This window comes from Ranitomeya variabilis, chromosome 3 (assembly GCF_051348905.1).
Source record: "Ranitomeya variabilis isolate aRanVar5 chromosome 3, aRanVar5.hap1, whole genome shotgun sequence".
Classification (NCBI taxonomy): Eukaryota; Metazoa; Chordata; class Amphibia; order Anura; family Dendrobatidae; genus Ranitomeya; species Ranitomeya variabilis.
In genome coordinates, this window is record NC_135234.1 from 7,714,701 (window position 1) to 7,786,789 (window position 72,089).

Sequence of the window (72,089 nt, forward strand, 5' to 3'; positions counted from 1 at the left end):
CACACCATACCACCAGTGACCACAAGAGGGAGCCTGAACACAGAGTTCACAACAGTACTCCCCCCTTGAGGAGGGGTCACCGAACCCTCATGAAAACCACCAGGGCGATCAGGATGAGCCACATGGAATGCACGAACCAAATCGGCTGCATGAACATCAGAGGCGACAACCCAAGAATTATCCTCCTGACCATAGCCCTTCCATTTAACCAAATACTGGAGCCTCCGTCTAGAAATACGAGAATCCAAGATCTTCTCCACCACGTATTCCAATTCTCCCTCAACCAGCACCGGGGCAGGAGGCTCAACCGGAGGAACCACAGGCACCACATACCTCCGCAACAACGAGCGATGGAACACATTATGAATAGCAAATGATGCTGGGAGGTCCAGACGAAATGACACAGGGCCAAGGACTTCCAGAATCTTATAAGGACCGATAAACCGAGGCTTGAACTTAGGAGAGGAGACCTTCATAGGAACGAAGCGAGAAGACAACCACACCAAGTCCCCAACGCGAAGTCGGGGACCCACACAGCGACGGCGGTTGGCAAAGAGCTGAGCCTTCTCTTGAGACAGCTTCAAATTGTCCACCACATGATTCCAAATCTGATACAACCTATCAACCACAACATCCACTCCAGGACAGTCAGAAGGCTCCACCTGACCCGAGGAAAAACGAGGATGAAACCCCGAATTACAAAAGAAAGGAGAAACCAAAGTAGCAGAACTAGCCCGATTATTAAGGGCAAACTCGGCCAACGGCAAAAAAGTAACCCAGTCGTCCTGATCAGCAGAAACAAAACATCTTAAATAAGTCTCCAAGGTCTGATTAGTTCGCTCGGTTTGGCCATTCGTCTGAGGATGGATGGCCGACGAAAAAGACAAATCAATGCCCAACTTAGCACAAAAGGTCCGCCAAAATCTAGACACAAACTGGGATCCTCTGTCAGAAACAACGTTCTCAGGAATCCCGTGCAAACGAACCACATTTTGAAAAAACAGTGGAACCAACTCGGAGGAGGAAGGCAACTTAGGCAAGGGCACCAAATGGACCATCTTAGAAAAACGATCACACACCACCCAGATGACAGACATTCTCTGAGAGACAGGGAGATCTGAAATAAAATCCATGGAAATGTGCGTCCAAGGCCTCTTCGGGACAGGCAAAGGTAACAGCAAACCACTGGCTCGAGAACAGCAAGGCTTAGCCCGAGCACAAATTCCACAAGACTGCACAAAGGAACGCACATCCCGCGACAAGGAAGGCCACCAAAAAAGACCTGGCCACCAAGTCTCTGGTACCAAATATTCCAGGATGGCCCGCCAACACCGAAGAATGAACCTCGGAGATGTGTTGTGAAATTGGATTCTGGGCTCCCCCGGTGGCCACTTGTGGAATTGAACTTGTGTGCATCATCCCCTCTGTTCACCTGCTCCTATCAGGATGTGGGAGTCGCTATATAACCTTGCTCCTCTGTCAGTTTCTTGCCGGTCAACAATGTAATCAGAAGCCTTCTGTGCTTGTTCCTGCTACTAGACAACTCCCAGCTAAGTTGGACTTTTGTCCTTGTGTGTTTTTGCATTTGGTTCCTGTTCACAGCTGCTGTTTCGTTACTGTGTCTGGAAAGCTCTTGTGATCGGAAATTGCCACTCTGGTGTTATGAGTTAATGCTAGAGTCTTAAAGGAATTTCTGGATGGTGTTTTGATAGGGTTTTCTGCTGGCCATGAAAGTGTCCTTTCTGTCTTCCTGCTATCTAGAAAGCGGACCTCGATTTTGCTAAACCTATTTTCATACTACGTTTGTCATTTCATCTAAAATCACCGCCAATATATGTGGGGGCCTCTGTCTGCCTTTTGGGAAAATTTCTCTAGAGGTGAGCCAGGACTGTCTTTTCCTCTGCTAGGATAAGGTAGTTCTCCGGCTGGCGCTGGGCATCTAGGGTTAAAAAACGTAGGCATGCTACCCGGCCACTTCTAGTTGTGCGGCAGGTTTAGTTCATGGTCAGTATAGTTTCCATCTTCCAAGAGCTAGTTCTCATATATGCTGGGCTATGTTCTCTCGCCATTGAGAATCATGACAGTTTGACCGGCCCAAAAAAGGGTTAAATTACTGGCTGAGAAAGGAGAGAAAAAAGAAGTCTGCTACAATTTTTTTTTTTTTTTTCCTCTAGTTCTGAGTGTGCTCTTAATTGAATCACTTGCTAGTCTGCCTATACTGCAGCCTTCATCTCTTTCTCTCCTTCTAATCCTTGAATGGCTCTGTGTTCACCTGTTTCAAATGGATCTTCAGAGTGTAGCTACAGGTTTGAATAATCTCGCCACAAAGGTACAAAATTTGCAAGATTTTGTTGTTCATGCACCTATGTCTGAGCCTAGAATTCCTTTGCCTGAATTCTTCTCGGGGAATAGATCTCACTTTCAAAATTTTAAAAATAATTGCAAATTGTTTTTGTCCCTGAAGTCTCGCTCTGCCGGAGACCCTGCACAGCAGGTCAGGATTGTAATTTCCTTGCTCCGGGGCGACCCTCAAGACTGGGCTTTTGCATTGGCACCAGGGGATCCTGCGTTGCTCAATGTGGATGCGTTTTTTCTGGCCTTGGGGTTGCTTTATGAGGAACCTCATTTGGAGCTTCAGGCGGAAAAGGCCTTGATGTCCTTGTCTCAGGGGCAAGATGAAGCTGAAATATACTGCCAAAAATTCCGCAAATGGTCTGTGCTTACTCAGTGGAATGAGTGCGCCCTGGCGGCGATTTTCAGAGAAGGTCTCTCTGATGCCATTAAGGATGTTATGGTGGGGTTCCCTGTGCCTGCGAGTCTGAATGAGTCCATGACGATGGCTATTCAGATCGATAGGCGTCTGCGGGAGCGCAAACCTGTGCACCATTTGGCGGTGTCTACTGAGAAAACGCCAGAAAATATGCAATGTGATAGAATTCTGTCCAGAAGCGAGCGGCAGAATTTTAGACGAAAAAATGGGTTGTGCTTCTATTGTGGTGATTCAACTCATGTTATATCAGCATGCTTTAAGCGTACTAAGAAGCCTGACAAGTCTGTTTCAATTAGCACTTTACAGTCTAAGTTTATTCTATCTGTGACCCTGATTTGTTCTTTGTCATCTATTACCGCGGACGCCTATGTCGACTCTGGCGCTGCTTTGAGTCTTATGGATTGGTCCTTTGCCAAACGCTGTGGGTATGATTTGGAGCCACTGGAGGCTCCGATACCTCTGAAAGGGATTGACTCCACCCCATTGGCTAGTAATAAACCACAATACTGGACACAAGTGACTATGCGTGTTAATCCGGATCACCAGGAGGTTATTCGCTTTCTGGTGCTGTATAATCTACATGATGTTTTGGTGCTGGGATTGCCATGGCTGCAATCTCATAACCCAGTCCTCGACTGGAGAGCTATGTCTGTGTTAAGCTGGGGATGTAAAGGAACTCATGGGGACGTACCTTTGGTTTCCATTTCATCATCTATTCCCTCTGAGATTCCTGAATTCTTGTCTGACTTTCGTGACGTTTTTGAAGAACCCAAGGTTGGTTCACTACCTCCGCACCGGGAGTGCGATTGTGCCATAGACTTGATTCCGGGTAGTAAATACCACAAGGGTCGTTTATTTAATCTGTCTGTGCCTGAACACGCTGCTATGCGAGAATATATAAAGGAGTCCTTGGAAAAGGGACATATTCGTCCTTCGTCATCTCCCTTAGGAGCCGGTTTTTTCTTTGTGTCTAAGAAAGACGGCTCTTTGAGGCCGTGTATTGATTATCGACTTTTGAATAAAATCACGGTTAAATATCAATATCCGTTACCACTGCTTACTGATTTGTTTGCTCGTATAAAGGGGGCCAAGTGGTTCTCTAAGATTGATCTCCGTGGGGCGTATAATTTGGTGCGAATCAAGCAGGGGGATGAGTGGAAAACCGCATTTAATACGCCCGAGGGCCATTTTGAGTATTTGGTGATGCCTTTTGGTCTTTCAAATGCCCCTTCAGTCTTCCAGTCCTTTATGCATGACATTTTCCGCGATTATTTGGATAAATTTATGATTGTGTATCTGGATGATATTCTGATTTTTTCGGATGACTGGGACTCTCATGTCCAGCAGGTCAGGAGGGTTTTTCAGGTTTTGCGGTCTAATTCCTTGTGTGTGAAGGGTTCTAAGTGTGTTTTTGGGGTTCAAAAGATTTCTTTCTTGGGATACATTTTTTCCCCCTCTTCCATCGAGATGGATCCTGTCAAGGTTCAGGCTATTGGTGATTGGACGCAACCCTCTTCTCTTAAGAGTCTTCAGAAATTTTTGGGCTTTGCTAACTTTTATCGTCGATTTTATTGCTGGTTTTTCTGATGTTGTAAAACCATTGACTGATTTGACTAAGAAGGGTGCTGATGTTGCTGATTGGTCCCCTGATGCTGTGGAGGCCTTTCGGGAGCTCAAGCGCCGCTTTTCTTCCGCCCCAGTGTTGCGTCAGCCTGATGTTGCTCTTCCTTTTCAGGTTGAGGTCGACGCTTCTGAAATCGGAGCTGGGGCGGTGTTGTCGCAGAGAAGTTCCGACTGCTCCGTGATGAGACCTTGTGCTTTTTTTTCCCGTAAATTTTCGCCCGCCGAGCGGAATTATGATATTGGGAATCGGGAGCTTTTGGCCATGAAGTGGGCTTTTGAGGAGTGGCGTCACTGGCTTGAGGGGGCCAGACATCAGGTGGTGGTATTGACTGACCACAAAAATTTAATTTACCTTGAGTCTGCCAGGCGCCTGAATCCTAGACAGGCGCGCTGGTCGTTGTTTTTCTCTCGGTTTAATTTTGTGGTGTCGTACCTACCGGGTTCTAAGAATGTTAAGGCGGATGCCCTTTCTAGGAGTTTTGAGCCTGACTCCCCTGGTAATTCTGAGCCCACAGGTATCCTTAAAGATGGAGTGATATTGTCTGCCGTTTCTCCAGACCTGCGGCGGGCCTTGCAGGAGTTTCAGGCGGATAGACCTGATCGTTGCCCACCTGGTAGACTGTTTGTTCCGGATGATTGGACCAGTAGAGTCATCTCTGAGGTTCATTCTTCTGCGTTGGCAGGTCATCCTGGAATCTTTGGTACCAGGGATTTGGTGGCAAGGTCCTTCTGGTGGCCTTCCCTGTCACGAGATGTGCGAGGCTTTGTGCAGTCTTGTGACGTTTGTGCTCGGGCCAAGCCTTGTTGTTCTCGGGCTAGTGGATTGTTGTTGCCCTTGCCTATCCCGAAGAGGCCTTGGACGCACATCTCGATGGATTTTATTTCGGATCCGCCTGTTTCTCAGAAGATGTCTGTCATCTGGGTGGTGTGTGACCGTTTCTCTAGGATGGTCCATCTGGTTCCCTTGCCTAAGTTGCCTTCTTCTTCCGAGTTGGTTCCTCTGTTTTTTCAAAATGTTGTTCGTTTGCATGGTATTCCTGAGAATATCGTTTCTGACAGAGGGACCCAATTCGTGTCTAGATTTTGGCGGGCATTCTGTGCTAGGATGGGCATAGATTTGTCTTTTTCGTCTGCTTTCCATCCTCAGACTAATGGCCAGACCGAGCGGACTAATCAGACCTTGGAGACATATTTGAGGTGTTTTGTGTCTGCGGATCAGGATGATTGGGTTGCTTTTTTGCCTTTGGCGGAGTTCGCCCTCAATAATCGGGCCAGCTCTGCCACCTTGGTGTCCCCGTTTTTCTGTAATTTGGGGTTTCATCCTCGATTTTCCTCCGGTCAAGTGGAATCTTCGGATTGTCCTGGAGTGGATGCTGTGGTGGAGAGGTTGCATCAGATTTGGGGGCAGGTGGTGGACAATTTGAAGTTGTCCCAGGAGAAGACTCAGCTTTTTGCCAACCGCCGTCGTCGTGTTGGTCCTCGGCTTTGTGTTGGGGACTTGGTGTGGTTGTCTTCTCGTTTTGTCCCTATGAGGGTTTCTTCTCCTAAGTTTAAGCCTCGGTTCATCGGCCCGTACAAGATATTGGAGATTCTTAACCCTGTGTCCTTCCGTTTGGACCTCCCTGCATCCTTTTCGATTCATAATGTTTTTCATCGGTCATTGTTGCGCAGGTATGAGGTACCGGTTGTGCCTTCCGTTGAGCCTCCTGCTCCGGTGTTGGTTGAGGGTGAGTTGGAGTACGTTGTGGAAAAGATCTTAGACTCTCGTGTTTCCAGACGGAGACTCCAGTATCTGGTCAAATGGAAGGGATACGGTCAGGAGGATAATTCTTGGGTCACTGCCTCTGATGTTCATGCCTCCGATCTTGTCCGTGCCTTTCATAGGGCTCATCCTGATCGCCCTGGTGGTTCTGGTGAGGGTTCGGTGCCCCCTCCTTGAGGGGGGGGTACTGTTGTGAAATTGGATTCTGGGCTCCCCCGGTGGCCACTTGTGGAATTGAACTTGTGTGCATCATCCCCTCTGTTCACCTGCTCCTATCAGGATGTGGGAGTCGCTATATAACCTTGCTCCTCTGTCAGTTTCTTGCCGGTCAACAATGTAATCAGAAGCCTTCTGTGCTTGTTCCTGCTACTAGACAACTCCCAGCTAAGTTGGACTTTTGTCCTTGTGTGTTTTTGCATTTGGTTCCTGTTCACAGCTGCTGTTTCGTTACTGTGTCTGGAAAGCTCTTGTGATCGGAAATTGCCACTCTGGTGTTATGAGTTAATGCTAGAGTCTTAAAGGAATTTCTGGATGGTGTTTTGATAGGGTTTTCTGCTGACCATGAAAGTGTCCTTTCTGTCTTCCTGCTATCTAGAAAGCGGACCTCGATTTTGCTAAACCTATTTTCATACTACGTTTGTCATTTCATCTAAAATCACCGCCAATATATGTGGGGGCCTCTGTCTGCCTTTTGGGAAAATTTCTCTAGAGGTGAGCCAGGACTGTCTTTTCCTCTGCTAGGATTAGGTAGTTCTCCGGCTGGCGCTGGGCATCTAGGGTTAAAAAACGTAGGCATGCTACCCGGCCACTTCTAGTTGTGCGGCAGGTTTAGTTCATGGTCAGTATAGTTTCCATCTTCCAAGAGCTAGTTCTCATATATGCTGGGCTATGTTCTCTCGCCATTGAGAATCATGACAGAGATGACTCTGTTGGTCCATCTATCCGGGACAAACAGTCTCTCCAGTGGACAGCGATCAGGTCTATCCGCCTGAAACTCTTGCAGCACACGTCGCAAATCTGGGGAGATGGCAGACAAAATCACCCCTTCTCTAAGAATACCAGCCGGCTCTGAATCTCCAGGAGAGTCAGGCACAAAACTCCTAGAAAGAGCATCAGCCTTCACATTCTTTGAACCAGGCAGGTACGAAACCACGAAATCAAAACGAGAGAAAAACAACGACCAACGAGCCTGTCTGGGATTCAGCCGCTTGGCCGACTCGAGATAGATCAAATTCTTGTGATCAGTCAAGACCACCACACGATGCTTAGCTCCCTCGAGCCAATGTCGCCACTCCTCAAATGCCCACTTCATAGCCAACAACTCCCGATTACCGACATCATAATTCCGCTCGGCAGGCGAAAACTTTCTTGAAAAGAAAGCACATGGCTTCATCACAGAGTCATCGGAGCTTCTCTGCGACAAAACAGCCCCCGCTCCAATCTCGGAAGCATCAACCTCCACCTGGAAGGGAAGTGAGACATCTGGCTGACATAAGACCGGAGCCGAAGAAAACCGGCGCTTCAGCTCCCGAAAGGCCTCCACAGCCGCAGAGGACCAATTAGTCACATCAGAACCTTTCTTGGTCAAATCCGTCAAAGGCTTAACAACACCAGAAAAATTAGCTATGAAGCGACGGTAAAAATTAGCAAAACCCAAGAACTTCTGAAGACTCTTAACCGATGTAGGCTGCGTCCAGTCATGAATAGCCTGAACCTTGACTGGGTCCATCTCAATAGTAGAAGGAGAAAAAATGAAACCCAAAAAAGAAATCTTCTGGACTCCAAAAAGACATTTTGAGCCCTTCACAAATAAAGCATTGTCACGCAGGACCTGAAAGACCATCCTGACCTGCTTAACATGAGACTCCCAATCATCCGAAAAAAACAGAATATCATCCAGATACACAATCATAAACGTATCCAGATATTCACGGAAGATGTCGTGCATAAAGGACTGAAAGACTGAAGGAGCATTAGAAAGTCCAAAAGGCATCACCAGGTACTCAAAATGGCCTTCAGGCGTATTAAATGCAGTTTTCCATTCATCACCCTGTTTTATACGCACAAGGTTATACGCACCACGAAGATCTATCTTGGTGAACCAACTAGACCCCCTAATGCGACCAAACAAATCAGTTAACAATGGCAAAGGATACTGAAATTTGACCGTGATTTTATTCAAAAGGCGATAATCAATACAAGATCTCAGGGAACCATCCTTCTTAGCCACAAAAAAGAATCCCGCACCAAGAGGGGAAGAGGACGGGCGAATATGTCCCTTCTCCAAAGACTCCTTTATATAACTCCGCATGGCAGCATGCTCCGGCACAGATAAATTGAAAAGTCGTCCCTTAGGAAACTTACTACCAGGAATCAAATTTATAGCACAATCACAGTCCCTATGAGGAGGTAGAGAATTGAGTTTGGGCTCCTCAAATACATCCTGGTAGTCTGACAAAAACGTAGGGACTTCAGAAGGAGTGGACGAAGCAATTGACACCACAGGAGCGTCACCATGAATTCCCTGACAACCCCAACTTGACACAGACATAGCTTTCCAATCCAGGACTGGATTATGAGTCTGCAACCATGGTAGACCCAACACGACAACATCATGCAAATTATGCAATACAAGAAAGCGAATCACCTCCTGATGAACAGGAGTCATGCACATGGTCACTTGTGTCCAGTACTGAGGTCTATTCGTGGCCAATGGCGTAGAGTCAATTCCCCTTAGTGGAATAGGGAATTTTAAAGGCTCCAAATCAAAACCACAGCGCCTGGCAAATGACCAATCCATCAGACTCAGGGCAGCACCTGAATCTACAAAGGCATTAACCGGGTAAGATGACAGGGAACAAATCAGGGTAACAGACAAAATGAACTTAGGCTGTAAAGCACCAATGGTGACAGATTTATCAACCTTTTTTTGCGCTTAGAGCATGCTGAGATAACATGAGCTGAGTCACCACAGTAAAAGCACAACCCATTTTGCCGTCTATAATTTTGCCGTTCACTTCTGGTCAGAATTCTGTCACATTGCATAGATTCAGGTGTCTGTTCAGAAGACACCGCCAAATGGTGCACAGGTTTGCGCTCCCGCAACCGCCGATCAATCTGAATGGCCAGAGTCATTGACTCATTCAGACCTGCAGGCGTAGGGAACCCCACCATGACATTCTTAATGGCTTCAGAAAGACCTTCTCTGAAATTTGCAGCCAGGGCACACTCATTCCACTGAGTAAGCACCGACCATTTCCGAAATTTCTGGCAGTACACCTCTGCTTCATCTTGCCCCTGCGAGAGGGCCAATAACGCTTTTTCAGCCTGGTTCTCAAGATTAGGTTCCTCATAGAGCAATCCAAGGGCCAGAAAAAACGCATCCACACTGAGCAATGCAGGATCCCCTGGCGCCAATGCGAAGGCCCAATCTTGAGGGTCACCACGCAAAAAGGAAATAATAATCCTAACTTGCTGAACGGCATCACACAGAGGAACGAGGTTTCAAAGAAAGAAACAACTTACAATTGTTTTTAAAATTCAGGAACCTAGATCTATCTCCAGAAAACAACTCCGGAATAGGTATCCTAGGCTCAGACATAGGACTGTGAACAACAAAATCCTGAATACTTTGAACTCTAGCAGCAAGATGATCCAGACTGGAAGCCAAGCTCTGGACATCCATGTCAGCAGCTGAACTCAGAGCCACACCAAGATTAAGAGGAGGAGAGAAGCTAGCCACAGCAGCTAGACACACGGCAACAACAAGAAAAAAAAAAAAAAATTCTCAAGGCTTCTTTTCTCCTGCTTCTGCCATGCAATTAACACTTTGCGGGCCGGCTGTACTGTTATGATCCCTAGTGGCTGAGGATCACAAATAGATAAGCAAGTGATTAAACTAAGGACGAGCTCTAGGGAGATGGTAACTGGACTGATCGCAAATCTGAACCTATCCAAAACAACTAGAGGTAGCCGGTGAACGTGCCTAAAAAATTCCTAGACGTCTCGAGCCAGCCTGAGGAACTAGCTACCCCTAAAGAGAAAGAAAGACCTCGCTTGCCTCCAGAGAAATAATCCCCAAAGATATAGAAGCCCCCAACAAATATTAACGGTGAAGTAAGAAGAAGGCACATACATAGGGATGAAATCAGATTCAGCAAAAGAGGCCCACTAGTACTAGAAAGCAGAAAATAGAGCAGGGGTCTATGCGATCAATAAAAAACCCTTACAAAATATCCATCCTGAGATTTCAAGAACCCACACACCAACTAACGGTGTGTGGGGAGAAACTCAGCCCACTAGAGCAACCAGCAAGCGAGGGAATTACATTTTAGCAAGCTGGAACAGAAAACATGATAAACACTGCTGATCAAAAAATGAGCAAACAAAACTTAGCTTATCCTGGATGGACTGGGAGCAAGGTAGTCAGAAGGAATCTGAGTAGCACTGATTACATTGACAGCCGGCAACAAGTGAAAGAAAAACAGAGCTATATAGGAACCTCCCAGAGGATAACGAACCAGCTGATAGCCAGAGACCAGCAGGATAACAAACAAAGCCACCAGGGGGAGCCCAAAGCAAAAGTCACACAATACCACCAGTGACCACAAGAGGGAGCCTGAACACAGAGTTCACAACACATGCCCAGGCCTTGTAGGGCGATCATACAGGTACGTGGATGCCACACACACTACTGAGCATCATGTCCTTGTCTTGAGACATTTCCACTGAAGTTGGATCAGCCTGTAACTTCATTTTCCACATCATTCCAACTCCAGACCTCCGTGGGATATTAGTTGTGGTTTACATTGATAATTTTTAGGTTTTATTGTTCTCAACACATTCCACTATGTAATGAATAAAGATTTACAACTGGAATATTTCATTCAGTGATATCTAGGATGTGGGATTTTAGTGTTCCCTTTGTTTTTTTGAGCAATATATATATATATATATATATATATATATATATATATATATATATATATATATATATATATATATATATGTCAGTGACACACATATTATTATTGTTATTCATTTATATAGCACCATTAATTCCATGGTGCTGTACATGAGAAAGGGGTTACATACAGAGTTATAGATATCGTTTACAGTAAACAAGTTTACAGTGACAGACTGGTACAGAGGGGAGAGGACCCTGTCCTTGCAGACTTACATTCTATGGGATAGTGGGGAAGAGGCAGAAGGTAAGGGGCGAGGCGGCGGCTCTGGCAATGGCGAGGCGGCGGCTCTGGCGAGGCGGCGGCTCTGGCGATGGCAAGGCGGCAGAATGGTTATTGCAGGCTGTAGGCTTTCTTGAAGAGATGGGTTTTCAGGTTCCGTCTGAAGGATCCGAGGGTGGTGGATAATCGGACGTGTTGAGGCATGGATATCCAGAGGATGGGGGATATTCAGGAGAAATCTTGGAGGCGGTTGGGTGAGGTACGAATAAGTGTGGTGGAGAGTAGGAGGTCTGGGGAGGATCGGAGATTACGTGAGGGAAGGTATTGGGAGATTAGTTCAGAGATATAGGGAGGGGACAGGTTGTGGATGGCTTTGTAGATCAGTGTTAGTATTTTGAACTGGATTCGTTGGGGGATTGGGAGCCAGTGGAGGGATTTGCAGAGGGGAGAAGCAGGGGAGTAGCGAGGAGAGAGATGGATTAGCCGGGCAGTAGAGTTGAGGACAGACTGGAGTGGTGCAAGAGAGTTAGCGGGGAGGCCGCAAAGGAGGGTATTGCAGTAATCAAGGTGGGAGATGATGAAGGCATGCACAAGAGTTTTGGTAGATTGTGGGCTGAAGAAGGAACGGATTCTGGCAATACATTTGAGTTGGAGGCGACAGAAGGTGGCAAGAGTTTGGACGTGCGGTTTGAAGGACAGGGCAGAGTCGAGAGTTACCCCGAGGCAGCGGATTTCAGGTGCGGGAGAGAACGTGATGCCGTTTACCATAATAGACAGATCAGGTAGGGGGGATACGCGAGCTGATGGAAAGATGATGAGTTCGGTTTTGTCTACATTGAATTTTAGGAAGCGAGAGATGAAGAAGGAGGATATGGCTGACAGACACTCCGGGATTTTGGACAGAAGAGAGGTGACATCTGGGTCAGAGAGGTAGATCTGAGTGTCGTCCGCATACAGGTGGTACTGGAAGATATGGGACTTTGAGTTGTCCTAGGCCAAGGGTATATATGGAAAAAAGTAGGGGCCCCAGGACAGAGCCTTGAGGGACTCCAACAGAGAGAGGGCTGGATGAGGAGGTAGTGTGGGAGTGGGAGACGCTAAATGTGCGGTCGGAAAGGTATGAGGAGATCCAGGACAGGGCAAGGCCTTTGATGCCAATTGAAGAAAGAATCTGTAGCAGTAGGCAGTGATCGACTGTGTCGAAAGCAGAGGACAGGTCAAGAAGGAGGAGGAAGGAGAACTGTCTGTTAGCTTTGGCTGTGAGTCATTAGTAATTTTTGTCAGGGCAGTTTCGGTGGAGTGGTGGGGGTGGAAGCCAGCCATATATATATCTTTATATTTCATAGAGAGTTAGATAGCAGAATAGCCGATAATTAATTTGTCGGCTTCTGTAAAATCATTGCAGAAGCCGGCAGGAGACATGGATTACATACAGTAATCCATTGCAGTTAGATTTATAGTTGTCAGTGTCTAATACTGTTAGTAGTTTGTGTGTGTCAAATTTGGGACCTGTATGTATTTAATAAAATAATTTTTTCACTAAAAAAAATGGAATTGGCTCTCGCGCAATTGTCTGCACCAGAGAGGGAAAGCCAGTGACTGAGGGCAGATATTAATAGCCTAGAGAGGGACCATGTTTATTACCCCCCTGGCTAAAAACATCTGCCCCGAGCCACCCCAGAAAAGGCACATCTGTAAAGGTACCGTCACACTCAGCAACTTTGCAAAGAGAACGACAACGATCCGTGACGTTGCAGCGTCCTGGATAGCGATCTCGTTGTGTTTGACACGCAGCAGCGATCTGGATCCCGCTGTGCCATCGCTGGTCGGAGCTAGAAGTCCAGAACTTTATTTCGTCGCCAGGTCGGCGTGTATCGTCATGTTTGACATCAAAAGCAACGACGCCAGCAACGAGCATCAACCAGCGAGAACGAGAAGTGAGTCGCCGTTATGTCACTGGATCGCTCCTGCATCGTTCTGGAGTTGCTGTGTTTGACATCTCTACAGCGACCTAAACAGCGACGCTCCAGTGATCTAGTTTAGGTCGGCTCGTTGTCTATATCGCCACAGCGTCGCTGAGTGTGACGGTACCTTAAGATACGCCTATTCTGGCACTTAGCAACTCTCTTCCCACTGCCCTGTAGCGGTGGCATGTGGGGTAATAAGGGGTTAATATCACCTTGCTATTGTAAGGTGACATTAAGCCGCCTTAGTAATGAAAAGGTGTCAATAACAAATATCCATTACTAATCCTAAAGTTTGTAAAGGGTTAAATAAACACACACACAGGCAGAATAAAGTGTTTTAATGAAATAAAACACTAAACACCGTTTAACCATTTTATTCTTACTGGTAATCCATGAAAAAATGATTTTATTAAATACATACAGATCCCAAATTTTACACACACACTACTAACAGTATTAGTCACTGACATCTATAATTCTAACGGTTCTGCAATGGTTTACTGTATGTAGTTCATGTCTCCTATCCTGTTGGCTTCTGCAACAATTTTGCAGAAGTCGACAAATGAATTATCGGCTATTCTGCTATCTATCTGTCTATGAAATATAAAGATATATATATATGTGTGTTTTACGGACATATATATATGCCGTATATATATATATATATATATATATATATATATATATATATATATATATACACCTATACTATGTGTATATATCTATTCTATCCTAACCTATTCTATACTGTACGCGGCATCTGCCGGCTTGTAACCAATCTATCATCTATCTAATATCTATCTATCATCTATTATCTATCTATCTATACATATATCTATCTATTATCTATCATCTATCTAATATCTATCATCTATTATCTATCTATTATGTATCATCTATCATCTATCTGTCTATTATCGATCTATCATCTATCTATCTATTATCTATCATCTATCTATCATCTATCTAATATCTATCATCTATCTATTATCTATCTATTATCTATCATCTATCTATCATCTATCTATTATCTATCATCTATCTATCATCTATCTAATATCTATCATCTATCTATCATCTATCTATTATCTATCATCTATCTATCATTTATCTATTATCTATCATCTATCTATTATCTATCATCTATCATCTGTCTATTACCTATCTATCATCTATCTATTTATCTATCTATCATCTATCTATTATCTATCATCTATCTAATATCTATCTATTATCTATCTATACATATATCTATCTATTATCGATCATCTATCTAATATCTATCTATTATCTATCATCTATCTATCATCTATTATCTATCTATTATTTATCATCTATTATCTATCTGTCTATTATCGATCTATCATCTATCTATCTATTATCTATCTATTATCTATCATCTATCTATCATCTATCTAATATCTATCTATCATCTATCTATCTATCTATCTATCTATCTATCTATCTATCTATCTATCTATCTATCATGTATTATCTATCTATCATCTATCTATCTATCTATCTATCTATCATGTATTATCTATCTATCATCTATCTATTATCTATCTATCTATCTATCTATCTATCTATCTATCTATCTATCTATCATCTATCTAATATCTATCTATCATCTATCTATCTATCATGTATTATCTATCTATCATCTATCTATCTATCTATCTATCTATCTATCATGTATTATCTATATTTCATCTATCTATACATCTATCTATTATCTATCTATTATCTATCTTCTATCTATCTTCTATCTATCATCTATCTATTATCTATCTATTTATCTATCTATCTATCTATCTATCTATCTATCTATCTATCTATCTATCTATCTATCTATCTATCTATCATACATACATATATGTTTTGAAGATTATTTGGTTTTTAAATGATGTGTACAGTTGTATTTTACAAAGCGATTTTAACATGAGCTTTTTCATAGAGAGAACTGCTGGATGTAAAACCTCATGTTAAAATCGCTTTGCATACTAATTGCATACACATCTCATACGAATGTTCCATGGAAAAATCACACGGAAATCGCATGACACTTGCATAGCACTCATCCGTTTTTTCAGTCTGGATATCAGGCCGGTTTTTTTCTCGCAAATGGGTATGAGCCCTTAGGCTGGGGTGCAATGCGAGAACCTCGCACAAGTCTCGCATCAATACCCGGCACTATAGAAATACATGTATCTGCACACTCCGGTCCTGAGTGCCGGCGGCAGTGCCAGGTATTGATGTGAGACTCGTGCGAGTTTCTCACGTTGCACTCGCAAGTGTGACCCCGGCATTATACTAATTGTGAGGCGGTGATCACAATAATATCAGTGTGGAGATCAATCAGTGCTTCCATCATTCTGTGAAGAGACAGGTGTGAATCCGGTGGCCCTTACCTAAGGGTGATGCCAGGACATGTCGTACATGCATTTCTCCTGGAAAGCCTGAGGAATATGGGGCGCCCAAGACATTGCTCAGAAGAACAGCAGTCTGTGATTAAAGAGTTGAATTGAGAGGTTAAAACGTATACAGAAGTGCAGACAATGATCGGCGGTTCAGTTACAATGATCACCAATGCTTTATAATGGAAACCAAACCAGAGAGACGAGGAAGAAAGCGGAAGAATACTATTCTAATGGATGAAAGAATGACCAGAATGGGAAAGGCTCTGCCAGTGATCGGCTCCAGGATGATCACAGTCTCACGTTACCAATGATCGGCTCCAGGATGATCACAGTCTCATGTTACCAATGATCTGCTCCAGGATGATCACAGTCTCATGTTACCAATGATCGGCTCCAGGATGATCACAGTCTCACGTTACCAATGATCGGCTCCAGGATGATCACACACAGTCTCACGTTACCAATGATCGGCTCCAGGATGATCACAGTCTCATGTTACCAATGATCGGCTCCAGGATGATCACAGTCTCACGTTACCAATGATCGGCTCCAGGATGATCACACACAGTCTCACGTTACCAATGATCGGCTCCAGGATGATCACAGTCACACGTCACCAATGATCGGCTCCAGGATGATCACACACAGTCTCACGTTACCAATGATCGGCTCCAGGATGATCACAGTCTCACGTTACCAATGATCGGCTCCAGGATGATCACAGTCTCACGTTACCAATGATCGGCTCCAGGATGATCACAGACAGTCTCACATTACCAATGATCGGCTCCAGGATGATCACACACAGTCTCATGTTACCAATCATCAGCTCCAGGATGATCACACACAGTCTCATGTTACCAATCATCGGCTCCAGGATGATCACACACAGTCTCACGTTACCAATGATCGGCTCCAGGATGATCACAGTCTCATGTTGCCAATGATCGTCTCCAGGATGATCACAGAGTCTCACGTTACCAATGATCGGCTCCAGGATGATCACAGACAATCTCACGTTACCAATGATCGGCTCCAGGATGATCACAGACAGTCTCACATTACCAATGATCGGCTCCAGGATGATCACAGTCTCACGTTACCAATGATCGGCTCCAGGATGATCACAGACAGTCTCACGTTACCAATGATCGGCTCCAGGATGATCACAGTCTCACGTTACCAATGATCGGCTCCAGGATGATCACAGACAGTCTCACGTTACCAATGATCGGCTCCAGGATGATCACAGTCTCACGTTACCAATGATCGGCTCCAGGATGATCACAGACAGTCTCACATTACCAATGATCGGCTCCAGGATGATCACACACAGTCTCATGTTACCAATCATCAGCTCCAGGATGATCACACACAGTCTCATGTTACCAATCATCGGCTCCAGGATGATCACACACAGTCTCACGTTACCAATGATCGGCTCCAGGATGATCACAGTCTCATGTTGCCAATGATCGTCTCCAGGATGATCACAGAGTCTCACGTTACCAATGATCGGCTCCAGGATGATCACAGACAATCTCACGTTACCAATGATCGGCTCCAGGATGATCACAGACAGTCTCACATTACCAATGATCGGCTCCAGGATGATCACAGTCTCATGTTGCCAATGATCGTCTCCAGGATGATCACAGAGTCTCATGTTACCAATGATCGGCTCCAGGATGATCACAGACAGTCTCACGTTACCAATGATTGGCTCCAGGATGATCACACACAGTCTCATGTTACCAATGATCGGCTCCAGGATGATCACACACAGTCTCACGTTACCAATGATCGGCTGCAGGATGATCACAGACAGTCTCATGTCATGAGTGATCGGTTCCAGGATGATCACAGTCTCACGTTACCAATGATCGGCTCCAGGATGATCACAGACAGTCTCACGTTACCAATGATCGGCTCCAGGATGATCACACACAGTCTCACATTACCAGTGATCAGTTCCAGGATGTTCACACACAGTCTCATGTTACCAATGATCGGCTCCAGGATGATCAGTCTCACGTTACCAATGATCGGCTCCAGGATGATCACAGTCTCATGTTACCAATCATCGGCTCCAGGATGATCACAGACAGTCTCACGTTACCAATGATCGGCTCCAGGATGATCACAGACAGTCTCACGTTACCAGTGATCGGCTCCAGGATGATCACAGTCTCACATTACCAATGATCGGCTCCAGGATGATCACAGTCTCCAGTTACCCATGATCGGCTCCAGGATGATCACAGTCTCATGTTACCAATGATCGGCTCCAGGATGATCACAGTCTCACATTACCAATGATCGGCTCCAGGATGATCACAGACAGTCTCACGTTACCAGTGATCGGCTCCAGGATGATCACACACAGTCTCACGTTACCAATGATCGGCTCCAGGATGATCACAGTCTCACGTTACCAATGATCGGCTCCAGGATGATCACACACAGTCTCATGTTACCAATGATCGGCTCCAGGATGATCACAGACAGTCTCACGTTACCAATGATCGGCTCCAGGATGATCACAGACAGTCTCACGTTACCAATGATCGGCTCCAGGATGATCACACACAGTCTCATGTTACCAATGATCGGCTCCAGGATGATCACAGTCTCACATTACCAATGATCGGCTCCAGGATGATCACACACAGTCTCACGTTACCAGTGATCGGCTCCAGGATGATCACAGACAGTCTCACGTTACCAGTGATCGGCTCCAGGATGATCACACACAGTCTCACGTTACCAATGATCGGCTCCAGGATGATCACACACAGTCTCACGTTACCAGTGATCGGCTCCAGGATGATCACAGACAGTCTCATGTTACCAATGATCGGCTCCAGGATGATCACACACAGTCTCACGTTACCAGTGATCGGCTCCAGGATGATCACACACAGTCTCACGTTACCAATGATCGGCTCCAGGATGATCACACACAGTCTCACGTTACCAGTGATCGGCTCCAGGATGATCACAGACAGTCTCATGTTACCAATGATCGGCTCCAGGATGATCACAGTCTCACATTACCAATGATCGGCTCCAGGATGATCACAGACAGTCTCACGTTACCAGTGATCGGCTCCAGGATGATCACAGACAGTCTCACGTTACCAATGATCGGCTCCAGGATGATCACAGTCTCATGTTACCAATGATCGGCTCCAGGATGATCACAGACAGTCTCATGTTACCAATGATCGGCTCCAGGAGGATCACAGACAGTCTCATGTTACCAATGATCGGCTCCAGGATGATCACAGTCTCACATTACCAATGATCGGCTCCAGGATGATCACAGACAGTCTCACGTTACCAATGATCGGCTCCAGGATGATCACAGTCTCATGTTACCAATGATCGGCTCCAGGATGATCACAGTCTCATGTTACCAATGATCGGCTCCAGGAGGATCACTGACAGTCTCAAGACACCTGTGAGGACTGTGACAGAAGACGCCTGTGTGACGCTAATCTCTTACCATGAAGTCCCCACAAAGTCCCACTGTTATAAAAAGACATGTAGTGAAGCGGATACAATGTGCTAAAAAACACATCAACTGGAGTATATAGAAATGGAGAAACATTTTGTGGATCAATGAAAATTGTTCTTTTTGGGTCCAAGGGCCGCAGACAGTTTGTCAGATGACCCCCAAACTCTGCATTCGAACTACAGTACCCTCTGCGCACAGTGAAGCCTGGTGGTGAAGCATCATGATATGGGCAGGTTTCTCTTACTATGGTACCGGCCTATTTACCGCACACCAGGGATCATGGACCAGTTTGCAGATATGTATATTATAGTGTACAGATACTGTATATAATAACTATAAAACATCACACAGGAGGTATTATAGAGTGCAGGTGTATAATAAGCATATAATGTCATTCCTAGGTATTATACATCTGGTTATTACACTTCTCTGTCATATAACGGTTCACAGTTTAGTTTTGGTTTCACTTAGTGTTTGTGGTTTGCTATCAGCCTCCTATTCAGAATTTCCTGTCCTTCCTTCTACCGGAACTCGTCCGCATGATGATGGCGTTGAAGTTCAGTGCTGTGTTTCTCCTGCTGCTGAGCATCTTCTGGTGCCGGGGTGAGTGATGGAGTGAAACTGGGAAATGGGAAAGAGCGGGGACCAAGCCAGGGTAAAGGAGAGGAGAAGCGCAGGGACTGAACACGTGAGAGAGGAAGAAGACAGACCATGCCCAGGTGAGAGAGGGGATGAGTGGAGACCGAGCAGGGGTTGATAGGGGGAGAGCGGGAAACAAACGTGGAAAGGGTGAGGGTGGGACCGAGCCTGCGAGAGAAAGGGGAAGAGAAGGAAACTAGCCTGGGGAATAGTGGGGGTCGAACCCAAAGGAAAAATGAGAAGAGCGGGGACCAAGCCTTGTGCAGTGACAAGAATAATGAGGACCAAGTCTGGGGGAAAGAAGAGAAGACCGGGGACCAAGCTTTGGGCATTGACAAGAATAATGAGGACCAAGTCCGGGGGAAAGAAGAGAAGAGCAGGAACCAAGCCTTGGGCAGTGACAAGAATAATGGGGACCAAGTCTGGGGGATAGAAGAGAAGAGCAGGGACCAAGCCGTGGGCAGTGACAAGAATAATGAGGACCAAGTCTGGGAGAAAGAAGAGAAGAGCGGGGACCAAGCCTTGGGCAGTGACAAGAATAATGAGGACCAAGTCTGGGGGATAGAAGAGAAGAGCAGGGACCAAGCCGTGGGCAGTGACAAGAATAATGAGGACCAAGTCTGGGAGAAAGAAGAGAAGAGCGGGGACCAAGCTTTGGGCATTGACAAGAATAATGAGGACCAAGTCTGGGGGAAAGAAGAGAAGACCGGGGACCAAGCTTTGGGCAGTGACAAGAATAATGAGGACCAAGTCCGGGGGAAAGAAGAGAAGAGCAGGAACCAAGCCTTGGGCAGTGACAAGAATAATGGGGACCAAGTCTGGGGGAAAGAAGAGAAGAGTGGGGACCAAGCCTTGGGCAGTGACAAGAATAATGAGGACCAAGTCTGGGAGAAAGAAGAGAAGAGCGGGGACCAAGCCTTGGGCAGTGACAAGAATAATGAGGACCAAGTCTGGGGGATAGAAGAGAAGAGCAGGGACCAAGCCGTGGGCAGTGACAAGAATAATGAGGACCAAGTCTGGGAGAAAGAAGAGAAGAGCGGGGACCAAGCTTTGGGCATTGACAAGAATAATGAGGACCAAGTCCGGCGGAAAGAAGAGAAGAGCAGGTACCAAGTACAGGGGAAAGTGAAAGAGTAAAAACCAAGCCTATTGGACAGGAGGGAATAGCAGGAACCCAGCTCGGTAGGAGGGGAAGAGAGGAGACCGACCCCGATGGAGAGAGGGTAACAGTGTGACAGAACAGGAGAGAGAGGTGAAGAGTGGGGACCAAGCCGGGGGGAGCAAGGTGATGAGAGTTGACCAAACTCAGGGGAAATCATTTTCAAAATTTCTTGCTCTAGAGCTCAACCACATGATCCTGGGGATGAAGTTCAGGGAAGAGAGAGGAAAAGTGTAGACTTGATCCTGATGGAAATAGCGGAAAAACAAGGACCAAGCCTTGGTCACTGAGTGAAAGATGGGGACCAAGCACAGACTACAGAATAAAAGAGCAGGGACCGAGCCCAGGGTAGAGGGGAAAAGCAGCAACCGAGCCCAGTGGAGAGAGTGGAAGAGCGGGGACCAAGACTGATGGAGAGAGAGGGGAAGAGCAGAATGTAACTCAGGATTTGCACAGGATCAGTATTGTATGTACACAGTGACTGCACCAGCAGAATAGTGAGTGCAGCTCTGGGGTATAATACAGGATGTAACTCAGGACCAGTAATGTAATGTATGTACACAGTGACTGCACCAGCAGAATAGTGAGTGCAGCTCTGGAGTATAATACAGGATGTAACTCAGGATCAGTAATGTAATGTATGTGCACAGTGACTGCACCAGCAGAATAGTGAGTGCAGCTCTGGAGTATAATACAGGATGTAACTCAGGATCAGTAATGTATGTACACAGTGACTGCACCAGCAGAATAGTGAGTGCAGCTCTGGGGTATAATACAGGATGTAACTCAGGATCAGTAACATAATGTATGTACACAGTGACTGCACCAGCAGAATAGTGAGTGCAGCTCTGGGGTATAATACAGGATGTAACTCAGGATCAGTAATGTAATGTATGTACACAGTGACTGCACCAGCAGAATAGTGAGTGCAGCTCTGGGGTATAATACAGGATGTAACTCAGGATCAGTAATGTAATGTATGTACACAGTGACTGCACCAGCAGAATAGTGAGTGCAGCTCTGGAGTATAATACAGGATGTAACTCATGATCAGTAATGTAATGTATGTACACAGTGACTGCACCAGCAGAATAGTGAGTGTGCAGCTCTGGGGTATAATACAGGATGTAACTCAGGATCAGTAATGTATGTACACAGTGACTGCACCAGCAGAATAGTGAGTGCAGCTCTGGAGTATAATACAGGAGGTAACTCAGGATCAGTAATGTAATGTATGTACACAGTGACTGCACCAGCAGAATAGTGAGTGCAGCTCTGGAGTATAATACAGGATGTAACTCAGGATCAGTAATGTAATGTATGTACACAGTGACTGCACCAGCAGAATAGTGAGTGCAGCTCTGGGGTATAATACAGGATGTAACTCAGGATCAGTAATGTAATATATGTACACAGTGACTGCACCAGCAGAATAGTGAGTGTGCAGCTCTGGGGTATAATACAGGATGTAACTCAGGATCAGTAATGTAATGTATGTACACAGTGACTGCACCAGCAGAATAGTGAGTGCAGCTCTGGGGTATAATACAGGATGTAACTCAGGATCAGTAATGTAATATATGTACACAGTGACTGCACCAGCAGAATAGTGAGTGTGCAGCTCTGGGGTATAATACAGGATGTAACTCAGGATCAGTAATGTAATGTATGTACACAGTGACTGCACCAGCAGAATAGTGAGTGCAGCTCTGGGGTATAATACAGGATGTAACTCAGGATCAGTAATGTAATGTATGTACACAGTGACTGCACCAGCAGAATAGTGAGTGCAGCTCTGGAGTATAATACAGGATGTAACTCCGGGTCAGTAATGTAATGTATGTACACAGTGACTGCACCAGCAGAATAGTGAGTGCAGCTCTGGGGTATAATACAGGATGTAACTCAGGATCAGTAATGTAATGTATGTACACAGTGACTGCACCAGCAGAATAGTGAGTGCAGCTCTGGAGTATAATACAGGATGTAACTCCGGGTCAGTAATGTAATGTATGTACACAGTGACTGCACCAGCAGAATAGTGAGTGCAGCTCTGGGGTATAATACAGGATGTAACTCAGGATCAGTAATGTAATATATGTACACAATGACTGCACCAGCAGAATAGTGAGTGTGCAGCTCTGGGGTATAATACAGGATGTAACTCAGGATCAGTAATGTAATGTATGTACACAGTGACTGCACCAGCAGAATAGTGAGTGCAGCTCTGGGGTATAATACAGGATGTAACTCAGGATCAGTAATGTAATGTATGTACACAGTGACTGCACCAGCAGAATAGTGAGTGCAGCTCTGGAGTATAATACAGGATGTAACTCAGGATCAGTAATGTAATGTATGTACACAGTGACTGCACCAGCAGAATAGTGAGTGCAGCTCTGGAGTATAATACAGGATGTAACTCCGGGTCAGTAATGTAATGTATGTACACAGTGACTGCACCAGCAGAATAGTGAGTGCAGCTCTGGGGTATAATACAGGATGTAACTCAGGATCAGTAATGTAATGTATGTACACAGTGACTGCACCAGCAGAATAGTGAGTGCAGCTCTGGGGTATAATACAGGATGTAACTCAGGATCAGTAATGTAATGTATGTACACAGTGACTGCACCAGCAGAATAGTGAGTGCAGCTCTGGGGTATAATACAGGATGTAACTCAGGATCAGTAATGTAATGTATGTACACAGTGACTGCACCAGCATAATAGTGAGTGCAGCTCTGGAGTATAATACAGGAGGTAACTCAGGATCAGTAATGTAATGTATGTACACAGTGACTGCACCGGCAGAATAGTGAGTGCAGCTCTGGAGTATAATACAGGATGTAACTCAGGATCAGTAATGTAATGTATGCACACAGTAACTCCACAAGCAGAACAGTGAGTGCAGCTCTGGAGTATAATACAGGAGGTAACTCAGGATCAGTAATGTAATGTATGTACACAATGACTGCACCAGCAAAATAGTGAGTGCAGCTCTGGGGTATAATACAGGATGTAACTCAGGATCAGTAATGTAATGTATGTACACGGTGACTCCACGAGCAGAATAGTGAGTGCAGCTCTGGAGTATAATACAGGAGATAACTCAGGATCAGTAATGTATGTACACAGTGACTGCACCAGCAGAATAGTGAGTGCAGCTCTGGAGTATAATACGGGATGTAACTCAGGATCAGTAATGTACAGTATGTACACAGTGACTGCACCAGAAGAATAGTGAGTGCAGCTCTGGAGTATAATACAGGATGTAACTCAGGATCAGTAATGTATGTACACAGTGACTGCACTAGCAAAATAGTGAGTGCAGCTCTGGGGTATAATACAGGATGTAACTCAGGATCAGTAATGTAATGTATGTACACGGTGACTCCACGAGCAGAATAGTGAGTGCAGCTCTGGAGTATAATACAGGAGATAACTCAGGATCAGTAATGTATGTACACAGTGACTGCATCAGCAAAACAGTGAGTGCAGCTCTGGAGTATAATACAGGATGTAACTCAGGATCAGTAATGTAATGTATGTACACAGTGACTGCACCAGCAGAACAGTGAGTTCAGCTCTGGAGTATAATACAGGATGCAACTCAGGATCAGTAATGTACAGTATGTACACAGTGACTGCACCAGCAGAATAGTGAGTGCAGCTCTGGGGTATAATACAGGATGTAACTCAGGATCAGTAATGTAATGTATGTACACAGTGACTGCACCAGCAGAATAGTGAGTGCAGCTCTGGAGTATAATACAGGCTTAGCTCGGGATCTGTAGTGTCAGACACGTACAGTCTGGGCTCATTGTCATGACTGCTGCCGCTGCGCCCGCCCTGCCTCCCAATACTTACTGCTCTGTTCCCGCACCGCGGCATCCAACTGGTCGGGGGTCTCGGCGTGTCTCTCCTATCATGTCGGTCTCACGTCCGGCGGTGAATCTGCATATGCGCCTTAGGCCATGCGCTCTGTCGGCTCTTTAGCTTGCAGCATCTGACCCGGAACTATTGCTGTTCCTATCAGATGATGTCACTGGGTATATCAGGCCGCCCTCCCTTAGTGGAGGCGCCTGATTATTTTCTGTGTACCTGCTTAGTATGCTCACGCTTAGGCCTTCTCTGCATATATTCCCGTCCTTTTTTGTTACCATATCCATGCTGCAGTTTCCCGCAGTCTCAGGTTCGCTCACCCCGGGGAGGGTCTACTCTTGGAAGTTCGCCTCTCCTAGGTGTCACACTCATCGACGGTCGCTCGTCACTTTTTCTTTCAGGTCATATTGAGGTGTCTGTCACGATTCATGGGGAGGATATCTTTATCTTCCCTGCTGCTCACACCAATTTGTCATGAATTGGGGTTGTTTGGTTGCCCCTGGTTCTTTCTGAAGGGGATTTATATATATATCCCACTTCCCAGGTCCGGTTTGGAACTTGCAGCTCTCTGGTGCCCCCCTTACCCTCAGGTCAGACCGGGTACTGCACCTAAGATGATTAGTCGCCAGAAAGGCTGCCTTGCTTTATACTGGCTATTGGGCACACTGCAGCGAGGGCGGTATAACTACTCCCACTTAGGCGAGAACAATAATTATCAACTCCGCCAGTCGCTACAAAGCCTCCCAAATGCACAGGACAAATCCGCTGCCACCAGCTCCGATTTCTTACTTAGTAACAGGTCCGGAGCCAACCCAGATTAGTAGCGTAATTCACTTCAGAGGACGTGACAGTACATTATAGAGCAAGGAGAGACAAAGTTAGTAATTTTTTATATTTTATTCCAAAAAAAGTAGGCAGTGTTAACAGAAGTATAAAAAGGTGTTATAAAAGTAGACAAGTCGTATGTACAGTACAATTACAAATAAAATGGGATTAAAGTTGAAAAAACACTTACATTTCGTTCATATCATCTCATCTCATGGCAGACCACGTGCTGTGGGGGATGGGCATATATCCCAGTGCATCTCAGACGTGACTCTCAGCTCATTCCTTGGACAAAGGACACTGGAAGACTGCTGCTTCACTCACTTATTTCCCAGCCTAAAACCAAGGCACTGCCGCTGTGGTGACCTCACTCAGAAGCTGAATCCTCCCCTTTCTTAGAGCTGGGACAAACCATTTTTATACACAACTCGCTGTAAGAACCTCGTATATGAACGACATAATGATCAGGATGTGCACCACATCGGGGGGATTCTTTTAAGTGTAAACACGGCATAGTTACATGACCCGTTTATGGCGAAACACGCTCCTTACACTCATTGGGTTTAGCTCCTAGCGATTTCCGTGAGCTATATATCTCTCGATGGACATCCGGAATATATAATCCTTATATATCTAGCCCGTATCGGTGCCAATATACCTAACTTTCAAAGAACAATAGAGTCCCATGCTTTCTGGAACGGGCTGTACCAGTTTGGGCTGGTATTAGGTGGGAGGGGGGAATGAGGGATTTAGAGAGAGACAGCTTTCGCAGCACAGAACAATATAAATTACGCAGCGATCCCAGTGTTGGCATACTGGGCTCACATTACAATTATATAGCAGGGGGGAGAAAGAGTGGCTTAGAATTCCAGTCTTGTGCTGGCAGGCAGAGGAAACTGCAGCTGAGAGCTCTGTATGTGTAATTGAAGTAATCAGGACGTCTTCCTATTTTCTGACAGTGTCCATATACCTTTGATCCCTTGTTTCTTTTTCTCTTAGGAGAAGAGCAGATTACTAAAGTCACCGGCAGCAGTGTGACCTTCAGAGCGGGTGGAGATGTTCAGCCCTCGGAGATCACCTGGCTAAAGAATGAGATAAAGATCGTGGACCTGGAGGAGGGGAAGGAGCCGGACTTCTATGGGTTCTATAACATTAAGGACAGGGTTGATTTAAACCTGATGGAGAAGATCTTCATCCTCCAGGACCTGACTCCGGAGGACAGTGGGCTGTACAAGGCGGTGCTCCTGGTCGATGGCCAATTTCGGAACCTCTTCTTCAGCCTGCGGGTGCTCGGTGAGTGCGGGACCGGGGGATCGTTCCAGGCAGGAGCCAGTATTACACCAGCTGATTGTGGCACATATCCGGTCACAATGAGCGGTTAGTTGGCGACCGTCCTTCATTGGTGATTTAGACTCTACGGGGCGGGATGATTTTTACAGGTTTTTCCCATTTCATCCTCTCATGCCGGCAATTACAGAACAGCTGAGCTGCGCTGTCCTCATAGCAATTAGTGGGAGTCACAGACAGGGCAGCTCGGCCTTTCTCAACGTTTTCTGCATTTCAATCTCCCATGGTTGGAGCCTGGACGCAGGACCACCATCAGGGCATTACTGGCGTTTGGGGCCCGGCGAGCAGAGGGGGGCCCAGACCTTTTCTGCTTCTATTAAATAGTTCACAGGGACACTGATAAGACAAATAAAAGGCAATACATAGTGTGATATATCAGAACATGAATATCAAGGTTCATAAAGGTGGGATCCACGAGTGCCCCGGGAATGGGAGGTTTGGGTAAGGAAAAATTTCTACAATACACATCAGTATGTGATATCAGAGACTCGTGGAAACAGTAAAGCAAGTAAGGCAGCACACTGCAGAGCTGAAACATGCAAACATGAAACACGAAAATTGAACTACATTACTGCACTAGAAATATGAAAAATTAGAGCGTTTAGCTCATAAAAATGGCCAATTTTATGTGTACCCAACCGTCCCGGATCCCGCGGGACTGTCCTGATTTTGGCAGTCAGCCACGGGATCCCGGGAGGGACATTAGTTGTCCCGCACTACGTGCCTGGGGCGGGGACAATGCAGGGGGCGGCACCTGAGTAACTTAGGTTTGTGGCTGGTTTTTTTTTTTTTATAAAAGCTGGGTCACCTCCCCACCGCCCCCGCCCCCTGTGCGGCGCTGCGCTGCCTGCCACGCTGAGGGAGAGAGGCTGAGAGCCAGCAGCGATCAAGACGAGAGGTCAGCGACTCACTACCTCCTGTGTGTGCACGGAGCTCCGGCTTCTCCTGCTCTTAGCTGCTATCCTGGCAGAGAAGGAGAAATGGGGGAGGTGCCGGGACAGTGCAGAGCTGTGAGCAGCCGGAGAAACTGAAGAGCTGCACATGGACATCAGCCGCCCCTGCACCACAGAGGAGTGTGTGTGATGTGTGTGATGCTGCATGTGTGTGTGTGATGTGTGTGATGCTGCGTGTGTGTGTGTGAGATGCTGCGTGTGTGTGTGTCTGATGCTGTGTGTGTGTGTGTGATACTGCATGTGTGTGTGTGTGTCATGTGTGTATGAGGTATCTGGTGTGTATGTGATGGGTGGGTGCGTGTGTGTGATGGGTGCGTGTGTGTGATGGGTGCGTGTGTGTGTGTGTGATGGCTGGGTGTGTGTGTGATGGCTGCGTGTGTGTGATGGCTGCGTGTGTGTGTGTGTGTGATGGCTGCCTGTGTGATGCATTTGTGTTAAAGCTGCATGTGTTTGTGAGCTGCGTTTGTGATGCTGCGTGTGTATGTGTGATACTGCGTGTGTGTGTGTGATGCTGCGTGTGTGTGTATGATGCTGCATGTGTGTGAGGTGTGTGTGAGCCGTGTGTGTGAGCTGTGTGCGTGTGTGTGAGCTGCTTGCCTGTATGTCATTTTACAGTATGGAGAACTGTGGCCATTATACAGCATGGAGCATCATGTGCAGTCATTATACAGTATGGAGCATCATGTGCAGCCAGTATACAGTATGCAGCATCATGTGCGGCCATTATACAGTATGGAGCATCATGTGCAGCCAGTATACAGTATGCAGCATCATGTGCGGCCATTATACAGTATGGAGCATCATGTGCAGCCAGTATACAGTATGCAGCATCATGTGTGGCCATTATACAGTATGCAGCATCATGTGCGGTCATTATACAGTATGGAACATCATGTGCAGCCAGTATACAGTATGCAGCATCATGTGCGGTCATTATACAGTATGGAGCATCATGTGCGGCCAGTATACAGTATGGAGCATCATGTGCGGTCATTATACAGTATGGAGCATCATGTGCGGTCATTATACAGTATGCAGCCTCATGTGCGGTCATTATACAGTATGGAGCATCATGTGCGGCCATTATACAGTATGGGGCATCATGTGTGGCCATTATACAGTATGGAGCATCATGTGTGGCCATTATACAGTATGGAGCATCATGTGTGGTCATTATACAGTATGGAGCATCATGTGTGGCCATTATACAGTATGGAGCATCATGTGTGGTCATTATACAGTATGGGGCATCATGTGTGGCCATTATACAGTATGGAGCACTGTGTGGCCATTATACAGTATGGGGCATCATGTGTGGTCATTATACAGTATGGAGCACTGTGTGGCCATATTTTTTTGTTTATAATTATTGTATATGAAACAGTGTGATCAGCAGTGCTAAATGGGTGTGGTTGGGACGTGGATATGGGTGTGACTAATTATGAATGGGTGTGGTCAGAGGCGTGGCCTAAAATTTGCCGCGGCGCGCTTTACGCTCCTCAAACTTTGTCCCTCTTTCCCATCTTCAAAAGTTGGAAGGTATGCTGGTAGCCACTTTACGGCATCTCTCTCGTGGAAACAGTAAGTCTCACTGTGCAAATATTAGAATTTGAGCAGAATCACATCATACAGTTCACGTAAAGTGCTCAGAGGTATTACTGGTATAAATTAGGCTAGCATGTGGAAAAGAAGCAACGTATAAGCGAGCGTATCAAGTACACCTACCCATGATGTGAAGTGCTGGTGCACGGACCAAGAGGATTCCCGGGACCACCGCCGACACACGTTTCACGTAAGCTTTTTCTATGGGGGATGAGTGGCTGATGTCCCATCTGACCTTTTAACTCCTGCATTGTAATTAGCCGGTATACTTTGCGCATGTGGTGCGTTCCTCCTACCAAATGTCATTATCAGATGTCCGGGCCTCTCTGGGAGAGCGCACGTGAGGGAAATACTGAAGGTGTGACCGTGGCCTTAATGGAACACTATTCCTCTGTTTTCCGTATTTTTGGCCTGTGTAAATTCCCCTGAGTTGTGTCTGAGCTTCTAAGAGATCGGGCCCCAAGGAAGAAGAGTCTTTATGTGATGAGTGTAATCTGCAGATCTGGAGTTTTTAGTGCTCTTTAGATGAGCACCACTCAGTATGAGGACCCCCTCCTGACACAACAGGGGGTGGCGGTGCACCATCATGGACACTGGGTGAGATGACCTTACTATACGGTGTTCTAACCTCCTCTCTGTCACCATTATCCCCCAGTTAGTTAGTGGACGGCCTCCATTCTGTGGCCTCACCCCACTGTGGACAGGAGCTGTGGTGTGAGGTCTCACCTACCTATCTGACTACAGAGGAGACATGGCGGCAGGAGCGTGCACAATGGCTCCTCAGTGTGTGATGTAGTTGTCTATGTGGCATAATGCCACTATTCCCATAGACCTCCACGTTCGGCTTGCTGCCGCGTGCTCTGGTGTGGACATTATTGAGGCACATCTGCTGGTCGCAGTACATGGGGTTAGCAGGAGCTGATCCATTTCTTTCTTGTCTTCTACAGATCCAGTGTGTAAAGTCTCTGTACAGACCATGACTGTGCGGCACAACGTCACGCTGAGCTGCTCCTCGGATGGCGCTCGACCCTCGAAGTATGAGTGGCGAAACATCACTCACCGAGTGTCTGACCAGCAGAACCTCACCGTATCCATGGGGAAAGAGCCGCAGACTTTGTGGTGTGTCGTCAGTAATGAGGTCTCCCGTAGTAATGCCACCATCACTGTGCCCGGCCGAGGACCAGGTGAGTGTGTACGGGGGTCTACAGGAGCCTGACGGGAGGCTGGTGTATGCGGCTGTGTTCAGATGTGCCTCCTCTTTCATGTCTCCCTGCTTCTTTTTGCCTTAGGCTGGAAGTGCAGTGGGGCGGGGAAAGCAACTGGACTGCTGCTTCTCAGTGCATTGCCGCACTCCCAAGGCACTTCCAGCCTCATTTGCATACAGTTTCTACATTAAATTTCTAATGATTCGCCACTTAGATTTCTACGAGAAAAGTATCATTTCTATTGGCGTTTACACAGCTGTAAAGAAAAGAAAATGAAGAGTGGAAGAATTGTTTTTATTTTTAATCTCACCTCCCTAAGAAAATGTCATTATCGTAAGTGCAGAAAGCGGGATAAAAAAAAACCTCGTCTCACCACTGTGATGCAGCGGTATGACCAAACACAGTGAAACGGCAGTGACCCAAACAAGTTCAAACAAAACGTTCTTTTATTGTGTTACTGTACACAGTCAATATAGTATACGGCTTCTTCATACAGTCCATTAATAATGCATGGCTATATGACGCAGTCAATACACAGGCCGAACTTCTCTCTGTCCAGTTTCCCTGGGTGACCGCACGCCGGTAACAAGTCTCTGTACTCACTCAGCGCACTGCACTCTTTATCCTCTGGAGTGCAGCCGGGTACAACAAGTCTCTGTACTCACTCAGCGCACTGCACTCTTTATCCTCTGGAGTGCAGCCGGGTACACGTAAGACAGCCCAAGACGCAGGGTGTCAGTCTCTCTGGTTCCTTTAGCCTCTGTGCTGCTCCACACTGAGAGAGCTCTGCAGACAACTGCCCTGTCTGCTTCCAAGAACACACTGACACACCTCCCCCACTACTACAGGGCTTTTTAATCAGTCACTGCTTCACTATTCTAATTACAGCCACACCTGTGTCTGTAGTACGCCCTCATGGCCTCACTACGCTTCCATGCACATTCTGCAGAGCACATACAGCGCCCCCTAGCTGTATCAGGGGTCACTGCCTCACACCACGAAAACAAGGGAAAATAACATGATCTGGAAGGTACATACAATGGAGGTGTCCTCGGTGTCGCCGTCCCCTTCTGACCGGGCAAACACCTTACCGCCAATGAACAATGTAACAACGGATCCCGAGGAACAATGGCCGAACTGCGGGTTTTATCATTTCACCATATTTTCAGTGTTTTTGTGATAAGATGAATGGAGTCAGTGAAAACAACGACTCGCCCCATAAAAAACAATCCTGATACGGCGATGGGGGAAGACTAAAAAGACGCGATGACTCTTGAAAGAAGGCAGAGCAAATGAACGGAGCACAGAAACCTCCCTTGTTGTTAAAGGGTTAAACAGCCTCAGGCCTAAGAGCTGTGGAGTGTGGGCGCTCGGCACGGCACTGTGTATAGGGCAGGGCGGCACTGCACACTTCACATATATCGAATGTGGGATCCCAGCAGTGCCCAGCACACCGTGATTACATGGTGATGGATGTGGGGGGTGACGCCGGCATTACTGGATGGTTAGTGACACACCCATGATGGTGACGTAGAGCGAGGCGGCAGATGGCGTCACAGGTAGCTCGGTGCTTCTACCTCCGGGTATTGCAATATACAGTCTACATCTCCCCCGAAGCCAAGGATAAAGATGAGCTTCAGTGGAGGACCAAGATGGTGGCACAGGGGCCCCTGTTGTCATAGTAACCCATTGGCGCCCTGTGGAGACACAGCATTATATCTTAATTAAATAGATGTCTATTTTTAGCAAACCAAGAAGAATAGACTGTTACCTGTATGTTGACTTTTCAATTTAAGCCAATTCATCAGGCCCCATCATGAGGGACACGGATCTACCATTCTACAGGAAACAACTTAGGGGACCGAGGCCCTGGTTGGAAGAATACAGATCTGCTCCATTAATCATCGCTGAACCATGGATATGTTTGGAGAAAGCCAGGAATGGGACCAGACGGTCGCCTGGTTCCATTAAGATGTTTGGAGAAGCCAGGTTGTGACCCTCTGGTCACCTGGCCTTGTATCTCAGTGGACTGTCATCTTCCTATGCTTGTTATTACCTCCTCTCTCTGCGTGTCACAGGTAGGGTAGTCGGCCCTGGGAGCTCTGAAGTTACAGCTGCCAATATCCCGGCGAATCAGCGGAAGGGTGAGATTCTGTAATGTGCACCATCTTGGGTATTTTGCTGGGACTGTTGTACATGTTATTTGCCTGTTTTGTGGTTCAATAAAGCAATGCCACACTGCTTTACCTTCACCCTGTGTTGTGTGAGTAGTATTATGCCCACGGGAAAAGGAGAGCGGGCGTTCGGCGAGACGATCCCTGGTCCATGCGGTTTCAGCTAGCAGACCTGTGCGCCCGCCGACCCCCTTGTCCCCAGACACCCCTGCAATCGTGTTGGTGCACACTCACACTGACTGATACTAGCTGCGTGTGAAGGGATCTCGGCTTATAGCCCCCACATGCAGTCACTCCAACATGGTCGTACAGTTATACCTGTATTTGTGGAGGGATCTTGGCTCATAGCCCCCACATACGTTCACCCCAGCACGATCGTACAGTTACACCCATATTTGTGGAGGGACCTCGGCTCATAGCCCCCACATGCGGTCACCCCAGCACGGTCGGTTTTTGTATCATGCACCACCAGCCACCATCTTGGTCTTCCTGGGAATGTCACAGTTTGGGCTTCATTGGAGGCTGCGCTTTACACTATGTCCTTTGCTAAAAAAAAAAGTTTTCTAAAATGAAAAATGAATTCACCCCATATAAAAATGAACCTATTTGGGATCACACCATCCATAAAAGTCTGATCTATCAAAGCAGAATATTAACACCTTCAGTAAGAACTGTAAGAATTTTCTTTTTCCTGATCCTTTTACTTCCCTCCAAAAAATGGATCCAAACATTATATGTACCCAGAATGCTATCAATGTAGACGGAGAGAGATAAAGTTATGGCTTGTGGAAGAAGAAGAGAAAAACGGAACACACAGAGGTGAGAATTGTCCGGGAGGAAGGGTTCAGGGAACACTTTGTTCTGTCAATTAGGGTGCATGGTTATGAACAGACATCGAATAGTACAAGAATGAGAAGGTTGAGGACATCTGAGGTCGGTTCTCCATGTTGGACTGGAGGTTACACTGACTATGGATGACTAATGGATGGATAGACTGAAGTGCGCGCAGGAATGATATTTGAGGGTCTGTACGATACATAATAGGTCATCGACGTGGAGTCAATGTACAGTGCTGATGGCTAATTTTTTTTCTTCTCTTTTTATCCATGTTGGCTTGTAGGGTTATGGTCAGAAATCCCATCACCGGGACATACAGCTGGGTGGACAATGGAGTCCTCTGGCTTTTGCCAATGGCAGATAAGAAGGAGCAGAGAGCGTTCGGTGAACCTTCCATCCTTGCAGTAGGTTCGCAGGAAAGAGAAAATTTCGGAACGCTTATCCCCAATTTTTGGAAAGTGAAAAGACCCCCCCAAGTTGTCTTCAAGCTGCTATGAAGTCAGAAGTCAAGAAAGAAGAGGTTGTTGGGATTCTCGCTCTTGGCTAGCCACTTGGAACACAATGCCACAGGGATCTTATTTCAAAACAGAATGATGTTTATTTCCACAGGTTGCACAGCACCAAAAACAAAACCATAAACATAAATCCCAGCATTATCCAGGTGCTAACTAAACAGACCAGACCCTGGCTACTCAGACATGGCTGAGCTAGCCACAGCCCGGTCACACAAAACGGCCATTGTCCATAGCAACCAGTGATACTTGCAGTTTGGTGCCCACGGCCTGTGCAGACTCTTCTCAAAGAGATTCTGACTTGTCTCTCTCCAGGTCTATAAACCAAAAAGACAAGGATCCCTAAGATGTAACTTTTAATAGAACCAGTAAAAAACTCTATTTAACATGAATAATTGAGTAAAAAAGTTAGAAAATATTAAATGTACCTAAAAAAACCCTAGGTCACACTACAATGAGTACTGCCTGGCAGTGGAGGTTGGCACCCTACTTTTTCTCGGTTGGCGCCCCCACTCCTCGACGGCTCACCCTCTTATTCCCTAGAAAATACCTACAATAAGGAAAACTGGTGAACCCTAAAGTCATGTACCTATACTATCGCCTGCCTGGCAGTGGAGGTAGACACCCTGATTTACTGCGGTAGGTGCCCCCACTCAACGATGACTGCCCCTAGGGTCCCTCACAATCCCTACAGTTACAGATAGACAAAGGATAATGTCCCATAAATACCTCTGATACCCATAAGAGAAAAAAAAGGAAAATAAGGAAAAAATTAATCAGAAAAAATCAACAAAACCAAAAATAATTAGTATACGTACAATTCAATATTAGTACCCATAAGGGACTACCATCAAGTTCAATGACTTTGAGTTATAAGAATAAACGGGTACACAGAGTGCAAAAAAGATGTATGTTTGTCCAGATACAGCTTTTATAACAGCACCAAAGTGCCTACAAAAATACAAATATCAGATATTGAACAAGCACTCCTGCATTCAAAAAGTGAGTACCATCTTGTCTTGCTATAACATGTCTTATGATATAAGAGTGCTAAATATAAGAGGTTAGTTATTCAATAATAACCAGATAATGCACCCACATGTTCACTGTGATCTAATAATCAACAGAAATCGGCAACTGTTTTGCCACTACAAGATGTGAACAGACCATTACACAGATTTTCTGGGTAGCAAGGACGTAATTACAGCCAGTCATAGGTAAATAAAGGAGAATTTTATAACCCAGCAAAAACAGGGGGGGACACAGTCGTCCTACTAATGCAGATGAACAAGGAGTATATATAATATGCCACCGCAATACTCATCTATTTGCTGGAGTTTCCCAACCCTTTTCGTCCAGCTAAACCCAGAGGTGCAGATCATTCAATGAGGATGTACGTGATCAACATCTATTAGAAGATCCCCAGACCATGCCCGACGTGTTTCCCCCCCATTGGGAATAACGGGAGTTCATCAGGGGTAAAGCAGCCACATCAACGATACAAGAGCTGTAGAGATACTCTCTCCAGGTCCACATGACCCACTCTTCCCTCTCCCCCAGCTGACTGACGAGTGATCACACAGCCTGGTTCTGGTCATGGCTGTCCAGGTGCACCTACTCAGGACCTGTTGTGATAGGATTTACCCCTAGCCTACCTACTGTTGCTGGAGCCTTCACATCCAGGACTTGCATCACCGAGGCCAGCCACCACAGTGACACCTATCTCCCATCTAGGACTTTTCCTCCTGCTTTCCTACAAGGCTTTATATGATGACTATAATCTGCAGATCTGGGTCTGCAGTTTTCAGTGCTGAAAGAGCGCTCTTTTTGTAGGCTAGTTCCACACGGGATGAGGACCTTTCTTGTGACACAGTGGAGAGTCCCCCACTGATTGTGTAGGGGTGCATCATCATGGACACCGGGTGAGATGAACCTGTTGGATGATATCCTAACCTCTGCTCTACCACCGATAACCTCCAGTAAGATAGTGGTCTGCCTCCATTCTGTGGACTCACCCCCCCTCGAAATTCCAGGGACAAGAACCGTGGCACATGGTCTTACCAAATTATTTGACTATAGAGGAGACATGGAGGCAGGAGCGTGCACAATGGCTCCTCAGTGTGTGATGTTGTCACCTGTGTTCTGCACGAAACATAATCGCACCTCCTCTATACGGCAGTATCAGGTGTGGATATTATTGCAGCACACCCGTCGGCTGCGGTACATGGGGTTAGCAGGAGCTGATCCATTTCTTTTTTGTCTTCTACAGATCCGGTGTGTAAAGTCTCTGTACAGAACACGACTGTGGGGCACAACGTCACGCTGAGCTGCTCCTGCTCCTCAGATGGCGCTCAACCCTTGCAGTATAAATGGCGAAACGTCACTCACCAGGTGTCCGGCCAGCAGAACCTCACCATATCCGACCAGCAGAACCTCACCGTATCCATGGGGAAAGAGCCGCAGACTTTGTGGTGTGTCGCCAGTAATGAGGTCTCCAGTAGTAAAGCCACCATCACAGTGCCCCCCCGAGTACCAGGTGAGTGTGTACGGCGCTCTACAGGCGCCTGATGGGAGGCTGGTGTATGCGGCTGTGTTCAGATGTGCCTGGTCTTCTCTCCTTTGCCTCCTCTTTTGCTCCTCCTCATTGCCTCTTCTATCTGGGTCTCATCACTTTAATTTTTGAGACCTGTGGTGTGATGTCAGGAGGAGGAGAAGTACTGGCACCAATCCAGTGACCGGAGCCATTGTGTCTGCTCCAGGCTGGATCACTGTAAATCTCCTCCCAACCAGTTGTCCCATCTTGCCCAGTGGGTCCTGATATGGAGAGATCCTAGGCAGAGATTACTGTATATATCACCTTCTGTGACAGTGATAGAGCGATGTCTGTCACCTCCTGTGATAGCGAGACGTCCGACAATTCCTGTGATAGCGAGACGTCCATCACCTCCTGTGTCAGCGAGACGTCCATCATCTCCTGTGATATCGAGATGTCTGTCACCTCCTGTGATAGCGAGACGTCCGTCACCTCCTGTGTCAGCGAGACGTCCATCATCTCCTGTGATATCGAGATGTCTGTCACCTCCTGTGATAGCGAGACGTCCGTCACCTCCTGTGGCAGCGAGACATCCGTCACCTCCTGTGATAGCAAGACGTCCGTCACCTCCTGTGATACTGAGACGTCCGTCATCTCCTGTTATATCGAGATGTCTGTCACCTCCTGTGATAGTGAGACATCCGTCACCTCCTGTGATAGCGAGACGTCCGTCACCTCCTGTTACAGCGAGATGTCCGTCACCTCCTGTGACAGCGAGACGTCTGTCACCTCCTGTGATACTGAGACGTCCGTCATCTCCTGTTATATCGAGATGTCCGTCACCTCCTGTGATAGCGAGACATCCGTCACGTCCTGTTATTGCGAGACGTCCGTCACCTCCTGTGATAGCGAGACATCCATCACCTCCTGTGTCAGTGAGACGTCCATCATCTCGTGTGATATCGAGACGTTCATCACCTCCTGTGATAGCGAGACATCCGTCACGTCCTGTGATAGCGAGACGTCCATCACCTCCTGTGATAGCGAGACGTCCGTCACCTCCTGTGACAGCGAGGTGTCCGTCACCTCCTGTGATAGCGAGGTGTCCGTCACCTCCTGTGATAGCGAGACATCCGTCACGTCCTGTGATAGCGAGACATCCGTCACCTCCTGTGATAGCGAGACGTCCGTCACCTCCTGTGACAGCGAGACATCCGTCACCTCCTGTGATAGCGAGGTGTCCGTCACCTCCTGTGATAGCGAGACATCCGTCACGTCCTGTTATTGCGAGACGTCCGTCACCTCCTGTGATAGCGAGACGTTCATCACCTCCTGTGATAGAGCGACGTCTGTCACCTCCTGTGATAGCGAGATGTCCATCACCTCCTATGACAGCGTGACGTCCGTCACTTCCTGTGATAGCGAGACGTCCGTCACGTCCTGTGATAGCGAAACGTCCATCACCTTCTGTGATAGTGAGACGTCCGTCACCTCCTGTGATAGCGAGACGTCCGTCACCTCCTGTGATAGTGAGACATCCGTCACCTTCTGTGACAGCGAGATGTCAGTCACCTCCTGTGACAGCGAGATGTCCGTCACCTCCTGTGACAGCGAGACGTCCGTCATTTCCTGTGATAGTGAGACGTTCGTCACGTCCTGTGACAGCGAGACGTACGTCACTTCCTGTGATACTGAGACGTCCGTCATCTCCTGTGACAGCGAGATGTTTGTCACCTCCTGTGACAGCGACACATCCGTCACCTCCTGTGACAGCGAGACGTCCGTCACCTCCTGTGACAGCAAGACATCCGTCAACTCCTGTGATAGCGAGATGTCCGTCACCTCCTGTGACAGCGAAACGTCTGTCACCTCCTGTGACAGCGAGACATCCGTCACCTCCTGTGACAGCGAGATGTCCGTCACCTCCTGTGACAGCGAGACATCCGTCACCTCCTGAGATAGCTAGATGTCCGTAACCTCCTATTACAGCTAGACGTCTGTGACCTCCTGTGATAGCTATACATCCGTCACCTCCTGTGATAGCGAGACGTCGTCACGTCCTGTGATAGCGAGATGTCCGTCACCTCCTGTGACAGCGAGACATCCGTCACCTCCTGTGTCAGCAAGACGTCCATCATCATGTGTGATATCGAGACGTCCGTCACCTCCTGTGATAGCGAGATGTTCATCACCTCCTGTGATAGAGCGACGTCTGTCACCTCCTGTGATAGCGAGATGTCCGTCACCTCCTGTGATAGCGAGATGTCCGTCACCTCCTGTGACAGCGTGATGTCCGTCACTTCCTGTGATAGCGAGACGTCCGTCACGTCCTGTGATAGCGAAACGTCCATCACCTCCTGTGACAGCGAGATGTCCGTCACCTCCTGTGACAGCAAGATGTCCGTCACCTCCTGTGACAGCGAGACGTCCGTCATTTCCTGTGATAGCGAGACGTTCGTCACCGCCTGTGATAGCGAGACGTCCGTCACCTCCTGTGACAGCGAGGTGTCCGTCACCTCCTATGATAGCGAGACATCCGTCACATCCTGTGATAGCGAGACATCCGTCACCTCCTGTGATAGCGAGACGTCCGTCACCTCCTGTGACAGCGAGACACCCGTCACCTCCTGTGATAGCGAGGTGTCCGTCACCTCCTATGATAGTGAGACATCCGTCACGTCCTGTTATTGCGAGACGTCCGTCACCTCCTGTGATAGCGAGACGTTCATCACCTCCTGTGATAGAGCGACGTCTGTCACCTCCTGTGATAGCGAGATGTCCGTCACCTCCTGTGATAGCTAGATGTCCGTCACCTCCTGTAATAGCGAGATGTCCGTCACCTCCTGTGACAGCAAGAAGTCCGTCACCTCCTGTGACAGCGAGACGTCCGTCACCTCCTGTGACAGCGAGACGTCCGTCACCTCCTGTGATAGTGAGATGTCCGTCACCTCCTGTGACAGCGAAACGTCCGTCACATCCTGTGATAGCGAGACGTCCATCACCTCCTGTGTCAGTGAGACGTCCATCATCTCGTGTGATATCGAGACGTTCATCACCTCCTGTGATAGCGAGACGTTCATCACCTCCTGTGATAGAGCGACGTCTGTCACCTGCTGTGATAGCGAGATGTCCGTCACCTCCTGTGGTAGCGAGATGTCCGTCACCTCCTGTGACAGCGTGACTTCCGTCACTTCCTGTGATAGCGAGACGTCCGTCACGTCCTGTGATAGCGAAACGTCCATCACGTCCTGTGACAGCGAAATGTCCGTCACCTCCTGTGACAGCGAGATGTCAGTCACCTCCTGTGACAGCGAGACGTCCGTCATTTCCTGTGATAGTGAGACGTTCGTCACCTCCTGTGACAGCGAGACATCCATCACCTCCTGTAACAGCGAGACGTCTGTTACCTCCTGTGACAGCGAGACATCCGTCACCTCCTGTGATAGCGAGATGTCCGTAACCTCCTATTACAGCTAGACGTCCGTGACCTCCTGTGATAGCTATACGTCCGTCACCTCCTGTGATAGCGAGACGTCCGTCATGTCCTGTGATAGCAAGATGTCCGTTACCTCCTGTGTCAGCAAGATGTCCATCATCTCGTGTGATATCGAGACGTCCGTCACCTCCTGTGATAGCGAGATGTTCATCACCTCCTGTGACAAAGCGACGTCTGTCACCTCCTGTGATAGCGAGATGTCCGTCACCTCCTGTGACAGCGAGATGTCCGTCGCCTCCTGTGACAGCGAGACATCCGTCACCTCCTGTGATAGCGAGATGTCCGTAACCTCCTATTACAGCTAGACGACCGTGACCTCCTGTGATAGCTATACGTCCGTCACCTCCTGTGATAGCGAGACGTCCGTCATGTCCTGTGATAGCGAGATGTCCGTCACCTCCTGTGACAGCGAGACGTCCGTCATCTCGTGTGATATCGAGACGTCTGTCACCTCCTGTGATAGCGAGATGTCCGTCACCTCCTGTGATAGCGAGACGTCCACCACCTCCTGTGACAGCGAGACATCCGTCACCTCCTGTGACAGCGAGACGTCCGTCACCTCCTGTGACAGTGAGACGTCCGTCACCTCCTGTGATAGCGAGACATCCGTCACCTCCTGTGACAGTGAGACGTCCGTCACCTCCTGTGATAGCGAGACATCCGTCACCTCCTGTGACAGCGAGACGTCCGTCACCTCCTGTGATACTGAGACGTCCGTCACCTCCTGTGATAGCGAGACATCCGTCACCTCCTGTGACAGCGAGACGTCCGTCATCTCCTGTGATACTGAGACATCCGTCACCTCCTGTGACAGCGAGACGTCCGTCACCTCCTGTGATACTGAGACGTCCGTCACCTCCTGTGATAGCGAGGTGTCCGTCACCTCCTGTGATAGCTCAGTTTGTAGCTGTACTATGTGTGAGGCACGGCGTATAACAAGTGCACTACTAATTAGAGAGAAAACCACATCTCATCACTGATCACTGTGCTCTGTTATATCCTGCAGAGGAAAAGAAGACGGGAGTCTACGGGTCTCACCACATCATCATTGCAGTCAGTGCGATTACCATCGTCATCATTGTCCTCATCACTGCACTGTATAACTACAAGAACAGTAAGTACATTATCCACCTGCTGTATCCTGCCCTGTACTAGATATCTATATATACCAAAAACGGCAAAATGGAGAGCTGGCCAATCAAGTTTACTAAAAGTTCAACATTTACCATACAAGATGCGTCAGAAAACGCGCGTCGGGGTCTCGCCCGATCCTGTGCAATGTTTTTTAATATGGGTAAATGTTTTAACTAAACCTTTTATCACTAGTAGGCATATTATCACTAGTAGGCATATTATCACAAGTAGGCATATTATCACGAGTAGGAATATTTATCACTAGTAGGCATATTATCACGAGTAGGCATGTTATCACGAGTAGGCATGTTATCACGAGTAGGCATATTATCACGAGTAGGCATATTATCACTAGTAGGCATATTATCACAAGTAGGCATATTATCACGAGTAGGAATATTTATCACAAGTAGGCATATTATCACGAGTAGGCATATTATCACGAGTAGGCATGTTATCACGAGTAGGCATGTTATCACGAGTAGGCATATTATCACGAGTAGGCATATTATCACTAGTAGGCATATTATCACGAGTAGGCATATTATCACGAGTAGGCATATTATCACGAGTAGGCATATTATCACGAGTAGGCATATCATCACGAGTAGGCATATCATCACGAGTAGGCATATTTATCACGAGTAGGCATATTATCACGAGTAGGCATATTATCACGAGTAGGCATATTATCACGAGTAGGCATATCATCACGAGTAGGCATATCATCACGAGTAGGCATATCATCACGAGTAGGCATATCATCACGAGTAGGCATATCATCACGAGTAGGCATATCATCACGAGTAGGCATATCATCACGAGTAGGCATATCATCACGAGTAGGCATGTTATCACGAGTAGGCATGTTATCACGAGTAGGCATATTATCACGAGTAGGCATATTATCACGAGTAGGCATGTTATCACTAGTAGGCATATTACCACGAGTAGGCATATTATCACGAGTAGGCATATTATCACGAGTAGGCATATCATCACGAGTAGGCATATTATCACGAGTAGGCATGTTATCACGAGTAGGCATATTATCACGAGTAGGCATGTTATCACGAGTAGGCATGTTATCACGAGTAGGCATATTACCACGAGTAGGCATATTATCACGAGTAGGCATATTATCACGAGTAGGCATATCATCACGAGTAGGCATATTATCACGAGTAGGCATGTTATCACGAGTAGGCATATCATCACGAGTAGGCATATCATCACGAGTAGGCATATTATCACGAGTAGGCATATCATCACGAGTAGGCATGTTATCACGAGTAGGCATGTTATCACGAGTAGGCATATTATCACGAGTAGGCATATTATCACGAGTAGGCATATTATCACGAGTAGGCATGTTATCACGAGTAGGCATATCATCACGAGTAGGCATATCATCACGAGTAGGCATATTATCACGAGTAGGCATATTATCACGAGTAGGCATGTTATCACGAGTAGGCATGTTATCACGAGTAGGCATATTATCACGAGTAGGCATATTATCACGAGTAGGCATATTATCACGAGTAGGCATATCATCACGAGTAGGCATGTTATCACGAGTAGGCATATTATCACGAGTAGGCATATTATCACGAGTAGGCATATTATCACGAGTAGGCATATCATCACGAGTAGGCATATCATCACGAGTAGGCATATTATCACGAGTAGGCATATTATCACGAGTAGGCATATCATCACGAGTAGGCATGTTATCACGAGTAGGCATATTATCACGAGTAGGCATATTATCACGAGTAGGCATATCATCACGAGTAGGCATATTATCACTAGTAGGCATGTTATCACGAGTAGGCATGTTATCACGAGTAGGCATATTATCACTAGTAGGCATGTTATCACGAGTAGGCATGTTATCACGAGTAGGCATGTTATCACGAGTAGGCATGTTATCACGAGTAGGCATATTATCACGAGTAGGCATATTATCACGAGTAGGCATATCATCACGAGTAGGCATGTTATCACGAGTAGGCATATTATCACGAGTAGGCATATTATCACTAGTAGGCATGTTATCACGAGTAGGCATGTTATCACGAGTAGGCATGTTATCACGAGTAGGCATATTATCACGAGTAGGCATATCATCACGAGTAGGCATGTTATCACGAGTAGGCATATTATCATGGGAAGGCATATTATCACGAGTAGGCATGTTATCACGAGTAGGCATGTTATCACGAGTAGGCATGTTATCACTAGTAGGCATATTATCACGAGTAGGCATATTATCACGAGTAGGCATATTATCACGAGTAGGCATATCATCACGAGTAGGCATATTATCACGAGTAGGCATATTATCGGTTACTTGGGTAAGGAGCTGATATTTTGATCTTTAACTCTTCCTGTTGATATGTGACTATTGTCCCTCCATCTGATTATTTTGTTACGCACCATGCCTGGTCTTTCTTGCGGTGGAACCAAGGCTACATTTTGACACTATCAGACATAATGGTTCTCTTTGATGCAGCAATCGATTGATTTCACGTACAATACTCAGCATATCGATGTACCTTGGGTTCGGCTGAGATCAGTCATGGTACATTACTTAACGCTTATTTTCTACTGTGACTTTCCACATCTATTTTTTGCACAGTCCTGGGACAAATGTTGTGGTCCTGGTAAACTTGGCAGTTTTCTGATGTATCTTGTATAATCCATTTTGAACTTTTGAATAATCTTGATTGTACAGCACTCTGTTTTATGATTAATAATGATATAAATATTACTAGAATTATGATTATATGGGGGCCGTATGGTTTTGATAACTATATGCTCCTGGCCTATTGTACAGTTAGTATTCCTGCGGATTTACTATTTTACACATCTATATATACAGCGCAGTGCAAAATGCAGGGTCAAAGAAAAGGCCGCAGAGCCAGAAGATTCAGACATAGAAGGGTTAATAGGTTTTTATTTATCAGTTACAAAATATCAAATTAATGGAGAGAAGTGTGACTCTCATCAGTGTCTTGTGACCACCCGTCTCCTCCATCATAACCAGTGGGGTACTCGGTACCGGGTCCGGTACTTAACGGGATGTGTCACGGCGGTGGTGACCCGGTCCGTGACCCTGGGCGCCCATAAAGGAAAGGTCTTTAAAGGGGTGTGTGAACATTATGAAAGTTAGTGACGCCACCTGTCGTATTCGGTCAGGGGTGACTGACGCTGCTTAAAGGAGTCCACTGGGGTTATGCTATAGCAGCCGGGATGGTATGGCTTCCCACAGGTGAAGCTGGGTCCCCAGGGCTCCCGGTGTATAGATGAGGATGGTGAGTGGTGCGATAAAGAACGGAGGACACAGGTTTGCAGTCTCTTTACCTGGTTTACTGATGGTAGCAGGCAGCCTCAGTCCAGGGCACCAGATCACAGGACAGGCAGGGTCCGGCCGGCTTGGAAACGAGTTCAGAGTCCCCTTTACCAGGTTGAGTTAAAAGCCTTCCTCATAGCGCAGTGGTATTGTAGTCCCTTACTGCCTATGGCTTCTGGCAAGGTCCTCACAGTCCTCTCTGTCCCCCTTTAGGTAGGACTCAAACCCGTATGACAGGTGGCGCGAGTCTTTTTACAGGGTCTCTATCATGACCCGGGCTCTATGTGTCACTGTGTCTCCTGGGTGTTAGGGTGGACAAGTTACGTGTAGTCTGGCTGTCCTACCGGTTTCTGTTGTGCCTCCTAGAGTATGACACAACCTCGGTCTTCCAGTTACCGGTATCTGCGCTCTGTCAGGAAGGTAGCCCAGTGGCAGCTATTCTCCCTTGTTGTCACTCTCCTGTGCTTTGCTCTCTGGCACATTCGCTACCAGCTGTTCTTCCTTCTGTATCTCGCTATCTAGGAGCTGCAGCACTTCAGGCTATACAGCCCCTCACTCGTCCTTCTGCCTCAGACTGCCCTTTTTCTTTCCTTTCCAGGAGCTGCAGAATCACTCATCTGCACAGCCCCAGCTTTCCTTCCTCACTCCTTGGCCTCCTCTCACCAACTGTCTCTCTCCAACTGCCTAGCAACTGCCTAGTAACTGACTCCTCCCGACCAGAGAGAGCAGCTCCCCTGAAGTCAGGTGTAGAGCTCCCCCTTCTGGCCTGGAGTCAGAATGGTGTATGTGCTGAATAGCTGTTAAAAGGAATCCTTCATCTCTTGCAAGTGTGATATCACTCTTCCCGTGAGGAAAGAAATGCTACTGTGACAACCAGGACCCTGGGGCGTCACACCCGTCTCCTCCATCATCAGTATCTAGTGACACTGACCGCCCATCACCTCCATCGTCAGCATCTGGTGACCGCTGTCCCCTCCACCATCAGTATCTGGTGACCGCTGTCCCCTCCACCATCAGTATCTGGTGACTGCTCATCACCTCCATCATCAGTATCTGGTGACCGCTCGTCCCCTCCATCATCGGTATCTTGTGACCGCCCGTACCCTCCATCATCAGTATCTGGTGACTGCCTGTCTCTTACATCATCAGTATCTGGAGACCGCCTGTCACCTCCAATCTTCAGTATTTGGAGACCGCCAGTCCTCTCCATCATCAGTATCTGGTGACCGCCCGTCTCCTCCATCATCAGTATCTGGTGACCGCCCGTCTCCTCCATCATCAGTATCTGGTGACCGCCCGTCTCCTCCATCATCAGTATCTGGTGACCGCCCGTCACCTCCATCATCAGTATCTGGTGACCGCCCGTCACCTCCATCATCAGTATCTGGTGACCGCCCGTCTCCTCCATCATCAGTATCTGGTGACCGCCTGTCTCCTCCATCATCAGTATCTGGTGACCGCCAGTCCTCTCCATCATCAGTATCTGGTGACCACCCGTCACCTCCATCATCAGTATCTGGTGACCGCCCATCACCTCCATCATCAGTATCTGGTGACCACCCGTCACCTCCATCATCAGTATCAGGTGACCGCCCATCACCTCCATCATCAGTATCCGGTCACCTCCATCACTTCTCGTCACTTGTACACAGGTTATGGAGGGTCTTGGCAGGAGGTTGTACCAAACATCTTGGAGAACTTCCCCCAGATCTTCTGTGTATGAGGCTTGTGTGGATCCTTCTGTCTTCTCATGTGATCACAGACGGGATGATGGGAGATCAGGGCTCCAGGACCGGATCATCACCCCCCTTTTTCTTTCTAACCAGATAATTCTTCTCTTTTGTCTGCGCTATGTAGAAGCGGGAAGTCTCTTGTCCCTGCATTCATCTTCCCCTCCTCCTGACCCAGTCTCCCCCTGACTTTTGCGGTGACTCATGAGTCATGCAGTGACCTCCTGCTTCTACATAGAGCACAGAAGGATTCAGCTCATCAGTCTTTCCTCACGTGATGTCCTAGACCTCATGGAGAATCATCTGTGTAGTGAAATGTTCCCTTTATCATTTACAGTTGTGGCCAAAAGTATTCACACCCCTGCAATTCTGTCAGGTAATACTCAGTTTCTTCCTGAAAATGATTGCAAACACAAATTCTTTGGTATTATTATCTTTATTTAATTTGTCTTAAATGAAAAAACACAAAAGAGAATGAAGCAAAAAGCAAAACATTGATCATTTCACACAAAACTCCAAAAATGGGCCAGACAAAAGTATTGGCACCCTCAGCCTAATACTTGGTTGCACAACCTTTAGCCAAAATAACTGCGACCAACCGCTTCCGGTAACCATCAGTGAGTTTCTTACAATGCTCTGCTGGAATTTTAGACCATTCTTCTTTGGCAAACTGCTCCAGGTCCCTGACATTTGAAGGGTGCCTTCTCCAAACTGCCATTTTTAGATCTCTCCACAGGTGTTCTATGGGATTCAGGTCTGGACTCATTGCTGGCCACCTTAGAAGTCTCCAGTAGGGTTGAGCGACTTTTGCTTTTTTAGGATCGAGTTGGGTTTTGTGAAACCCGACCTTCTTGGAAGTCGGATCGCGTGAAATCGGCCGATGCTACTGTAAAGTCGGGTTCCGGACCGGAACACGAAACCCAATGCAAGTTAATGCGGATTATTTTTTACATTTACTTAATATCTCTCTCTCTCTCTCTCTCTCTCTCTCTCTCCCCCCTCCGTGCAAAGCATGTGTTGTGTTTGACTCCGGAAATCACTGCAGCCCAAATGGTAATATGGCTCTATGACGCCGCAGAATCCAGGCCGGAACCTATGTCATCACGCTGCCCACACTCCTTAATTGGCTGAAAAAATCGCGGGGAAGGCGTCATACAAAACGCGACTTTGGCGCCAACATCGCCGACCACGTGGCCGATCCCACGCTGGAGTCGGGTCGGGTTTCACGAAACCCGACTTTGCCAAAAGTCGGCGACTTTTGAAAATGAACGATCCGTTTTGCTCAAGCCTAGTCTCCAGTGCTGTCTCTCAAACCATTTTCTAGTGCTTTTTGAAGTGTGTTTTGGGTCATTGTCCTGCTGGAAGACCCATGACCTCTGAGGGAGACCCAGCTTTCTCACACTGGGCCCTACATTATGCTGCAAAATTTGTTGGTAGTCTTCAGACTTCATAATGCCATGCACACAGTCAAGCAGTCTAGTGCCAGAGGCAGCAAAGCAACCCCAAAACATCAGGGAACCTCCGCCATGTTTGACTGTAGGGACCATGTTCTTTTCTTTGAATGCCTCTTTTTTTCTCCTGTAAACTCTATGTTGATGCCTTTGCCCAAAAAGCTCTACTTTTGTCTCATCTGACCAGAGAACATTCTTCCAAAACGTTTTAGGCTTTTTCAGGTAAGTTTTGGCAAACTCCAGCCTGGCTTTTTCATGTCTCGGGGTAAGAAGTGGGGTCTTCCTGGGTCTCCTACCATACAGTCTATTTCATTCAGACGCCGACGGATAGTACGGGTTGACACTGATGTACCCTCAGACTGCAGGGCAGCTTGTACTTGTTTGGATGTTAGTCGAGGTTCTTTATCCAACATCCGCACAATCTTGCGTTGAAATCTCTTGTCAATTTTTCTTTTCCGTCCACATCTAGGGAGGTTAGCCACAGTGCCATGGGCTTTACACTTCTTGATGACACTGCGCACGGTAGACACAGGAACATTCAGGTCTTTGGAGATGGACTTGTAGCCTTGAGATTGCTCATGCTTCCTCACAATTTGGTTTCTCAAGTCCTCAGACAGTTATTTGGTCTTCTTTCTTTTCTCCATGCTCAATGTGGTACACACAAGGACACAGGACAGAGGTTGAGTCAACTTTAATCCATGTCAACTGGCTGCAAGTGTGATTTAGTTATTGCCAACACCTGTTAGGTGCCACAGGTAAGTTACAGGTGCTGTTAATTACACTAATTAGAGAAGCATCACATGATTTTTCCAACAGTGCCAATACTTTTGTCCACCCCCTTTTTTATGTTTGGTGTGGAATTATATCCAGTTTGGCTTTAGGACAATTCTTTTTGTGTTTTTTCATTTAAGACAAATTAAATGAAGATAATAATAAGAATTTGTGATTGCAATCATTTTCAGGAAGAAACTGAGTATTATCTAACAGAATTGCAGGGGTGTGAATACTTTTGGCCATGACTGTATATCCATCCTGGCCCCCTTCCCCCAGTATGCGTATCCATCCTGGCCCCCTTCCCCCAGTATGTGTATCCATCCTGGCCCCCTTCCCCCACCTGGCCCCCTTCCCCCAGTATGTATATCCATCCTGGCCCCCTTCCCTGTTGTGAATTCCGCTCTTGGGCTCCCTCCGGTGGTTGTAAGTAGCACTTTTGTGAATTCTGCTCTTGGGCTCCCTCCTGTGGTTTTGAGTGGTATAGCTGCTTCTTGGATTTAGCATCAGCAGCTGCTTCCACTGATCGTCTTTCTGGCTCGGCTATTTTAGTCTGGCCTTATCCCTCAATCAATGCCAGTTGTCAATTGTTCCTGCTTGGAGTCACGGCTCTTTTGGATTTCCCTGACACTCTGACCCGTTCAGCAAAGATAAGTCCTTGCTTGTCCTTTTGCAGTCCATTTGTTGTGGACTTATTGTTCAGCACATTCTATGTTTTGCTCATTTGTCCAGCTTATCAGTATGGATCTATTCAGCTAAGCTGGAAGCTCTGGGCTGCAGATTTTGCCCTCCACACCTTTAGTCAGGTGTGGAGATTTTTGCATATCTCTGCGGTGGACTTTTTCTAGTTTTTATTACTGACCGCACAGTGTTCTTTCCTGTACTATCTATCTAGCTAGAAGTGGCCTCCTTTGCTAAATCTTGTTTCATACTACGTATGTCATTTCCTTCTCCTCTCACAGTCATTATTTGTGGGGGGCTGTCCTATCCTTGGGGATTTTCTCTGAGGCAAGATAGCTTTCCTATTTCTACCTTTAGGGGTAGCTAGTTCTCCGGCTGTGACGAGGTGTCCAGGGAGTGACAGGAACATCCCACGGCTACTTCTAGTGTTGTGTTAAGATCAGGAACTGCGGTCTGTATAGTTACCACCTGCTCAGAGCTAGTCGCATGTCGCTCCTAAATTAACCGTCCATAACACTTCCCCCAGTATGTGTATATATCCTGGCCCCCTTCCCCCAGTATGTGTATCCATCCTGGCCCCCTTCCCCCAGTATGTGTATCCATCCTGGCCCCCTTCCCCCAGTATGTGTATCCATCCTGGCCCCCTTCCCCCAGTATGTGTATATATCCTGGCCCCCTTCCCACAGTATGTATATCCATCCTGGCCCCCTTCCCCCAGTATGTACAGTGGGGCAAAAAAGTATTTAGTCAGTCAGCAATAGTGCAAGTTCCACCACTTAAAAAGATGAGAGGCGTCTGTAATTTACATCATAGGTAGACCTCAACTATGGGAGACAAACTGAGAAAAAAAAATCCAGAAAATCACATTGTCTGTTTTTTTATCATTTTATTTGCATATTCTGGTGGAAAATAAGTATTTGGTCAGAAACAAACAATCAAGATTTCTGGCTCTCACAGACCTGTAACTTCTTCTTTAAGAGTCTCCTCTTTCCTCCACTCATTACCTGTAGTAATGGCACCTGTTTAAACTTATCAGTATAAAAGACACATGTGCACACCCTCAAACAGTCTGACTCCAAACTCCACTATGGTGAAGACCAAAGAGCTGTCAAAGGACACTAGAAACAAAATTGTAGCCCTGCACCAGGCTGGGAAGACTGAATCTGCAATAGCCAACCAGCTTGGAGTGAAGAAATCAACAGTGGGAGCAATAATTAGAAAATGGAAGACATTCAAGACCACTGATAATCTCCCTCGATCTGGGGCTCCACGCAAAATCCCACCCCGTAGGGTCAGAATGATCACAAGAACGGTGAGCAAAAATCCCAGAACCACGCGGGGGGACCTAGTGAATGAACTGCAGAGAGCTGGGACCAATGTAACAAGGCCTACCATAAGTAACACACTACGCCACCATGGACTCAGATCCTGCAGTGCCAGACGTGTCCCACTGCTTAAGCCAGTACATGTCCGGGCCCGTCTGAAGTTTGCTAGAGAGCATTTGGATGATCCAGAGGAGTTTTGGGAGAATGTCCTATGGTCTGATGAAACCAAACTGGAACTGTTTGGTAGAAACACAACTTGTCGTGTTTGGAGGAAAAAGAATACTGAGTTGCATCCATCAAACACCATACCTACTGTAAAGCATGGTGGTGGAAACATCATGCTTTGGGGCTGTTTCTCTGCAAAGGGGCCAGGACGACTGATCCGGGTACATGAAAGAATGAATGGGGCCATGTATCGTGAGATTTTGAGTGCAAACCTCCTTCCATCAGCAAGGGCATTGAAGATGAAACGTGGCTGGGTCTTTCAACATGACAATGATCCAAAGCACACCGCCAGGGCAACGAAGGAGTGGCTTCGTAAGAAGCATTTCAAGGTCCTGGAGTGGCCTAGCCAGTCTCCAGATCTCAACCCTATAGAAAACCTTTGGAGGGAGTTGAAAGTCCGTGTTGCCAAGCGAAAAGCCAAAAACATCACTGCTCTAGAGGAGATCTGCATGGAGGAATGGGCCAACATACCAACAACAGTGTGTGGCAACCTTGTGAAGACTTACAGAAAACGTTTGACCTCTGTCATTGCCAACAAAGGATATATTACAAAGTATTGAGATGAAATTTTGTTTCTGACCAAATACTTATTTTCCACCATAATATGCAAATAAAATGATAAAAAAACAGACAATGTGATTTTCTGGATTTTTTTTTTTCTCAGTTTGTCTCCCATAGTTGAGGTCTACCTATGATGTAAATTACAGACGCCTCTCATCTTTTTAAGTGGTGGAACTTGCACTATTGCTGAATGACTAAATACTTTTTTGCCCCACTGTATATCCATCCTGGCCCCCTTCCCCCAGTATGTGTATGCATCCCGGCCCCCTTCCCCCAGTATGTGTATGCATCCCGGCCCCCTTCCCCCAGTATGTATATATCCTGGCCCCCTTCCCCCAGTATGTACAGTCATGGCCAAAAGTATTCACACCCCAGCAATTCTGTCAGATAATACTCCGTTTCTTCCTGGAAATGATTGCAAACACAAATTCTTTGGTATTATCTTTATTTAATTTGTCTTAAATGAAAAAACACAAAAGAGAATGAAGCAAAACGCAAAACATTGATCATTTCACACAAAACTCCAAAAATGGGCCAGACAAAAGTATTGGCACCCTCAGCCTAATACTTGGTTGCACAACCTTTAGCCAAAATACCTGCGACCAACCGCTTCCGGTAACCATCAGTGAGTTTCTTACAATGCTCTGCTGGAATTTTAGACCATTCTTCTTTGGCAAACTGCTCCAGGTCCCTGACATTTGAAGGGCGCCTTCTCCAAACTGCCATTTTTAGATCTCTCCACAGGTGTTCTATGGGATTCAGGTCTGGACTCATTGCTGGCCACCTTAGAAGTCTCCAGTAGGGTTGAGCGACTTTTGCTTTTTTAGGATCGAGTTGGGTTTTGTGAAACCCGACCTTCTCGGAAGTCGGATCGCGTGAAATCGGCCGATTCTACTGTAAAGTCGGGTTCCGGACCGGAACACGAAACCCAATGCAAGTCAATGCGGATTATTTTTTACATTTACTTAATATCTCTCTCTCTCTCTCTCTCTTTCTCTCTCTCTCCTCCTCCGTGCAAAGCATGTGTTGTGTTTGACTCCGGAAATCACTGCAGCCCAAACGGTAATATGGCTCTATGACGCCGCAGAAACCAGGCCGGAACCTATGTCATCACGCTGCCCACACTCCTTAATTGGCTGAAAAAATGGCGGGGAAGGCGTCATACAAAACGCGACTTTGGCGCCAACATCACCGACCACGTGGCCGATCCCACGCTGGAGTTGGGTTTCACGAAACCCGACTTTGCCAAAAGTCGGCGACTTTTGAAAACGAACGATCCGTTTCGCTCAAGCCTAGTCTCCAGTGCTGTCTCTCAAACCATTTTCTAGTGCTTTTTGAAGTGTGTGTTTGGGTCATTGTCCTGCTGGAAGACCCATGACCTCTGAGGGAGACCCAACTTTCTCACACTGGGCCCTACATTATGCTGCAAAATTTGTTGGTAGTCTTCAGACTTCATAATGCCATGCACACAGTCAAGCAGTCTAGTGCCAGAGGCAGAAAAGCAACCCCAAAACATCAGGGAACCTCCGCCATGTTTGACTGTAGGGACCATGTTCTTTTATTTGAATGCCTCTTTTTTTCTCCTGTAAACTCTATGTTGATGCCTTTGCCCAAAAAGCTCTACTTTTGTCTCATCTGACCAGAGAACATTCTTCCAAAACGTTTTAGGCTTTTTCAGGTAAGTTTTGGCAAACTCCAGCCTGGCTTTTTCATGTCTCGGGGTAAGAAGTGGGGTCTTCCTGGGTCTCCTACCATACAGTCCCTTTTCATTCAGACGCCGATGGATAGTAAGGGTTGACACTTTTGTACCCTCGGACTGCAGGGCAGCTTGTACTTGTTTGGATGGTAGTCGAGGTTCTTTATCCAACATCCACACAATCTTGCGTTGAAATCTCTTGTCAATTTTTCTTTTCCGTCCACATCTAGGGAGGTTAGCCACAGTGCCATGGGCTTTACACTTCTTGATGACACTGTGCATGGTAGACACAAGAACATTCAGGTCTTTGGAGATGGACTTGTAGCCTTGAGATTGCTCATGCTTCCTCACAATTTGGTTTCTCAAGTCCTCAGACAGTTCTTTGGTCTTCTTTCTTTTCTCCATGCTCAATGTGGTACACACAAGGACACAGGACAGAGGTTGTCAACATTAATCCATGTCATCTGGCTGCAAGTGTGATTTAGTTATTGCCAACACCTGTTAGGTGCCACAGGTAAGTTACAGGTGCTGTTAATTACACTAATTAGAGAAGCATCACATGATTTTTCCAACAGTGCCAATACTTTTGTCCACCCCCTTTTTTATGTTTGGTCCAGTTTGGCTTTAGGACAATTCTTTTTGTGTTTTTTAATTTAAGACAAATTAAATGAAGATAATAATACCAAAGAATTTGTGTTTGCAATCATTTTCAGGAAGAAACTGAGTATTATCTGACAGAATTGCAGGGGTGTCAATACTTTTGGCCACAACTGTATGACACAAATCGTCCATTTCAGGTTTTCACATTCTCCATTTTTTTACAGTGAAGATCACCTGTAATATGTTAATTAGTGATTAGCGAGTGTACTCCTTGCTTGGGTTTTCCTGAGCACGCTCGGGTGACCTCCGAGTATTTAGTTTTTGTCACCGCAGCTGAGTGATTTATGGCTACTACCCAGCCTGAGTACATGTGGGGGTTGCCTGGTTGCTAGGGAATCCCCACATGTGTTCAGCCTGGCTAGTAGCTGTAAATCATTCAGCTGAGGTGACAAAAACAAAATACTCGGAGATCACCCGAGCGTGCTGAGGAAAACCCGAGCAACGAGTATACTCGTTCATCACTAGTGATAATGTGACTTGTGCCTGATCTGGTTCCTCCTAATCGCTGCCTCTCCTCCTCTCCCCAGGTCCGTGCTGTGTCCACAGCGTCACCGCCGCTCGTCACAGGAAGGAGTTACAGATGGGAAAAGATGTTCCGCCCATGAGCAGCGTCCCTGATAATGGCTCGTGTGGGGGAAGTTACACTGTATGGTCCGACACAGAATGACTTCCCTGCCTGGGAGGTGAGCAGGGACTGGCTCCATCACGGCTGCATGATACGTTAACCCCTTCACTCACGGGCAATTTTTTTATTCCTTACTTGCTTTCAGTTTTTACGTCACTTCCTCCAAGAGCTGTAACTTTATTTTCTTTTCACTTCGGATCAGACTTGTTATTTTCAGGACGAGTTGTAGTCTTGAATGACTCCATTATTTTCCTGTAAAATGTAACGAAAAAGTAGAGGAAGATTTCAGATGTGTTGAAATGGCAGAAATACGTGGCTCCTCATTGTTCTTCGGGTGTTACGGCGGTAATAATGACCTGGACACACGAGTCTTCCCGTCAGTGAGTAATAATGACCTGGATACACGAGTCTTCCCGTTAGTGGGTAATAATGACCTGGATACATGAGTCTTCCCGTCAGTGAGTAATAATGACCTGGATATATGAGTCTTCCCGTCAGTGGGTAATAATGACCTGGATACACGAGTCTTCCCGTCAGTGCGGTAATAATGACCTGGATACATGAGTCTTCCCGACAGTGGGTAATAATGACCTGGATACACGAGTCTTCCCGTCAGTGCGGTAATAATGACCTGGATACACGAGTCTTCCCGACAGTGAGTAATAATGACCTGGATACACGAGTCTTCCCGTCAGTACGGTAATAATGACCTGGATACACGAGTTTTCCCGTTAGTGGGTAATAATGACCTGGATACATGAGTCTTCCCGTCAGTGAGTAATAATGACCTGGATACATGAGTCTTCCCGTCAGTGGGTAATAATGACCTGGATACACGAGTCTTCCCGTCGGTGCGGTAATAATGAGCTGGATACATGAGTCTTCCCGACAGTGGGTAATAATGACCTGGATACACGAGTCTTCCCGTCAGTGTGGTAATAATGACCTGGATACACGAGTCTTCCCGTCAGTACGGTAATAATGACCTGGATACACGAGTTTTCCCGTTAGTGTGTAATAATGACCTGGATACACGAGTCTTCCCATCAGTGAGTAATAATGACCTGGATACACGAGTCTTCCCGTCAGTGCGGTAATAATGACCTGGATGCATGAGTCTTCCCGTCAGTGTGGTAATAATGACCTGGATACACGAGTTTTCCCGTTAGTGTGTAATAATGACCTGGATACACGAGTCTTCCCATCAGTGAGTAATAATGACCTGGATACATGAGTCTTCCCGTCAGTGAGTAATAATGACCTGGATATATGAGTCTTCCCGTCAGTGGGTAATAATGACCTGGATACACGAGTCTTCCCGTCAGTGCGGTAATAATGACCTGGATACATGAGTCTTCCCGACAGTGGGTAATAATGACCTGGATACACGAGTCTTCCCGACAGTGAGTAATAATGACCTGGATACACGAGTCTTCCCGTCAGTACGGTAATAATGACCTGGATACACGAGTTTTCCCGTTAGTGGGTAATAATGACCTGGATACATGAGTCTTCCCGTCAGTGAGTAATAATGACCTGGATACATGAGTCTTCCCGTCAGTGGGTAATAATGACCTGGATACACGAGTCTTCCCGTCGGTGCGGTAATAATGAGCTGGATACATGAGTCTTCCCGACAGTGGGTAATAATGACCTGGATACACGAGTCTTCCCGTCAGTGTGGTAATAATGACCTGGATACACGAGTCTTCCCGTCAGTACGGTAATAATGACCTGGATACACGAGTTTTCCCGTTAGTGTGTAATAATGACCTGGATACACGAGTCTTCCCATCAGTGAGTAATAATGACCTGGATACACGAGTCTTCCCGTCAGTGCGGTAATAATGACCTGGATGCATGAGTCTTCCCGTCAGTGTGGTAATAATGACCTGGATACACGAGTCTTCCTGTCAGTGTGGTAATAATGACCTGGATACACGAGTCTTCCCGTCGGTGCGGTAATAATGACCTGGATACACGAGTCTTCCCGTCAGTGCGGTAATAATGACCTGGATATACGAGTCTTCCCGTCAGTGCGGTAATAATGACCTGGATACATGAGTCTTCCCGTCAGTGTGGTAATAATGACCTGGATACATGAGTCTTCCCGTCAGTGAGTAATAATGACCTGGATACACGAGTCTTCCCGTCAGTAAGTAATAATGACCTGGATACACGAGTCTTCCCGTCGGTGCGGTAATAATGACCTGGATACACGAGTCTTCCCGTCAGTGAGTAATAATGACCTGGATACACGAGTCTTCCCGTCAGTGGGTAATAATGACCTGGATACATGAGTCTTCCCGTCGGTGCGGTAATAATGACCTGGATACACGAGTCTTCCCGTCAGTGGGTAATAATGACCTGGATACAGGAGTCTTCCCGTCAGTGGGTAATAATGACCTGGATACAGGAGTCTTCCCGTCAGTGGGTAATAATGAGCTGGATACATGAGTCTTCCCGTCGGTGCGGTAATAATGACCTGGATACACGAGTCTTCCCGGCGGTGCGGTAATAATGACCTGGATACATGAGTCTTCCCGACGGTGTGGTAATAATGACCTGGATACACGAGTCTTCCCGACGGTGCGGTAATAATGACCTGGATACACGAGTCTTCCCGTCGGTGCGGTAATAATGACCTGGATACACGAGTCTTCCCGTCAGTGCGGTAATAATGACCTGGATACACGTGTCTTCCCGTCGGTGCGGTTATAATAACCTGGATACACGCGTCTTCCGATCGGTGCGGTAATAATGACCTGGATACACGAGTCTTCCCGTCGGTGCAGTAATAATGACCTGGATACACGAGTCTTCCCGTTAGTGGGTAATAATGACCAGGATACACAAGTCTTCCCGTCGGTGCGATAATAATGACCTGGATACACGAGTCTTCCCGTCGATGCGGTAATAATGACCTGGATACACGAGTCTTCCCGTCGGTGCGGTAATAATGACCTGGATACACGAGTCTTCCCGTCGGTGCGGTAATAATCACCAGGATACACGAGTCTTCCCGTCGGTGCGGTAATAATGACCTGGATACACGAGTCTTCCCGTCAGTGGGTAATAATGACCTGGATACACGAGTCTTCCCGTTGGTGCGGTAATAATGACCTGGATACACGAGTCTTCCCGTCGGTGCGGTAATAATGACCTGGATACACGAGTCTTCCCGTCAGTGCAGTTATAATGATCTGGATACATGCGTCGTGTACAGTGTGGGAGGGTGAGAACAGGACAGAAGCACCCGACCCTGATAGACCACCCAATATTACATCCGGAACAGTGACCGGACAGGATGGGACCCGAGGTCAGGTCCTGGGTTGTAGTATCCAGTGTGTGGCAGCTGCCATGTTACTGCTCCTCCAGGGTCATCTGTTCTACGGGGCCGTTAGTGTGTCTGAGCGTGTTCTCCTTACCATCGAGGGTGTCTGGATAATGGGGTTTTATGTAGCGTCCTGGTTTCCTTGTATGGATGAAATTCTGCCCGACGTCCTCCCCATGTAACATCTGTAACCAGCATGTCCTTTTCTTCTGCTCACCTTTCCCGGCTGGTGATGATGGACGTCATCTCTTGTCCAGTCTAGACTCTCCCACTTTTTCTTGGGAGTCGCTCTGAGTATGAGGCACGGTATCAGGATTATGGATAAGTTCTGTATCTTCCTTATTATTTACTCACTTGTGTATATTTTGTATATGCTGCATAACGCTGTGCAAAAGTCTTAGGCAGGTGAGGAATAAATGCTGCAGAGTCAGAAGCTTCAGACCGCCTGTCGCCTTTATCATCAGTATATGATGACTGCCCATCACCTCCATCATCAGTATCTGGTGATTGCCCGTGGACTCCATCATTATTATCTGGTGACCGGCAGTTGCCTCCATCATCAGTATCTGGTGATCGTCCTTTGCCTCCATCATTAGTATCTGGTGACCAGCAGACACCTCCATCATCAGTATCTGGGACCTGAGCCGTATCCTATTGACCAGCCCCCATTGGAGGTCACTGAGGAGAGGTATGTGTTTTCTGGTAAGAGCAGAATCTGGGTTATTCATTGTTCAGTGTTGAGAGATACAGCTCATAGTAGCATTGTACCGTTTAGAAACAGAGAGCTCACCTCTGTAAAGATCAGCGCTATTCCTGACACAGGTTTTGTACTTTTATTTTGTTATTCCCTTTTTTTTTTTTGTATTTGTTTATACTGCATTATTTGGTTCTCATTTTGTAACATATTTGTATATTTTTATAAACACTTTATAAACACTTCCTATTTTTTGGATTAAATATATAAAATTGAATATCTCTGTTCCTCTTGCTCTTTAAACCGCACCCCTGAAGCCATGCTCTACCTGTAAGAGGAGTCCAATCGGCCTGTACAAACGATTGGTGGGAGTTAGGGTTGAGCGACTTTTGCTTTTTTAGGATCGAGTTGGGTTTTGTGAAACCCGACCTTCTCAAAAGTCGGATCGCATGAAATCGGCCGATTCTACTGTAAAGTCGGGTTCCGGACCGGAACACGAAACCCAATGCAAGTCAATGTGGAATTTTATTTTTTTTTCTTTTTTTCTCTCTCTCTCTCTCTCTCTCCTCCGTGCAAAGCATATGTTGTGTTTGACTGCGGAAATCACTGCAGCCCAGACGGTAATATGGCTCTATGACGCCGCAGAAACCAGGCCGGAACCTATGTCATCACGCTGCCCACACTCCTTAATTGGCTGAAAAAATGGCGGGGGAGGCGTCATACAAAACGCGACTTTGGCGCCAAGATCGCCGACCACGTGGCCGATCCCACGCTGGAGTCGGGTCGGGTTTCACGAAACCCGACTTTGCCAAAAGTCGGCGACTTTTGAAAATGAACGATCCGTTTCGCTCAACCCTAGTGGGAGTAGCTAGTTATTGCGGAGCTGGCAGTGACATACCGAAGTTTATACATTCATGGCTGAAAGTGTTGACACCCTTGAAATTGTTCCAGAAACTGTGTATTTCCACCAGAACATTATTACAATTCCCCATGTTGTGTTATACACAGGTTTATTTCCTTTGTGTGTATTGGAACAACACAGAAAACAGAGAAAAAATGGCGAATTAGACAGAATTTCACTCAAAACTCCAAAAATTGGCCAGACAAAATTATTGGCACCCTCAACTTAATATTTGGTTGCAGCCCCTTTGAATAAATAATTGCAATTAATTGCTTCATATAACCATCCACAAGCTTCTCACACCTCTCAGCTGGGATCTTGGACGACTCTTCTTACAAACTGCTCCAGATCTCATAAGTGAAGGCGTCTTCTCTCGACAGCGATTGTAAGATCTCTCCACAGGTCATAAATGGGATATAGATCCGGACGCAGTGCTGAGTTACTTCAGAACTCTCCAGTGCTATGGTTTCCATCCATTTCTAGGGGCTTCTTGAAGTATGTTTTTGGCCATTGTCCTACTGGAAGACACATAACTTGAGACACAAACCCAGCTTTCTGACACTGGGTACTACATTGCCACTCAAAATCCTCTGGTAATCTTCAGATTTCATGTTGATTTGCACGCAGTCAAGACCCCCAGTGCCAGAGGCAGCAAAATAACCCCAGAACATCTGTGACCCTCCACTATATTTACTGTAGGTATTGTGTTCTTTTCTTTGTAGACCTCGTTCCATTTTCGGTAAACAGTAGAATGATGTGCATCATCAAAAAGCTCTATCTTGGCTTCATCTGTCCTCAAGATGCTTTCCCAGAAGGATTTTGGCTTACTCGTGTATTTTTTGGCAGACTGCAGTCTAGCATTTTTATGTCTCTGTCAGCAGTTGGGATCTCCTGGGTGCCCTGTCATAGTGTTTCATTTCATTCAAATGTGGACAGATAGTTTGCACTGACACTGATACCTCCTCAGCCTGCAGGACAGCTGGAATTTCTTTGAACCTTGAGGCCATGTGCACACGTTCAGTATTTTTCGCGGTTTTTTCGCGTTTTTTCGCTATAAAAACGCGAAAAAAACGCTAACATATGCCTCCCATTATTTTCAGGGTATTCCGCATTTCTTGTGCAAATGTTGCATTTTTTTCCGCGAAAAAAATCGCATCGCGGAAAAAAAAGCAACATGTTCATTAAATATGCGGAATTGCGGGGATTCCGCACACCTAGGAGTGCATTGATCTGCTTACTTCCCGCACGGGGCTGTGCACACCATGCGGGAAGTAAGCGGATCATGTGCGGTTGGTACCCAGGGTGGAGGAGAGGAGACTCTCCTCCACGGACTGGGCACCATATAATAGATTAAAAAAAAAGAATTAAAATAAAAAATAGTCATATACTCACCTTCGATGGCCCCGGCGTGTTCCCGCCTCTCAGCGCTGCATGCTGCCGATTCCGTTCCTATAGATGGTGTGGTGAAGGACCTGCGATGACGTCGCTGTCTTGTGATTGGTCGCGTGACCGCTCACGTCACCGCAACGTCATCGAAGGTCCTGCACACACCATCTATAGGAACAGAAGCCGCTTAGGAGATCGGCTGTCTGGAGAGGGTGAGTATAACCATTTTTTTATTATTTTTAACATGATATCTTTTTACTATTGATGCTGCACAGGCTGCATCTATAGTAAAAAGTTGGTCACACTTGTCAAACACTATGTTTGACAAGTGTGACCAACCTGTCAGTCAGTTTTCCAAGCGATGCTACAGATCGCTTGGAAAACTTTAGCATTCTGCAAGCTAATTACGCTTGCAAAATGCTAAAAAAACTGGAAAAAAATGCAAAAAAAAAATGCGGATTTCTTGCAGAAAATTTCCGGTTTTCTTCAGGAAATTTCTGCACGAAATCCTGACGTGTGCACATACCCTGATTGTAACGCAGGATAGTCCGGATGAGCAGCCCCAACCTTTCATTAATTTTTCTCTGCCGTCCACATCCAGGGAAATTAGCTTCAGTTCCATGGGTTGTAAACTTCTTGATTATATTGTTCACCGTGGACAAAGTAACATCAAGATCTCTTGAGATGGACTTGGAACCTTGAGATCGTTGATATTTTTTTGTGATTTTTTTGTGCAGAATAAGCAGGGACCCGATCAAATTCGCTCATCTCTACTCCTGAAAACTCTTTGAAATAAACCATAGTTGTTCACTATTTTCTAAATGTACTGTCATGAATTTGTATATATAACATAACTGAGGCCTTTAGAGTCTGAGCTGTAGCTCTTGTTTTTCTTTTTCAATGTTTCTGAGCATTGCAATGTATGACTTTGGAGTTGAAAGTACCTAATATTAAATCCATATAAAGACCAGATGTTTTATTATTGTGTGTACTTAGTTTTCTCATGACTATATATATGCATTAATATACTATATGTATGTTTAGCATAATCTACAAATTGTGAATGTGCCTGGCTGCGTGTGCAGCTTTATCTGCTTGTCCCAATACTGGACAAATGCAGGAGCTGTCAGATATTCACATGTACTATTCTGGTCCAAATTGCTTGCTGGATTTTTTTCACGGATACAATTGATTTGTGGGGAAAATCCACCATGTGCAGCGGCTATAATGGGTTAGTTGGCGGTCCAAGGCCAAGTCGTATAATACGCTTGTCTGTATGAGTCCTCAGTCTGATTTTGGATATTTCTCACTTTCTTCCTGAGTCAATATTTTTGCAAAGGACGGGAGGGACAGAATTTGATGGAAGTTTCTGGGAACAACAGAATCTGGAGGAAGTGTTTGGGAGGGACAGAATCCAGTGAAAGTGTGCGGGAGGGACAGAATCCGGTGGAAGAATCCAGGAGGGACAGAATCAGGTGGAAGTGTTTGGGAGGGACAGAATCCGGTGAAAGCGTCCGTGAGAGACAGAGTCTGGTGAAAGCGCCAGGGAAGGACAGAATTTGATGGAAGTTTCTGGGAGCGACAGAATCCAGTGAAAGTGCATGGAAGGGACAGAATCCAGTGGAAGAGTCTGGGAGGGACAGAATCCGATGGAAGCGTCCGGGAGGGACAGAATCCGGTGGAAGAGTCTGGGAGGGACAGAACCTGGTGAAAGCGCCCGGGAAGGACAGAATTTGATGGATGTTTCTGGGAGCGACAATCCAGTGAAAGCGCATGAAATGGACAGAATCAGGTGGAAGTGTTTGGGAGAGACAGTCTGGTGAAAGCGCCAGGGAAGGACAGAATTTGATGGAAGTTTCTGGGAGCGACAGAATCCAGTGAAAGCGCATGGAAGGGACAGAATCCAGTGGAAGAGTCGGAGCGACAGAATCTGGTGGAAGTGTCTGGGAGGGACAGAATCCAGTGAAAGCGCATGGAAGGGACAGAATCCAGTGGAAGAGTCGGAGCGACAGAATCTGGTGGAAGTGTCTGGGAGGGACAGAATCCGGTGGAAGCGTCTGGGAGGGACAGAATCCGGTGGAAGCGTCTGGGACAGAATCCGGTGGAAGTGTCCGGGAGGGAAAGAATCCGGTGGCAGCGCCCGGGGACAGAATTTGATGGGAGGGATCCCTTTATTGTTATGCTGGAATTCCAATAAATACGGTATATATGTATTCCCCCGCCTGAAACTGAGGTTCCTACTCTACGCACCCTGGTTATTGGCCGACCACTGCAGACTACTGCCAGAATCTTCTCTGGTGGTCTCCAGGACGGCCATTACTGTGGTTCAGGCTACTCACAATTTCTCCACTCAAATAGGGTTAGCAGAAAGAGAATGAAGCATGGCTCCAGCTCAGCGTGCGGGGCAGACTTGTCATCCAGGAAATATTAGGGGAGGTCAGCGTTTACTTCAGACTTTATTAAAAATAAGAATAACACCATGCTCACATGGTTCAGGTAAGATGAGTGGAGGGAGTCACATCGGCCACGTCATTAGTCGGACTGCCATACCCGTCCAGAAACCCTGGTGCCTCTGGTACGAAGTCACATGTGAGAGGTTCCAGAGATTCAGGCAGGTAGGAGGAAAAACGTGAGAATAAAGGTGCCAGGGTCCGGAAACCACACACAGTCCTCATCTTTCATCATGTAGGCTCATAGGAGCCCAGATGGAGGACGGTCTGTATGTCATTAGACCATGTAATGGACACCTTGTAAGGAGGTGGCGGAGGACCTCATTGCTTCCCCTTTCTCCTATGTGCTGATCCTGTGCACTGTATGCTTTACCCGGATGGTGTACCTGTGTCTTAATGTTTTGCTTTGATGTGCTCTGTTTGCATTGTTTTACTGTGTGGAGTTCCCTTTAATAGTCTATGTATTGTACCTAGTATGTACATGTTAGAGGCAGAGACAGAAGGGGTTTACCTAGGAGGTTGGGCTAATAGCTCCAAAAGGAGCTTGCCAAACTCCAGGAGGGGAACAGAAACTGCTGTACCGAACCCACGGGCAGTGAAGCGGGCACCGGGACTGAGTAGTGCCCTACCGAGGACTATAAAGCATCCAGAAATCGGCTTGAGGACTGTGACTATGGCTGTTGCTGCCACTGAAACAGCAGTGAAGAATACTAGGGAAAGAGCAGGAAGTTTCGTTCCATTTATTGCATCCACTTTTTATAGTGCTTTGGAACAAAGCACTATACTGTTATTCCATCGTGGATAACTTCTTCTTATTATTATAGTGCTTTGGAACAAAGCACTATACTGTTATTCCACCGTGGTAAACTTCTTCTTATTCTTATTATTCAGTCCGCACGTAATGCGGCCCGAACCGCTAAACTCACAGACTCCAGTGAGGTGTCATTTCGAAGCCAGCGTCCCCAAGAGGTGTGCTAAGTATTTTTCGTGCCGATCGGATTTGTAGTTTTTGCGCAATTTGTGTTTGAAAAAAGTCTTTCAATGCGTTTCAATGGAGAAATTTTCCTATACGTTTATAATGGGCTGGTTTCTGAGGCAATTTCTAAAAATAACTGCCACCTGGCTGATTAGCTCATTGATATGCGCAGTCAGACACAGTTACTATGCCAACGCCTATGAACTCTACATCAGCTCACCAGGTCACAAGTTTTGTCAGATAATATCAGCTCTTAAAGTGACAGTACAGCACAATTCCAAACCACTATCCGTAGTCTTATGATTATTAGACTGTGGCCCGATTCTAACTCATCGGGTATTCTAGAATATGCATGTCCACGTAGTATATTGCACAGCCACACAGTATACAGTGCAGAGCCGTGCAGTACACAGCGCAGAGCCGCGCAGTACACAGCGCAGAGCCGCGCAGTACACAGCGCAGAGCGGCGCAGGGCAAAGCGCAGAGCCGCGCAGTACACAGCGCAGAGCCGCGCAGTATAAAGCGGAGAGCCGCGCAGTACACAGTGCAGAGCCGAGCAGTACACAGCGCAGAGCTGCGCAATACACAGCGCAGAGCCGCGCAATACACAGCGCAGAGCCGCGCAGTACAGAGCGCAGAGCCGCGCAGTACACAGCGCAGAGCCGCGCAGTACACAGCGGAGAGCCGCGCAGTACACAGCGCAGAGCCGCGCAGTACAGAGCACAGAGCCGCGCAGTATAAAGCGCAGAGCCGCGCAGTACACAGCGCAGAGCCGCGCAGTACACAGCGCAGAGCCGCGCAGTACACAGTGCAGAGCCGCGCAGTACACAGCACAGAGCCGCGCAGTACACAGCGCAGAGCCACCCAGTATACAGCGCAGAGCCGCACAGTATACAGCGCAGAGCCGCGCAGTACACAGCGTAGAGCCACGCAGTATGCAGCGCAGAGCCGCGCAGTATACAGCGCAGAGCTGCGTAGTATACTGTGCAGAGCCCCGCAGTAAACAGCGCAGAGCCGCGCAGTACACAGCGTAGAGCCACGCAGTATGCAGCGCAGAGCCGCGCAGTATACAGTGCAGAGCCCCGCAGTATACAGCGCAGAGCCGCGCAGTACAAAGCGCAGAGCCGCGCAGTATACAGCGCAGAGCCGCGCAGTATACAGCGCAGAACGCGCAGTACACAGTGCAGAGCCGCGCAGTACACAGCGCAGAGCCGTGCAGTACACAGCGCAGAGCCGCGCAGTACACAGCGCAGAGCCACGCAGTATACAGCGCAGAGCCGCGTAGTATACAGCGCAGAGCCGCGTAGTATACAGCGCAGAGCCGCGTAGTATACAGCGCAGAGCCACGCAGTATACAGCGCAGAGCCACGCAGTATACAGCACAGAGCCACGTAGTTATACTGCCCAGTCACATAGTATATTGTCCAGTCACATAGTATACTGCATATCCCTGTTAAAAAAAAAAAAAGAATTAAAATAAAAAAGTTACATACTCACCTCCTGGAGCGGCCGGTATCTGATGGTTGTTGCACCTCCTAGAGCGGCCGGTACACGATGCTTGTTGCACCTGGAGTGGCCGGTACCCGATGCTTGTTGCGCGCTCCGGTCCCAAGAGTGCATTGCGGTCTCACGAGATGATGATGTAGCGGTGTTGTGAGACAGAAAGACGGAAGTGCCCTTAGACAATTATATAGTAGATTACCCCGCTCACCAAATCGGACCCCGAGGGGCCCGGCTCACCAAATCAGACCCAGAGTGACCCCGCCCCCTAAATCAGTCCCAGAGTGACCCCGCCCACCAAATCGGACCCAGAGTGGCTCCGCCCACCAAATCGGACCCAGAGTGACCCCTTCCACCAAATCAGACCCAGAGTGACCCCTTCCACCAAATCGGACCCAGAGTGACCCCTTCCACCAAATCAGGCCCAGAGTGACCCCGCCCACCAAATCGGACCCAGAGTGACCCCACCCACCAAATCGGACCCTGAGGTGCCCAGCCCACCAAATCAGACCCTGAGGTGCCCAGCCCACCAAATCGGACCGAGTGACCCCACCCACCAAATTGGTCCCTAAGGTGCCCCGCCCACCAAATCGGACCCAGAGTGGCTCCGCCCACCGAATCGGACCCAGAGTGGCCGCGCCCACAGAATCGGACCAAAAGTGACCCCGCCCACCGAATCGGACCTAGATTTACCCCGCCCACAAAATCAGACCCAGATTGACCCAACCCACCAAATCGGACCGCCTGAGGGGCACCCAAGTGTCAAAGTCTTGCAGGGGCAGCCCGGGCACCATTCCAAAGCACTATCTGTAGTTCCTTCAGGAAATACCCATCTAGTTATTATTATTATTCAGTCCGCACGTAATGCGGCCCGAACCGCTTCACTCACAGACTCCAGTGAGGTGTCATTTCGAAGCCAGCGTCCCCAAGAGGTGTGCTAAGTATTTTTCGTGTCGATAGGATTTGTAGTTTTGGCGCAATTTGCGTTTGAAAAAAGTGTTTCAATGCATTTCAATAGGGAAATCTTCCCATACGTTTATAATGGGCCTGATTGCTGAGGCAATTTCTAAAAATAACTGCCAACTGCCACCTGGCTGATTAGCTCATTGATATGCACAGGCAGACACAGTTACTATGCCAACGCCTGCGAACTCTACCAAGACACAGTTTTGCCAGATAATATCAACTCTTAAAGTGACCCCCCTCAAAATCGGATCCCGAGGTGCGCAGCCCACCAAATCGGAGCCAGAGTGGCCCCGCCCACCAAATCGGACCCGAAGTGACTCCGCCCACCAAATCGGACCCAGAGTGGCGCCGCCCGCCGAATCGGACCCAGAGTGGCGCCGCCCGCCAAATCGGACCCAGAGTGGCGCCGCCCGCCAAATCGGACCCGGAGTGGCGCCGCCCGCCAAATCGGACCCGGTGTGGCGCCGCCCGCCAAATCGGACCCGGAGTGGCGCCGCCCACCAAATCGGACCCGGAGTGGCCCGGCCCACCAAATCGGACCCGGAGTGACCCGGGCCACCAAATCGGACCCGGAGTGACCCGGGCCACCAAATCGGACCCGGAGTGACCCGGGCCACCAAATCGGACCCAGAGTGACCCGGGCCACCAAATCGGACCCAGAGTGACCCGGGCCACCAAATCGGACCCAGAGTGACCCGGGCCACCAAATCGGACCCAGAGTGACCCGGGCCACCAAATCGGACCCAGAGTGACCCGGGCCACCAAATCGGACCCAGAGTGACCCGGGCCACCAAATCGGACCCAGAGTGACCCGGGCCACCAAATCGGACCCAGAGTGACCCGGGCCACCAAATCGGACCCAGAGTGACCCTGGCCACCAAATCGGACCCAGAGTGACCCGGGCCACCAAATCGGACCCAGAGTGACCCGGGCCACCAAATCGGACCCAGAGTGGCGCCGCCCGCCAAATCGGACCCAGAGTGGCGCCGCCCGCCAAATCGGACCCAGAGTGACCCGGGCCACCAAATCGGACCCAGAGTGACCCGGGCCACCAAATCGGACCCAGAGTGACCCGGGCCACCAAATCGGACCCAGAGTGACCCGGGCCACCAAATCGGACCCAGAGTGACCCGGGCCACCAAATCGGACCCAGAGTGACCCGGGCCACCAAATCGGACCCAGAGTGACCCGGGCCACCAAATCGGACCCAGAGTGACCCGGCCCACCAAATCGGACCCAGAGTGACCCGGCCCACCAAATCGGACCCAGAGTGACCCGGCCCACCAAATCGGACCCAGAGTGACCCGGCCCACCAAATCGGACCCAGAGTGACCCGGCCCACCAAATCGGACCCAGAGTGACCCGGCCCACCAAATCGGACCCAGAGTGACCCGGCCCACCAAATCGGACCCAGAGTGACCCGGCCCACCAAATCGGACCCAGAGTGACCCGGCCCACCAAATCGGACCCAGAGTGGCCTCAACCCTTAGGGGCTACAACTACCAAACCAGCGCCTGAGGGGCACCCAAGTGTGAAAGTCTTGCAGGGCCAGCCCGGGCACCATTCCAAAGCACTATCTGTAGTTCCTTCAGGAAATACCCATCTAGTTCTACCTCTTATTCCAATAAATTGTTTTCCCTGTTGGATTACAACTGTGTTCCTGGATCCTGATTGCTCGTGCTGCAGAGACTGTGGAGAAGAGGAAAATTGCCTGGGGTTGCATCTGTCCTGTTTTATGTGCAAGGGGCCTGGGTGCTTGTGGACTATTGCTTTGAGTGGCCTCGCCTGCGACTACCACCCCGTGCCACCTTGTTACAGCCTCTCCTGGGTGGCCTGCCAGACCATTCAATGCTCCGCACTCTCTCGGTGGAGATGTTACCGTCATAGATCATGGAGACAGCGGACAGATCTCTGCGGTCCGTTCTTCAGTGTCAGACAGATGCCGTCTAATTCCGACTCTGTAAGGCTAGTTTCACACTAGCGTTAACTGCAATACGTCGCAAATGCGTCGTTTTGCCGAAAATACGCATCCAGCAAAAGTTCTTGCTGGATACGTTTTTTCGTCATAGACTAACATTAGCGACGCATTTGCGACGCATTGCCAAACGTCGCGTCCGTTTTGCGACGCTTGGGCGTTTGGTAGCGGACCGTCGGGAGAAAAAAACGTTTTTTGCTCCCGACGGTCCACTTTTTCCGACCGCGCATGCGCGGCCGGAACTCCGCCCCCACCTCCCCGCACTTCCCCGCACCTCACAATGGGGCAGCAGATGCGTGGGAAAAATGCATCCGCTGCCCCCGTTGTGCGGCGGAGACCACGCTAGCGTCGGGAACGTCGGCCCGACGCACAGCGACGGGTTGTTCCCGACGCTAGTGTGAAACTAGCCTACGAATCGAGGAGCCCAGACGTTCTGTAGGGCGATATGTTCTACTTCTGCCCCTCCCTTTCCTGGATGAAAAAAAAAGACTTCTCTGAGGACAATATCAGAGTTCCCCAATAACTTGTCAAATGCAATCAATATCCAGAGGTGCTCGCTGCCCTGGACTTCACCCCTAACTCCTGCATGTTGGAGACTTTTACTTCCATTGTTGCCCATGGGTACGTCCAGTAGTTTATCCAGGCAGTTGCACATGCTCAGTAGATCCCGCCATTCCACCTGTGAGACGGTGCATGTGTGGTTCATCATCCTCACTGCGCGGGGTGGACACATGCCGCTAAAGGTGCTGTCATGGGAGATCACAAAGATCTGGATTAATCAGTTGAAGACAACGGTTCAGATCTCAGCCTCCCTTCCCCATTTTTGTTTCGGCAGCAGATTTTCTGTTCATTTCTCTGCTGACACAGATCACTGAGGCTGAGCTTTAGCCACTGCGATGGGAGCGTTTTATTATAGTTCCACTTAATTCTCTGCAGTCCCAGCAGTAAGGAACGAGGGCTCAGTGATCTCTGCAGTCACAGCAGTAAGGAGCGAGGGCTCAGTGATCTCTGCAGTCCCAGCAGTAAGGAGCAAGTGCTCAGTGATCTCTGCAGTCCCAGCAGTAAGGAGCGAGGGCTCAGTGATCTCTGCAGTCCCAGCAGTAAGGAGCAAGTGCTCAGTGATCTCTGCAGTCCCAGCAGTAAGGAGCGAGGGCTCAGTGATCTCTGCAGTCACAGCAGTAAGGAGTGAGTGCTCAGTGATCTCTGCAGTCCCAGCAGTAAGGAGCGAGGGCTCAGTGATCTCTGCAGTCCCAGCAGTAAGGAGCGAGGGCTCAGTGATCTCTGCAGTCCCAGCAGTAAGGAGCGAGGGCTCAGTGATCTCTGCAGTCCCAGCAGTAAGGAGCGAGGGCTCAGTGATCTCTGCAGTCCCAGCAGTAAGGAGCAAGTGCTCAGTGATCTCTGCAGTCCCAGCAGTAAGGAGCAAGTGCTCAGTGATCTCTGCAGTCCCAGCAGTAAGGAGCGAGGGCTCAGTGATCTCTGCAGTCCCAGCAGTAAGGAGCAAGTGCTCAGTGATCTCTGCAGTCCCAGCAGTAAGGAGCGAGGGCTCAGTGATCTCTGCAGTCACAGCAGTAAGGAGTGAGTGCTCAGTGATCTCTGCAGTCCCAGCAGTAAGGAGCGAGGGCTCAGTGATCTCTGCAGTCCCAGCAGTAAGGAGCAAGTGCTCAGTGATCTCTGCAGTCCCAGCAGTAAGGAGCGAGGGCTCAGTGATCTCTGCAGTCCCAGCAGTAAGGAGCAAGTGCTCAGTGATCTCTGCAGTCCCAGCAGTAAGGAGCGAGGGCTCAGTGATCTCTGCAGTCCCAGCAGTAAGGAGCGAGGGCTCAGTGATCTCTGCAGTCCCAGCAGTAAGGAGCGAGGGCTCAGTGATCTCTGCAGTCACAGCAGTAAGGAACGAGTGCTCAGTGATCTCTGCAGTCCCAGCAGTAAGGAGCGAGGGCTCAGTGATCTCTGCAGTCCCAGCAGTAAGGAGCGAGGGCTCAGTGATCTCTGCAGTCCCAGCAGTAAGGAGCGAGGGCTCAGTGATCTCTGCAGTCCCAGCAGTAAGGAACGAGTGCTCAGTGATCTCTGCAGTCCCAGCAGTAAGGAGCGAGGGCTCAGTGATCTCTGCAGTCCCAGCAGTAAGGAGCAAGTGCTCAGTGATCTCTGCAGTCACAGCAGTAAGGAACGAGTGCTCAGTGATCTCTACAGTCACAGCAGTAAGGAGTGAGCGCTCAGTGATCTCTGCAGTCCCAGCAGTAAGGAACGAGGGCTCAGTGATCTCTGCAGTCCCAGCAGTAAGGAGTGCTCAGTGATCTCTGCAGTCCCAGCAGTAAGGAGCGAGCGCTCAGTGATCTCTGCAGTCCCAGCAGTAAGGAGCGAGGGCTCAGTGATCTCTGCAGTCACAGCAGTAAGGAACGAGTGCTCAGTGATCTCTGCAGTCCCAGCAGTAAGGAGCGAGCGCTCAGTGATCTCTGCAGTCCCAGCAGTAAGGAGCGAGGGCTCAGTGATCTCTGCAGTCCCAGCAGTAAGGAACGAGTGCTCAGTGATCTCTGCAGTCCCAGCAGTAAGGAGCGAGGGCTCAGTGATCTCTGCAGTCCAAGCAGTAAGGAACGAGTGCTCAGTGATCTCTGCAGTCCCAGCAGTAAGGAACGAGTGCTCAGTGATCTCTGCAGTCACAGCAGTAAGGAACGAGTGCTCAGTGATCTCTGCAGTCACAGCAGTAAGGAGTGAGTGCTCAGTGATCTCTGCAGTCCCAGCAGTAAGGAGCGAGGGCTCAGTGATCTCTGCAGTCCCAGCAGTAAGGAACGAGTGCTCAGTGATCTCTGCAGTCCCAGCTGTCATGAATCCCAATGGCTAGGGATAGCAAGGGACAAGCAAAGTCATACAAAATAACGGACGAGCTCTAGGGTGATGGAACCTGGGCTGACCGCTGCCCTACGCCTGACAAACGCAACTAGAGATAGCCAGGGAGCGTGCCTACGTTGGTTCTAGACGCCACGCACCAGCCTAAGAGCTAACTAGTACTGCAGAGAAACTAAAGACCTCACTTGCCTCCAGAGGAATGAACCCCAATAGGTATAGTTGCCCCCCACATGTATTGACGGTGAAAATGAGAGGAAGGCACACACATAGAGATGATATATATAGGTTCAGCAAATTGAGGCCCGCTGTAAACTAGAAAGCAGAACGATACAAAAGGGGTCTGAGCGGTCAGCAAAAAACCCTAATCAAAAAACCATCCTGAGATTACAAGAACCCATGTGCCAACTCATGGCACATGGGGAGAACCTCAGTCCACTA

The 72,089-nt window shown here is 47.7% G+C and overlaps 1 protein-coding gene across 3 annotated transcripts; it reads left to right on the forward strand.

Annotated features, from left to right (window-relative positions):
* The first annotated feature begins 19,782 nt into the window (after positions 1 to 19,782).
* On the forward strand, positions 19,783 to 55,012 carry LOC143817877 (uncharacterized). Of its 3 annotated transcripts, none has more exons than XM_077299345.1 (6): positions 19,783 to 19,851; positions 26,755 to 27,048; positions 30,605 to 30,841; positions 36,655 to 36,921; positions 41,421 to 41,528; positions 54,534 to 54,993. In XM_077299345.1, exons 1-6 carry the CDS (start codon positions 19,788 to 19,790, stop codon positions 54,671 to 54,673), a joined length of 1,110 nt encoding a protein of 369 aa, XP_077155460.1. In that variant the 5' UTR covers positions 19,783 to 19,787; the 3' UTR covers positions 54,674 to 54,993. The 3 variants fall into 3 exon arrangements, with proteins under 3 accessions (XP_077155460.1, XP_077155459.1, XP_077155461.1); XM_077299344.1 differs by having other exon boundaries at positions 19,846 to 19,967; positions 54,534 to 55,000; XM_077299346.1 differs by lacking the exon at positions 30,605 to 30,841 and having other exon boundaries at positions 19,846 to 19,967; positions 54,534 to 55,012.
* The last annotated feature ends 17,077 nt before the right edge of the window (positions 55,013 to 72,089 follow it).

Bases quoted from the DNA above. Each gene is read 5' to 3' on its own strand.
- LOC143817877 (XM_077299344.1), top strand. From the start codon at position 19,877: ATGGGAAAGAGCGGGGACCAAGCCAGGGTAAAGGAGAGGAGAAGCGCA. The intron at 19,968-26,754 runs GTGAGAGAGGGG...TTTTTCTCTTAG, and splicing joins AGAAGACAGACCATGCCCAG to GAGAAGAGCAGATTACTAAA. The intron at 30,842-36,654 runs GTGAGTGTGTAC...TGTCTTCTACAG, and splicing joins TGTGCCCGGCCGAGGACCAG to ATCCGGTGTGTAAAGTCTCT.